This window comes from Triticum urartu, chromosome 2 (assembly GCF_003073215.2).
Source record: "Triticum urartu cultivar G1812 chromosome 2, Tu2.1, whole genome shotgun sequence".
Taxonomy (NCBI): domain Eukaryota; kingdom Viridiplantae; phylum Streptophyta; class Magnoliopsida; order Poales; family Poaceae; genus Triticum; species Triticum urartu.
In genome coordinates this window covers 658,534,551-658,606,639 of record NC_053023.1, presented here as the reverse complement: position 1 = coordinate 658,606,639, position 72,089 = coordinate 658,534,551, and the positions used below count along the sequence as shown (strand labels likewise).

Here is a 72,089-nt window from a genome sequence, read left to right as displayed (position 1 = left end):
AATCCTGGTGGGTGCGATAAACCCTGCAATGCATACAGATATTGGAGTGTAACCATAATTGATAGACCGTCCTCACAAAAAATATGATATGGATACTTCAAAATATATTGACTGAATTGAGTGGACAGACATAAACATAGACCGTTCTCAGGACTGACCACACACCAAAAGCGGCAGTACTAATAAACAATACAGGGTTCACAAACACAAATCAAGTACTGAAAAATAGTACTTACTATAGACAAGCAAAGTTGCACTAACTAAACTCTGTAGACTATTTTTTGCCACTGACCAACGGGATGAACCCCGCATAACTGACTAGGCCATGGACTTCGTGTGAGATGTCTACATGCACCATCACCATCTTGTCAACCTTGGAGAACCTAACAGAGTGGTATTTCCACTCATAAACATGATGATGAAGACAGGCCGCATCAGATTTGTTGGTAAGCTTTACAAGAACCACACCCTTCGTAATCGAAGGCACAGCCAGGAAATTGTTGTGGTCAAGTACAGCCTCGAGTACATGCCTGACAACAATGCTACAGGAAAACACTAGTTCAGGACACGTGGAGACAAGGACACAGCAGCTAGATAGTTCAGCAGTAGAACTCATCATCAGGTCTTCCAGTTCACACGACATGACTTTGAGAACTTCATCTCCACCGCGGACCTGGTTCTAATTCAAACAGAAACCATATTTTATAACTACCTCCGTTCATAAATATAAGATGATTTTCGATATTATACTGCATATATGACTACATATACGCACAGAAATGAGTGAACAAAGACACTAGAACATGTCTTCAAAGGCATGAGAGCGGAGGGATTACATGCAATATCCATAACACAAGTTACTGAGGCAAATATACCCTCTTAAAAGGTAGCATTGATGTTCATAAAGTACTAGTTGAAAGTAATCTATAAGAAATCAGTGTCAACCTCTCGCATGTTTTGGTCAAAAGAGGAATTTAGAACCGTCATTTGGCACACAAAAATCACATGCAAGATCACCCAGAAAGTTGTACTACTAGTACTAGTACTGCGTGTTAGATGAAAAAACACGATCAAGATCGAGAAAAAGATCGTCAAGAAGAGATATTACCTGGACTTGCTTAATGAGGGATCCCGGAGAGGGGGGCTTGTACAGGGCGATGGCTTTGAGCTTGTCTGCGGTAGTCTCGGCGAGGTGCTTGCGCTTCTTCGTACCATGAGCCTCGACGGTTTTGGCCGGAGCCATAGACATCACTTCGGCCGGTGCTCCAGCGTCCATCAAGAAACTGTCAAATAGAAATAAAAGAAAAGAAACCATAATCACAAACCCAAAAGAAGAAAAGAGAGGGAGTTATAGGATCAGACTCGGGGTTGCAAGACCGGGCCTTGGCCAGAATCAACACCATTGATGCGCTCACCTTTCCTTCTTTGGGAGAGAAGAACAATGGCAGAAGCAGGTCGGGGTTTTCTTGAAGAAATGAGGAAAAAGATGAGGCAGAAGCGAGGGTTGGGTAGAGACGAAGCTGAGAGAGAAGAGTGAAATGATGGTTGCTTCGTCCGTTCAACTTACTGCTGGAAAGGAGGGGGTTTTGTGATTTGACGGCTCATTGGGCATTACTGCGGCGCTTCGATCGGGGTAGTCTACCGTCAATCTACTACGGAGTAATTTAGTGCATGGCTGGTGGACCCCGATGTTGGCTGTCCCACACATCGACCAAAGTGAGTAATTTAGTGCATGGCTGGAGGAGGATCCGCACGATAGAGCGTGTCCACTGTTTTTCAGAAGAAAAAAAATGATTACAGCAAGCGTTTCCACTCTTATGACGGAGGAGTGCGAAACACGGCAGCCACTTGAACATACACAGTGATCCTACTACTAGGCATGTGCAGTGGTTCATACGTCAGTACTACACAATCTTGTTGCTAGTGTAGTAAGATATGACGATAACAAATGATGTTGTGCGCATGTCAACTACTCCTATATGTAACATAGTACCGCTTTTTCGACTGTCCGATCGAGAATGGATGGTGAGATCAATGTTAATAGAACTAGGTCCACAGCACACGGAGAGTACGGTGCTACAGTACTCCACGAAACATGAACCACATGAAGCACGAATAGTGTTAGGCAGGGTGTATGAAGGGTGCACGGGATGGGAGAAAAAGTTCCCTTCTCGACCCACTTTTGGGTGTTTGGCAGAGTGCATGAAGGGTGCATGAGTCCACACTAGTAGGTTGACAAAAATACACGAAGAGGAAACAACTATATTGAGATGAGAATGCAACCAAACACACCCACACGCTTTGTGCTACAGTGACTGATCTGCACCGTCTGAGTTTGATCCAACGGTCATGTTGCACCGAGACATGGACATGCCCATCTGGAGGGTTTAGCCCGACGGCCGGCATCGTCGCGCTGGCACGACGGTAGGCATCACACAGCCGCAACACGTGCGTGGCAACTTGGTTCACCAAGTGGCTGAGGCGATCCTGGACCTCGTCACAATAGGCCCGCTCGTGCTCCAGCCGGCTCCCCTGACGGCCTATCGTATCTCCCGCTTTCTGCAGCAACGCCGGCGACGCCTCGAGCATCTTTGTGGTGGACGCCTGCCGCTTTTGAAGCTCCGTGAACTCCCGCACATAACGGAGGAGCATGGCACCCCTCTCCTCCTTGAGCTCACGGAGCTCCACGTCCTTGGCCCTAAGCTCCGCATCCTTGGCATGGAGCTCCTATGTCAAGAGCCTCACCTCGGACTCCGTGATCTGCTGCGCCGCCATGGCACCAGGTAGAAGCAATGGGGAGAGGAAGCAAAGGGGGCGAAACGCCTGAAAGGCAATGCAATCTACGGGAAGGCGGAGGGAGCGGGGGAATCTTTTGGTTTTCACCACGGTAAAACACCAGTCGACGACTTCTCACATCAGGGAGCAGTGGGTACAAGCGGAGTCATCGTGAATCATTATTGCCGTGCCTGCTCCCGTCAATCAAAAAATTAAAAATCCTGCCACGCCTGCTCCCGTCAATCAAAAAATTAAAAATCCTGCCGCACCCAAACACCAGAGCAACACCGCGGTGGATATTTAAATTTACCTGCCGGCAAGTAGATAAAAAAAGGGGTGAAAAAACAAATGTGGCGGCGGCCTAGCTAATCGGTCAAACTAGCCCAACTAGCTAGCCACCGTGCTTCACTGATGTACTCAGCGGGAAAGGTGGTCTTTCATGATTTGACGACTCATTTACTTGCTTCAGCGCTACGACCGAGGAGGACCCATAAAACGCGTGGTAGGGCGTCCCACGTCAGGAAGAATATATGCGTGCACCACCCGGGAGGACCCCGAAACCGCGCGGTAGGGTGTGCCACGTCTCGGCACGGAGGAAAAATGTGCATGTAAAAATATACTGTATCAGACGTAGTAGAGTACCTATGGTTCGACCTCGGGACCCAGCCAGTCGGTTGAAAACACCCCACTAGCCACACAGCTTCATCATGCAAACGTGGCATGGAGGATAGATGTGGTTAGCTCTGTCTCGACCAGCCACAACGTCTCTTGTTCTAGGCGATTCTTCTATTTTCCAAGTTTTTTTAGTTGTAATAACACCACAGCAAGCTAGCGCCGCTCTTCGTGTGTGCCCGTGCAAAGGTTAGATGATGGAGAGAAGAGAGATTGAGATCACAGACCTGGGACCCACCAGTAAGTGAGATAACGTGTCAGGACCCCGATTCTAAGTCACACCAATCTAGCCTGTAACACCTCATATCACTTTGCGGCCTCACGCACGGTATTCCCACGGGTGTCGCCTTACCATGGCTTGGGACCGTTTGCGCCTTTTGGCCCACGTATATGATAGTGTTGCTAGCATCCATATGACAGAGAACCCGGGCCGACATGACTAGTCGTGAACCCAAAGTGGCACTAACTTACGGGAACAGGCATACATGAATCAACATCGAGCATGTCGGCCAGTAGCATGTGAATCCGGGTTGTAGCACTGGGCTAACAGGACTCCGGATGTCACCGCGTGACATTTCCCCGAAGGGACAGACACAGGAACGAAGTGAATCACATGCTGGCCAGTCAAGTGCTCCGGAGCAGTAGTGCTGGGCTAGCAGGACTCTGGTGAACCGGGCTGTAGCGGACTACTATGGCTCATGGAAGCACAAGACTACATTTCCCCATAAGAGAGGCTACCAAGGATAAACAACTAGGTTGTCGGATCCCACACATACCAAGCATTTCAATCATACACACAATATGCTCGATATGTGTAAATACAACATGGCATCACAACATAACTCTACTACTCAAGTATTTATTCATTAGGCTCCGAGGAGCGAGATATTACAAACATGGGTCCCATGACCCAACAATCATAGCATACAAATCAAAACACATGCGGAAGCTTAACATGTCTGAGTACAGACATCTACAAATGAAAAGGCCTGAGAAGCCTGACTATCTACCAGACCCTCCCAAGGGTACAAGATCGTAACTGAGGTACCAAGCTAAACGTCGAAGTCCAAGCGGAACTACTAGTGATACTGACGTCTCTCTGCAAAACATAAATTAAGCAAACGTGAGTACAAATGTACCCAGCAAGACTTACATCAGAACTAGCTACATATGCATCATTATCAACAAAAGGGATGGTGGGGTTTAACTGTAGCAAGCTAGCTTTTGACTCAGTGGCTAACCTGAACTACGACTGCAAGTAACTCTTTTGAGGTGGCGCACACGAGTCCACATATTCACCATTCAATACACCACTATGGATCCGCTCCCGTCTCCCTACGAGAAGGCCATCCATAGCACTCACACTCATCTTGCGATTTTTAGAGTATCCACTTTCACTTGTCTATGAACTATGCAAGGGGTCCAAGTTTCCATATCCGAGGAATCCGGCTATTCGAATAGATAATGATAACCCTGCAGGGGTGTACTTCTTCACACACGCTCCCACCACTTACCGTCGTTTACACGATATGTACTCGGCAACCTTCAAGCGGAAGCCCAACGAGGGTGTTGGCCACGGCCTACCTAAACACCTAAGTCTCTAGTCCAGGTTTATCGCCTATTTAGGTTCCATCCGCAGGGAGTCCGGCCGAGGTTTCCACATACGGCCCCGAACGATGTGAACAGGGTTCCCGAGACACCAAACGGGCACCCGGTACACCGTGCCACGGTGTATCTACCGCAACATAGCCCACCCCTAGGGTCAACGCTACGCACGGCCGCCAACACATAACCTACAAACGCCAGAAACTAGTTCTAACTCCTGGACAGAGTACTAGGGTGATTAAGAAGCCGAGAGGGTCAATTAAGGATCCCAATGAGTGGTAGTAGTTGTTCATGGATCACAGACATAGAACTCAGTTCCTGAGGATGGCTGCAATGAGACAACCCACCATGTACTCCTACATGGCCTCTCACCGCTACCTTTACCAAATCGTGTTCACACACTTAGCTCACACACAGTAGGACATGTTCACACACCTCCGATTCATCTTTGATGAATCAGACCCGACACAACTCTATGCAATAGCAGGCATGACAAACAAGCATGAATGAGTAGGCACATCAGGGCTCAAACAACTCCTACTCATGCTAGTGGGTTTCATCTATTTACTTTGGCAATGACAGGTCATGCAGAGGATAAGGGGTTCAACTACCGCAGCAAGTAACAGATGAATCGTTGTTGTCCTAATGCAGTAAAAGAGAGCCGGAGCAAGAGAGTGGGATTGTATCGGAATGAACAAGGGGGGTTTGCTTGCCTGGCACTTCTGAAGATATCATTGGGTCTTCATCAGTGTCAACGATCACAGCGTCGGTACAACGTCTATCGAGAGGGGACAAATACCGGCAATAGAGAAAGAAACATAATCAATACAATGCACAATATGATGCATGATCATGACATGTCAATATGCTGTGGTTTGAGCTAATGCAACTAGCAACATGTTAAATGGAGTTGGTTTGAACCCTAGGTTCAAATTCAAACTCCATATGTGAGAGTTTAAATTCTATTTATGTGAATTGGCCTAAACAGCAGCCATAAGTTGTTCTAACATGCATGAAAGTAGCATAAATGGATAGATTGGATTTTTCTGATAATTTTTCATATATAAATTATTTCATTTGGAGTTACGGTTGAATTTCTATGGTTTTTGGAAGTTTTGGACATTTTCTGAATTAAATAAATCATTTATGATTTATTTAAAATCCAGAAAGCATTACTGCGTCAGCCTGACGTCGGAATGATGTCATCAAGTCAACAGCGTTAGCCCAGGTCAAACCTGACGCTGGGACCCACTGGTCAGTGACTAGGCTAATTAACAGAGATTGTTAGTGCTAATTTAATCCTAACTAAAGTGTCAGTGGGGCATGGGCCCACATGTCAGTAGCTAAGCTAAATTAGCTAGGATTAGTTAATCCTAATCTAGGTTAGTTAGTAGGGCGGCCCCACCTGTCATTGAGCCAGGGGAGGTCAAACCCCCTGGTCAACTGGGGCTAACGCGCCGGCGTTTAGCCGCTGGCGGCAGCAGACATGGCGGAGGGCGCGGGATTGCTCCTTCGGCGCCCAATCGAGCAGCGGAGGGCACGCGCGGGGAGCTGGGGCTCGCCCGCATCCAGGGCGGCATGCGGCAGCAGCGGGGACGGCCGAAGCTCACCGGAAACGAGCTCGGGGCGGCGCCGACGTTCGGGAGTTTGTGGCTACGGGGCTGCAGTGGCCGTGGTAGCGCGTTCATGGCACCTACAGCAGCTACGCGAGGCGGCGAGCATGTTGGACACGACGCCCAGGCCATTTGGTTGCCGGGGCCACGTCGGCGGCGGGCGCAAGCGGTGGCGGGTGCGGTCAAGCTTGGAGCGGTCACTGCGGCACGCGAGGAAGAGAACGGAGAGGGGGGAACGGCCAGCAGCTCACCACGGTCACGACGAGCGGGTCGGCGAGGTCGGGGAGGAGCTGATGAAGACGGGAGGTCGCCGGCGATCTTGGCGGCCGAACGATGAAGACGAGGTCGGGGGCGGCGTTTTGGGGCGTCCGGCGTCGAGCGAGTCTACGAGGAGGACGAGGGCATCGAGGCGAAGGTCATGGACACGTCGACGAGGCGCGGTAGGGCCGGTGGCTGCGGCGTTACGACGGCGCGGCCGTGGCTGTGCTTGGGCTAGAGAGGGAGAGGAAGCAGAGGAGGGGGAAGAGGTCGGGAGAGAGTGAGAGAGTTCCAGGGGGTGGCGTGGCGCGTGTAGAGAAGGCCAGGGCAATCAGGGAGGCAGGAGGTGGCGTGGCGCGTGTAGAGAAGGCCAGGGCAATCAGGGAAGCAGGAGGTGGCGAGGCGCGTGCGTGTGCGCCGCGGGCACACGCCCTCCTGCCCACTGGCAGGAGGTGGAAGACGACAGGGAGGTGGAGGTGGGCTGGGCTGGCTCTGCCCGGCTGGGCTGCTACAGTGGTGGGCCGGTTGGCCCACCAGGTAGGTTATCCCTCTTTCTCTTTTAATTTTGTTTTCTATTATTCAGTAGTCTTTAGGGCTTTATTAAAAATACTTAGACACTTCCAAAAATCACCAAACTGCTCATGCTCACTGTACGGAATAAACCCAACATGGAACATTTTAGTTTAGGATTATTTGGACATTATTTCTTATATATTAGAAATAATTCCAACCCAAATATATTATTGATTTAAATCAAAGGCCCAAATAAATTATTTCTGTGACTCCAAAAATATTGGTTTGAATTTCACCTCATGCCAATATTATCACAGAATAACAGGAACATTTTCTTGGACCCATTTGATGAGATTTAAATGTTGGTTATTTTTAAAGGTTTTCTGAGGCTTGGAAAATTCCTCAATTCAAATTTCAATTGAATTTAAACATGATGCAGCAACCAAACTAGTCCAAGGCCAGGGTAAAGCTAGGGCTGTGACATAACGGTCATGCACGTGTTGACCAGGCACTCCCTCTACTCTACTCAACGCAAGTACTGTATAAAATCAAGTTATGGGACAAAGCCAACAACCGTTCGTTTTTTCAGGCTATCGAATTAGGCTTTGTAGTCCAGGTTACCAGTTCGAATCTCGTCTTTCAGATTTGTTAGTTTTAGGTCCAAATTTGATTAATGACAAGTGGGACCCCCGTCTGTTGTTCCGATATTTCAGTGTAGGATGGTTTTTTTGAACAAACACTTTGCGCGGTTAGACAAGTAACGACACGAGTTACACGTTTTTTGCAAGTTTACGAACAAAAATGACAGCGGCATAGAATATCACATCCACCCCGCAGCTTAGATACTATGGTGATACGAGTTTTTACACCGTTGGAAGTGAGATCCAATGGCTTGGGAGTAGCCTTTGTAATTATGCGCAATTTCCTAACTCTCCAAAGGTTTTTTTGCAAATAAAACATTCAGGCCTCGTGTGTGCCGCTACATCTTCGATCCAACGGCTCCCCGGTGCTCATATTAGGTGCTCCCCGTAGCTTAATTACCCGCTACGGTGATTGGAGTAGTTGTGGGTTGAATGCTACGAAAATATAATCTAAACCGACCGGAATAAATGCCTACACAAATTAATCCAAGGTTGGAGTGCCCCTCGCAATGTAAATAGCTCCGGCTTTGCGAGGGATGGAGAGGTAGTAGCTTCAACGCGTGGAAGATACTGTGTGAGAAAGCGAGGTCGATCGAGAGACATATAGATAGAGAGACAAAGTGAGTGTGGTCCGACATTCATTGAACAAATATATATGCTCTAGAGAGATATTGTCCGATTGAGCTTTTTGTCAAGGGTGAGGGCTGTAAGATAGAGCTTGAGAGATGATCCAGTCATAGACGTGTAGATATATTTTGTGCGTGAGAGGAAGCAAGGTCAACCGATCACATAGGGTCGCCGTACGATCGAAAGAGTGAGACGGGTTGGAGAGAGTGACCTAGATAGACGATGTGCGTGAGAGAGTATACAATGTGAATAGGTCGAATTGGGCTCAACATGGTGATATATCGTTTTTGTCCGAGAAAGAGCGAGGTCAATCGAGACATATGGAGAGAGAGAGATAAAGATTGAGTGAGCGTGGCCCACCATGAGGTCGAAAGAGTGGTGGCGGCTTGGATGGACTGACCTAGATAGACAATCTGCGTGAGAGAGTATAGAGTGTGTCGATCGAGGCCCGAACAGGGAGATATATCATTTGTGTGTGAAAGAAAACGAGGTTAAACAAGACTCAGATAAAGAGAGCGAGATTGAGCGAGTGTGGCCCGCCGTGTCGAAGAAAGAGTGAGACAGTCTCGAGGGAGTGACCTAGATATACAACGTGCGTGCGTGCGCATGCATGAGAGGTTGGGGGCTAGATAGGCAATGCATGTATTTAGCGCGAGAGGGTGAGAGGGAGAGGGGGGAGAGAGAGAGCTCGGCATGGGGTGCAATGGTGGGTGTGTGAGGTAAATACATTTGGTAACAGAGTGGAAAAAGGGGTTGTGTAGTTGAGAGACTAAGAGATCGAAACATGGAGAGAAAGAATGAACGTGTGTTGGAAACCGATAGCTTCCTAAGGTGGTTAGGAGAGGAAGATTGACCGATACAGGAAGTATGTAGGGTTTGTGCGGGGGGGGCTAAAAACAACATTTGAATGTACATAGTACGAGACTTAATATCGGTGTTTCAATTCGGTGTACATTGTGAGATTTGAACCGAGGACCAGGCATGCGGGTAATTATTTCGAATTCGTGCCATACTAAGATTCAAAAAGTTGACATTGACTCAGTTTGTTGTGCTATTTTGTAGATCATATGTTTGAATCCATCCAAAAGTTTTCTCACTACCATGGTGTTCATCATATACATATGAATTTGTATTAAAAAAGTAGCGTGGATACAGTGAAATGTGAAATCCACGTTAGAATTGGAGATCTCTACGTGACACGCACTCTAATTCAAATAACTAACTACGTGACACACACTCTAATTCAAATAACTAATTATGTGACACACACTCTAATCCACGTTAGCGTGGGTACCGTTCTGATTTTTTTTTTCAAATAACTCCTCATTAATTAATTTATAGTACTCCCTCTGCTTTTATAAGACCGTGAAGACATTTCAGACAATGTGCAAAATAGTTCATTTTAAGTTGTCTGAAACGACTTACAAAAGTGAACGGATGGAGTATCTCGTTTCGAATGACTGATTATTGCAAGGAAAACACGGGCATGGTAATACATACAGATTCGTTTGTAAATGAAAGAAGATTCGTTTGCATTCTCAAATGTAGGCGCACCAGGCAAACCAGGGTCGTGTCGGGGTGGACGCTGCTTCGGTGCCTTAAAGGCAACTGCCTTTGGGTCACTGACATGTGGGCCAGCCACCTGTTGGGCCCATATGTCATGGACACAAAGGCAGGTGCCTTAAGGCACCGAAGCATAGTCCTGTCGGGGTGGTCGCGTGTGTCGGACGGATGCGTAGCACCCAGCCACCCACCCCCTCCCCTCCCCCCCCAAAAAAAGGATGACGACAATATAAGTTCGCGCTTCCACGTTTCGGATTGAAATATCTGGCGGCCCCAATTCTAGCCCTAAAAAATCTCTCTTCTCCACCATCCCCTTCCGCGCCCAGATTTCTCAAATCCCTAATTCGCCGCCAACCCTTGAATCGCCCCTCATCTCGTCTCTTTCCCCACTGCTCCCCACCTCTGTGCCGGATGACGGCGACGAAGACGACGGTTGCGCTTCACCACCGCACCGGAGTTACCTCATCTACGCCCTCGTCCACCGCACCGGGTGGTCCACCGACAACGTCGGCCGCCACAACCAACGTGCCTCATAGACACCGAGTTCCACCGCATCAAGTACGCTTCACCGACGCCGTCTCCCAGCTCACCGGGGCTACTTCACCGAGCACATCGTCGCACCTCCGCCCCCCGAGGCCATTGGGGCTTCACCAACGGTCTCGCCCACCGCATCGTAGCGCTCCGCTGCCACTCAAGATCTGCATCCGTGCGCGGCCAGCCAACGCCAGCGCATCACCCTCAACGGCTCTGAAGTGACCCGCACTCTAGCTAGGCGAGCATGCCCAAACGCCGGCCCGAACTAGGTATCCACACATCACTCCCTTGTGCACTGTTTTGACGATGTTTGGATATCCTTTCACTGCTCTCTTAGCTTAGACGCCTATGCAACTCTGACCTTAACTCCTATTTCTTCTGGAGATATCATCTGACACAAGAAATCCATATTTTAGCGAAGCATGACGGCGCTACGGGATCTAGTACACATCCTGCACACCCGTATAACCTTGTAAGTATCTGTCCTCCGGTACAACATCAAGGGCGATTCCTCTTATTTGATCAACCATTCGCCATGTCAAAAATGCAGAGGGGGATGCAAGGAGCACAAGGCCTGCACATCCAAGCAAGTGGTAACATGGACTTGTACATGGAACATCCGAACCGCAAGCAGAGCTGCAGTGAGCCTATACAACGAGCTAGCGTAAGTCCCTGCATTTCATTTAATTTGTACTGGCATTCGTGTATGATTTGTGTGCAGTGGCTAATCCATGAATTCAAGTTATCAGGGGCGAACATTTAACTTAAAAAATACGAAGGCACTTGCACTCCGGAAATCAACATAACTTGAGAAATGTGAAGCTACATGCACTTTGAAAACCAGCTAATGATCCAAAGTAGTTCAGATTATAAACACTAAATGATGCAAGCACCAAAAAATACAAAATGCAACATGGTGTACAAGGACTACAAACATGGTCTGTACCTGCTTGAATTATTTGTTCTCTGGCTAAAAATATCGAAGTGTAATTGCACGTATAACCAGTGCGCAAACTGCATATCAATATATCTATCCTGCACAAGTATGCCAATAATTTGAAACAACAGATTAGAAAAGTATTTATACTATTTTGTTATGATACGGGGACTTTTTGGTAGATGGCCTCGACGTTTCCTCAAGCTATGAAAATGCACTATAATTTGCTTGTCATCAATGCCTGCAAATCTCTGTCTCTCTCAACATAGTAGATCATCATTCTCTCCCTAATAATAAAGCACGGATTAAGTCTCCGGGTTCACCGTTGGCGTTTTTACAAAACAATCCCTGTTGTTCATGGTATTCAACCCGCAGTGAACGAAATAAGTCAACCCAAAACGTACAAGCGACAGAAAAGAAGAAAACGAGTTGAACAAGCCGGACCACCCACGATCCCATCTTCCACCTCTAGCGCGCCTCACCCCAGCCCGCCGCCGGTCCCAGTCCCGCCGCTGCGCGCTGCCGCCCCTCTCCCTCCCCGACCTGCCGACGCCGCAGCACCTCCCATCTCCTTCTCCTTCCCAACCCAACGGACGTCCAGAGGAGGAGGAGCTGCCTTCTCCCACCATCCCCTACAGCAGCGAGCCCCTACAACGGAGACGGCGCCATCTCGACATGCACGCCCCCAATCTGGACGGTGGAGCAGAAGCCCGCGCCCCTCCTCCCCACCACGGCACATCCTCTCTAGGTCGCCGGACCCGGCTGAGATCCCTGCCGGCCGTGGTACCACCAGAGAGCGATGAATTTGCAGTCTTTGTTCTTCATACCAAAAGTTTGATCAGTTATATTTTTGTATGTATGATACTTGCATCCTTAACCACATGGTTTACTAATGGGAGTGTGGCTGTGCTGACAAGTCCTCTCTATTTTATTTTTACTTTTCATGATTAGTAAAATCCTTGTAGCCGGTAGTCTTGGAACGATTTTGCGCCTGTAATATCTACAATGCTGATTCTAGATTGCTCCGCTAAGAGTGCAGTTGAGCATGGCTTGGGTGCTGATCTTGTTTGTCATTGATGCGTGCTAAATAGTAACTGAACCTGTTAAATTTTGTAAGGATGCGGAAAACAGACACATATATCTGCTATCTTGTGTTATTCTTGGTACTTTGAGGCCTCACAGTGTGGTTCATGTCTATCATACATCGCTCCATGTGAATTTCTCGTCAATATAGAATGTTTGGTGATATAATCAGGTTACTTGCTTGCGATATATCATGTTTCTCTCTTTCTAAAATGAATCTTGGTGGTCTCATAATATTTTCAAGCGAATGTTGTCAGTAATAGAGGCAATCCTCACATGATAACATTGCTTGTTGTTGTATATAGGCTTGTAGGCATTTTGTTGTGGCATATATGGTTCTACCGGATCCCACCTTCTTCACGACGTCATCGACACCGTCACCGACAAGTACGGCTGGGACCGCGGCGCCGAGGTCTGGGTCTGGCCGCTTGACGCCGAGGGCGTGCTCGTCGGCACTGTGCAGCACTACGAGTTCCGCACCCACGCGGGGGGCGCCACGGTCTAACTGGCGAGAGCCTCCGATGAGGCCGTCGAGTGAGAGCCGCCCTGAAGCCCCTGCGGTGGAGGAGGTGGTTGGGCCCAATAGGGTCTACTTCGTCGACGACGATGGCACCCTGGCGTTCGGCTCCGGCGTCAGGGACCTGGACATGGTAGGACCGTTCGAGCTGGTTTGGTGGATCTCGTGCTGATGCATGATTGGGCTGGCCGCCTTCGTGGCCCTAGCGAGCTCGCCAGCTGCTGCCGAAGAACCAAATCCCCGAGCTCGACGAGCTAGCTAGCCATCCTGGATGCCTTGCCGAGAAACCTTGCAATGGCCTATGAGCCCCGCTGGCACCTCACTAGCCGCCATTGGAGCCGAGCAGGTAGGAGGACGAGGACGAGGATAGTGCATACAACGAAGGTGTTCCAGGGGACAATGAGGAGTTCCAGCAACGCAACCCATGGTCCCTCCGGCTGGAGAATAAATTACAGTGGTGTTTTATGGGATGTGGCCTATTGCTGGTTTAATTAGCTGGGTCTGTATAGTTTAGGCCAGGAAGAGAAGCCAGCAGGATGCTCAAATTTGCCACATCCATCTCTGCTGAATTATGTTCATCCTTTTCAGTTCATCTTTGAAATGTTGGTCCATTTTCTTTCTGCAGGATGCGTCAAAAAAATCGAAGGCAGGAGCTCAAAAAGATGAAATTTGTAAGTCCATTGCCATGTTGAGGTCTGATACTCTTCAACTTATAGACATATATACTCAGTTATTGTCGAAATCTGTCTCATTGAAACCTACTGTACAATCCAAATTATCAGTTTTTGTTCGGGTGGGAGTCAAAGAACAAAGCTCCAATATCCACTTAGATAGCAGTGCTGGTCATTTACATCGCAATCTGCACTTACTTGTGATCAATGGAGACTGGCGTGAATTTCCCCTAAAATAGATCCATGTCTGTATCATTATATATAACTCATTTTAGGAATATGCACCTACATATGTTCCCGGACAAGTGGAGCCCATGTTAAGATTAAGCATATCTTTCACACTGCAAATTTCCTTTAGTATGTGTCTTTATCAGGCTCACTATTGGGAAGCCCTGTTAGTCATGCACCATACTATATCTTGAATGAGGTGAAAAGATAATAGTCTATTTTTGCAGTCCTTAAGAAAGACTCTTTTTGATTATGTACAAAACTACAGATAATAAATTCAAGAGGATTTAGTGAGTTAATTGTGCCCATGAGAGGTTATCTTGATGTTAGACTTGGTGTAGAATGTTGCATGTCACATGACCTATATATATCAATAAAGACATATATTGAGATGTTATTACCAGGATATCTATTCTACTCTTTATCGAAAAAAGGATATCTATTCTGCTACTATCTTCATATTATTACTCTTTCATAGAAAACTTATACTTAACTTGGGGTATTGAGGGGTTGTAATGGTAATGGAAGTCTGCTGCAGTTTTCCTATCAACCTTCGACCATCATTACTAATTTTTTTGTTCTTCTTGCTTTTATCGTCAGTTTGTGCAGAGACCAGTTTGTTGTCAAACCTATGATGTGGTTTGACCAATTAGGCCAGGATCTGAGAATCACATGAGCTGGTGTAGATTGTAAACTCTGAACCTAAGCGAATTTGTTTATTGCAGTTTGCAAGTGCGTTGCTGGTGATGTTTTTCTTTGAGGTGGAAAAAGGAGTATTACTTCTCAGTGATAGATGTACAATCAGCTGCTAAGAATTCAGTTACAACAATAGGAAGACCCTCTAGCCACATATCAGCACAGTGACTCACCCTTGAGAAATTTTCGAATGCATCAGCACATCTATTTTGTTCTCTTTTAAGCAGAATAATAGAAAACTCCTTACTCCCAGTAAGTAGGTAGCTCACGAACTTCAGCTACCAAGTGCCCCATCGTAGAGTGATCCTTCTCCTTACTTTCCGGGGCCAGTTTGTTGCTTCAAATATGTCTGCAACCTCTCTTCCTCCCCAACTCGCTTTGGCTGCTTTGGTAACCTACAGTTCATCTCTTTGGACATATTTATTGGCAGCATTGGTTCTTACTAGAGACACCCAGATCCATGCCAAGCAACATATCCTCCAGGACAGAGATTAAAGGTTCTGAATTATAGTGCTATGCATTAGAGATACATTCATGTGTATGACTGACAGTAACATTAGCAACTGTTGTATGTTGTTTTTTCTAGGGAATCGAGAATTATGCAAGAGTTGCTTCTTACAGTTTATCCCTTTGGATTTAATATATAACTTACATTTTTCCTAGGGGAAAGAAATGAGTTTAGATATAACTACTTATGACATGCATGTAACCTTAGTAGATGCATTTTTTGCATACATTCATGGTTTATCTACAGGCCTAATAGTATATTGTACATTGGTGGATAGAACATGCAATACCTGACAGTGATATAGATTGGTGACCAGAACAGAGTATCCATCATATCATCTTAATTTTGTATTTGGTTAGCACACACTACACTACCAAGTAGCCCAAAATTCCAAACTCATATCTGTATAGTTGGTGATCATGTAGATGCTTGTAGGTAACTAGGTATGATAGGTGAGTACTCACAAGTGCTTGCAAGAGTGGATGAATTAGTGCAGATCTTTGATACATATAGTTTTTGGAGGCACAACGGTTACATGTTACTCATGTCCTAATTTAAAAGAAGTATGTACTATTAATTTATTTCTCAGGTGCTTTATGAAGTTTTTGGTAGTTCACTGTATCATGAGGACATAGTATTTGACATGCGTCATGGATCATCTCACCCCTAATCAGTGAACAAGTCAGAAGTATTTGAGGAAATTACCCCGAGTTGTTGTTTGATAAATTAGTTCCCAATTCTCATTTTGTTTTACCTAAATCCTGAGCCCTACACTCTGAGAACTCAGCAGTACTATTTCATTGGTGACAAATTAAACTCAGTAGTACTGTTGAGAGAGTAATGCTCTTTGTGAATCTAGCTTGCAGCAAGTAGCAATTTAAATTGATGCAAGCAAGTAGTAACCATGAAAAGACGATCCTGATTATGTAGTATGTGTTGTATATTACACTTCTTTTTTTCTACAGGTTCTATTAATTTTGTGTGACATATAGTGCTCCTGGTACTGCCTTCTTATTTATTTTATGTTAATTTGACATAGATAGTTTGATAAGAAGAGTAGCTTTTTATATTGAGAGCTGAGTGGAAGCCGGGACTAACTAGTCAGAAATCGTAGGCCGTAGTGTGTGACTAAGCCAAGCTCCAACTGGCCCGCCACGGGCGCAGACGCGGAGCACCCAAAGAGGCAGGACCTCATAGACGGCAACGAGGAACGACAACCGGAGAAAGTTGCGCCATTGTCCAGGTCGACACCACACCAGAAACACGAAGGGACGGCGTTGATCGCAATGGCGAGGCGGCATGGCAAAGCGTAGTCGGGGATTAACACAAAAGAAAATGGCGAATCTACACCAGTGGAGAGTGCCGCGTGAGTGGGCGGCCGGCGGTTGGGAAAGGCGGCCGGTGGTGACATTTACTAGGATAGTGAGATGAGGAACCGGAAGAGAGATAGTGCATGCACTTCTAGTCTCATCAGAAAGGTGTATTCTTTTTCTGAGAGCGTGTGTGTTGTGTAGGCCAAGTCTTTATGTTTGGGGCAAGCCCAAATAGAGTAAAAACAATTACAAATGAAATATAATTTTCAAAATCAAACATGTTAGTCATAAAAAATGATTTAAAATTTTCAAATAATGTTCTAAAAAATTGCAAAAAATACATAAAAAAAGAAATCGTGTTATTCTGAACAACAACAAAAGAGTGAACGACTATTCTGTGCATCACTACTTTGTCATCAGATGAAAGTGTGAGAGGAAAGTGCGGAGCTGCAGTACATCCCGATGAACGATGTTAGGGAGGTTTCTTCACATTCACACTTCATGGAGGGGAAAGGATACTCAGGGTTACCTTATTTCTGATGTTTGTCAAAATTGGATGTGTGAAGTGTTGTGGAATGGCATGCTGAGCAGGTTCTATTAATTTTATCGCCCGGTGCAACACATGGGCACTTGTCCTAGTAGACACTAAATCCTTCAATGAGCTTGCAAAATACTTGCATTAGATCCCTCATTAGACACTATATGTTCATCACCAGGAGCATGTAAAATGTTTGCATCAAATCCTTCATTAGCAGTCTGTTCATTAGACACTTCAGGCTCAAGAACAACATGAGCTTGTATGTTTGCACCAGAAACTTGATTAGATATATCAGATTCAGACAGTTCAGTATTGATTGGGGGAGTTATAAAATAAGTAGAAATTGATTTCATTTTCTCATAGATTCCCTACATACAAGCAGTTTTACAACACCGTCAGGTTTAACTATTGGCCAGAAATTGAAGAGTTGAATTAGATATAATCAGGGATGTGATGTACCTGCTCGTTGCGCATGCTACTCTTGCAAGCTGCGACTGTCCGTTTGCGCAAGCTCGATGCCATGCCCGTGCTGCCGCCGCTGCCTCCCATGCAGGCTACACCCAGGGTTGGATCTTCATCTTCTTGTCCTTCCGTTCGCTTGAAGCCCGGCAACCGCCCTCCAACGAGGGCGTGAGGAAGTGCTGTGTCGGTCTGTCCAGCGACGGCTAGGTTAGGAGCGAACCAGACTGGAGGTTGGAGCAAATGAATTGGGATTTTTCCTGCTGTCGATCGATATGGGAGGCGCTCGTTTGGGCCGCGAGCCTGCTATAGGGCCTGCCTTGCACTTATGTTATTGGTCCATCCAGATTGAAACATTTTTCTTCATTTTTTACATTGTCTACTCGTGCGTTGGGACGAACAAAACTAACATGGGCCAACCTGGACGACTCAAACTAGGTGCACACTTTCCAGCCACCTGAGGCGGCCGCCCATACCAGCCCCTATGGTGGCGTCGCCCCTTTTTGCGTGTATGATTGGATAGTGAAAAATATTCCAGTGACGCTTTTGATTTACCCACAGAATAGTTGAATTTCTTGTTTCTATGAACTGAGTTCGCCAATAATGTGAAGGATGCCAGTCTTTTCATCCTATTGTAGATTGCTTAGATCTCGATATGCCAAAAGTAATCGCATGAAATATACAGTAAAAGCCAATGTGATGTGTTTGGCTACAACTAGTCTGACTACACGTCCTCATATAACATATCAAGGATGCACCATCTTACCAGATTAACCATTCGACTTACCCATGCAGTGTGGGAAGAAAGAAGTATTGGGACTGCGTATCCAAGCAATTGCTGCCATGGACTCCTTCGTACAACCTTGTAAGCGAAAAAGAAGTTGCAGTGTGCCTGTATAAAGAACTAGCGTAAGTTCAGTTACCTGCTTCTCGGAATTTTAGTTAGCCACTTATTGCAAAATTGTTCAATTGCGTTGCTTGGCTTAATTTAGTTTGCTACTGATTACATAATGGCACAACCTGTTAATCATATTGTAGACTGCACCTATCTATGTGTTTGATACTTACTGTTAAGAATTACCTGTTTGCCTTAACTTAAATATCTACTTGTTTGTTTAACTGCTTTGCTGCTGCAACAGCGGTTTACAATGATGTTAACAACTACTTTTCAGCATCCAATTGAAACTCTTTAATTCCTTGTTTGTTTAACTGGTTTGCTGTTATAACTCCCAGTTGAGATGTTTTGCTAACTTCAACTTTTCTGAATCCAACCGGAACTTTAATGGCAAAACAGGTTAGCCCAAGATCAAAGAGCGAGGTCCCCATGGACGTTGCATCATCCCACAGCAGTGGCACCGGCCCAATCATGCATTATGAATTGCCAACTGCTGATGCTCTAGAGGCTAAACTAGTGGTAGAAAAAGATTCTGCTTCTGCACTTAGAGATGAAGTTGACATGTTGAGGAAGCAAATAGCACAATCACAAGCAGTACTCAAGACAACCATTAAATATTTGGTGGATTTCAAAACGAAGCAAGCTGAGACTGACCAGATTGTTAAGGTCCTGAAGGAAAAAAGGAAATTAAATTCCTACTTGGTAAATCATAGGTGAAATGTTCTTTCCATAGTTGAATAACCTTTGTGTTGTCTGTTCATGTAATCAATCAAACCATTTGTTTTAGAGATCATGTAATAATTGTTTTTTTTTGTTTTTTTGTTTGTAATTTTATTTGAGCACAAGTCTGTATTAATTGATAAGACTCGGAGACATTTCATTTGGATTGATGTGCCAGACCTACAAATATGCCAATCGGGGCTGAATGTGCATTCAGCAATAGTATTATAGATGGACCATAAGTGGCACGCATCGGAAAGGGCCAAGATGCTGGCTAAAAAGGATGCTGTTGTAGCCAAAAAAAAGTACAGCGGCCTGGCTTATGTATGTTAGTTGATATTATTGATCCATATACTCTATAAGTGTTTATATGTCTGTTAGTTCCATACATTCTTGGTTGATTGACTCGGTATTTGAATCTTGATACATCACTTGTGTACATATCTAAATGGGAGTACACATTATGCTACGTGTGACATTTGAGTTGGACATGAAGTGTTCCAAATATTCGAATTCACCTTAAACTGGATTCTAGTTTCTGAATTTGAGTATCGGCATTTGTAAACCATATTCATATATGACAATGAAATACATCTTTGTCGTCCTTTTGAAGATATATAAAAACACATAGAATGATTTATAAAGATTCATATAGGAATACAAAATGGATACGAATTTAGTTGCCAGGGTAAATGTGGATGCTTATTGTCCCAAAATTCGAAAGAAACAGAAAAATGTCCACTCCCACATCGGCTGCTCGAAGCCAAGTGTTTGGGAGATGGAAATTATTGTCTAGCCATTACACGGACAATCCATCCGCCCGATTTCCACTGCTCTCAATAGGGGTAGGTTAGTAACTTCAATTAGACGTGACACGACCGCCTCTGAGCCCATTGCGACACGGTGGGCGTCAAACATGGGCGGCAAAACTCATTTGATTCAAGCTCGTCTGAAAGACCTCTGTTTCTCCCTCCATTCCCCATTCATACACGGTGGGCGGCAAAACACCCTCTCCTCGTCCGAAATAGATGTAGGCTAATATTTTAAATAGGGGTAGATGTGTAACTTCCATCAGACATGACACAACCGCCCTACCTGTCAGCCCCGTTCATATACCGTGGGCGCGAACCGTGGGCGGCAAAACATCCTCTCCTCGTCCGAAATAGTTACCGAAAAATATTTGGGAGATGCGAGATTACCGTCCTATCCCCAACCGACGAGACGTCCAAATTTGAAACGGGGGATAAGTTCGTAACTTTCCCATATTTCAGACAGGCGCGTCCCAAAAACATGGTTCCCCGTACCTCTCCCTCCATTTTCCCATTCATACACCTCCGCGCTAGAACACCCCATTCCCACACCAGCCTCCGTCCGCCACCCCATCCATCGCGGCCGTCCTCCACCACATCCATCGTCACCGTCCTCCACCATGCCGGAGCGCCTACCAAGACCGCGTCGTCCACTGCTAGAGATGGACATTTCTCATCCACGGCGACGGACCAATAGCCTTGCATCGCATCCTCTCGCTTCATCGGCGTCGTTGTCCTCTTTGTCAGGGCCGCTCACACGACCTTCTCTTCCACCGCAACGCGACTTATCCCCCGATGCACCCGTCTACCATCGCAGATCTGCTTCAACGCCACCGACAGCCATCCCACCCCCGATGCCTACACGACGCCGCAAGAGAGGTGGTACTTCATATCTCCTCAACTTTTTGATCTCAACCAGAAAATAGATCTTAACTTGGTTACTCTACTTTCTTTTTAGCTCTTAGAATTTAGTTCTTAGTTCGAAGCAAACAATGGATGCTAAATATCATTTCTCCGGTTTGCAGCTTCAAATCTGCCATGGCACAACCATAATACGGTTTAATTGATCATGCTTAGGGTTTAATTGATCATGTTGGTTCCGTGGTGGTTTCTTTAATAGAAATCAGAGGGGAAACCCTCTTTTGCTAAAAATATATATGCTTAGAGTTTCCCCCTTTTATGATCACTATACGATCAGAATACATGCTTCGTGTCATAATAACACTGCTCCACCCATCAAGCTAAACAAGCTTAGTTGTTCAAATACGAATCTGATATTATTAAAACAGAGTTGTTTAATTGGTCAACTAAATGTTCCTAAATTAGTTTCGAAAATGCATGTTCGCCGCTCGGGTGTGTATCTCTGTGTGTGGTCTGGTCAGCACGGTTGGGGAGGTGAACTTTGCATATGCAGGGGTTTATAGGGAGACACTCTCCGAGTTGAAACCGCAATGCATTCCATAGATAATCTGACTACTTTTTATGTTTTCATGAATCTCAGATTCTGAACAGCATCATAATGATTATGAGCTTGTGCGCATGAAAAGAATAAAGCAGAACAATGCCATGGCTGTCAAACTTGGCATTAAGGGACTGAAATCAAGTCTGGATGCAATGCAATGCAAAAAAATCTCCACCTACAGATTCATGCTCAGAATATGATCCTAACAGTGATTCTGAGCTAGAGGGAGACCTAAGTCAATGTAGCTCCCTAGTGGAGGAGTCAGAGGAAGATGCCCTATCTTATTCACCCATCAAGGTACTTGCTCTAACTTTCCAAGGTTACATTGCTCGCACATATCTTGCAACTGATGCTTTGCATTGCTTCTACTTTGTTGAACTTCCATTAGCTTAGTTTACACATCGTGTATGTGAATACGCCCTGCCTATCCATTTTCAGTACATATTCCATCTATGATCATACCATATTTATCCATTCAAATGATGTTCTTGTGTATCAGACGTTCAAAAGTAAGAGGGCGATTGCTGATTGTGGAGGAGCACAAGCAAAGTATTTGGAAAAGGTAGCGGCACCTGATAAATCAAATAGCCCATTAGGTGTAGTTACAATATCACCTGACCCACAAAATACCCCAACTCTAGCAGACTCTAGCCCTACTACACTGGTCATTTCTGATGCCCCAACTCAGCAGACCCCAACTGCAGCAAACAGTATGATTATGCTGGTTGACATAGCACCAGCTGTACGACGCAAAACCCCCATTCCAGCAAAGAGTACACCAAATCCAGTTGTCAAATCCCTTTTCGAACCAGAGAGAGCCCCAATTGCAGCAAACAGGACCCATGTTCCATTTCTTCCCAGTTTAGAAGACGAAGCTTATGTTGTTGTCAGGAACTTTGTGCGCATCTTTCCTTCATGGAAAGATTATACCGCAGACACAACAATTTCCAGTCTTCCTCCGCAACTTACGCGTAAGTAATGTACTGATGTTATTCATGGTCATTACTGCATATGTTTCTGCTGACAGAAGACACAAGATTTCATTCTTTTAAATAGGCGAGGTGCAAACTGGATTGTGATGACAAGAAAGGGTTGGTTGCGCTTTTCAAGCACTCGTTGATGAAGTATCATTCCTGCCTGAGGCAAGCGCACTTCGATGGCAAGCCTTTGAACAAAATTTCTGTAAAGTCTCCAGTGCTACAATTATCCGACGGTGACTAGAATAATCTTGTTACACATTGGTCTCGGCTGCAGCGTAAGGTACTGTCTATGATATCACATCACAATTTGAACTACATTTCTGCATTTGCCTTAATGTCTCACTTGTATGAAAACTGTTAGCAGAAGAACATTCGTTCTCAAAGGACCACAGAATCTCGCAACTATACTGCACACTGCATTGCTCTTGTGAGTACCTCTTGCCCTGTATGACCATACTTACTATCATAGCTGTTTGATTATGTAGCATCACTGCACATGTTAGCCTCGTAATCGTCCATTTGGTGGACATTATAAGATCTGTATGGACTCTTACATAAATTTAGAATCAACCCAATGCTTTTGAAGAGGTTTAGCTCTGCAGTCCTCTTGTATGGATTGAACATGGTCTGTCACTGTACTTACATTAACAGCTACTCCCTCCGTCCCAAAATATAAGAACGTGTTGTACAGTACATCAGTGTTCAAAACACTCTTGTATTATGGGAAGAGGGATTGGTTCATTTTGTAGCATTCTGCATCTTATCTCCCTCGCCCACCATTTACTAAAAAAGATCAGATCTATATTTAATCTTACCAACAAGTAGAATACACAGACAATGTCAGTGCAGAAGTGTAGCTCATTGCTCTTGTCAGTACATTTTGTCCTGTAATGCTTGTACTTCCAGGGATTGGTAGTTGATTATGTAGCATCAATCTGCATCTTATCTTCATTATCCTCTATCCCTTCCAGTATTATCATATCTATAATTACTCTTTACAAAATGTAGAGTACAGGCAATGCTTATGAAGAAGATTTTGTGCTGAAATTCTTGAGTTATCCTTCCCTTGCCATGGAGAAGGGCATTATAAAGCCGGTGTTAACTGTTAATGTAAGTGAGTCCTTCTAAAGCCTTTATCCTCAACTGCTGTTTAATTTGCTCATACTCCCTATCGTTTACTGCTGTTTAGTTTGCTGTTTCTACCAAAATGCATGTTCGTAAGAACCGTAAGTTCTAAGTTTTACTTGTAAAACCAAATTCCTTATTCATACCATGCAGATTACTTAATACTCCCTATATGTATGCTTGTTTTTGTGGATCTATAATCCAGTGTGTGGTGAAGCAGCCCACGTTTGCACCTTGTCATCTCCTGTTTTATCTTACTGATGTGGCTGGTGATATGAACAATATGCCATGCACATTGTCCAAAATAGATACAATGATTTTCTTTGCCCTTCATCTATGCTTGTTATGTTGACATGATAATCCAGTAGTTAGGTGAAGCTCCCCGCATTATGAATAATGCCAAATTATGCTATTGATATTTTGAACATACTCTTTATTTTCTAATTTGAAATTGGATAGAATTGACATAACAGTTATCATCTTTGTTTATACACGTGCAAAACCTGTCATCTCTCTGCTTTGTTTCAGGGTGATATGCCTGATGGCATGCACAAGTCTGCTGAAGGCTGTGAGACAAACCCAACATATATTGCAGCAAAGAAGGCAAAACATCTTGAAGATAGCGAGACAACCCCAAAGTCTTGTCTTGATGCAGTGTTCAAGTTACTTGAGAATAACAGCCAGACAAGCTCACAGAATTCGTTGTCTGAATCAGTTCGACTTCTTCAGTCCCAAGTTCTAGCAGAAAGGCATTTTGCAAGTCAACTTTGACTTGAAGTCCTATCTCTAAGAAAGATTGCGGAGAACACCAATGAGAACCTCATCGCTAAACAGCTACACCTGGAAGCTATGACCGACATGCTAGGCCGGTCTCACAGCCTTGCTCAGCAGCTTGCGCATCAGTTCCCCCGCAAGGCTAACCTTTCTTGAACTGTCTTGGAAGTGGTCTCGGTTCAGTATTATTTTGTTACGCTGCAATGGTGCCCAGTTTTTGTAGTCTGCTTCTTCGTTGCGCTTTATGATCACTGGTGGCGAACTTTGATGCCCAGTGGATGTAATATACCTTAAATCCTTTATTGTGTAGTGTAGGTTTATTCTTAGTTACTATGCCGTAATTTCTTTATTGTATGGAGTAGGTTTGTTCTTAATTCCTACTAGTTACGCAGCAGCCCGAAATGAACCCCGGCCCATGATTGTGAGAATCAAATCACGGGCTTTTAACAGGCCAAAATTGTCTGGGTCCTTGTTTGACCCAATTAGATATCGGCTGCGAGCAGGCCAGATGCAAACCGGGAAGTAATTAGGCCCAACTATATGACGGGCTTTTAACAGGCTGAAATTAATATAGGGCTGAAATGTTAAACGGGCCCTTAACACGCCAAAACTAAAATCAGGCCGAATTACTAAGTGGGCCTTTAGCAAGTGGGCCCAAAAGCATAGTGTCCAGTTGACGGGCCGAATCTGATATGGGCCATAATTGAGCCCAAAGCCTCTTAAAGGGCCGGACCTGATCTCGGCCGTAATTTGGCCCAGAACGTGGTAGGCTTTTAACGGGCCGGATCTCATATGGGCCACTATTAGGCCCGGAGCGTGGCAGGACATTAATGGACCGGATCAAATATGGGCCGGCATTTGGCCCAAAACATGGCAGCCAGTTAATGGGTCGGCCTACTAGGGTCCTCAAAATCTTGTGGGCCTACAGCTGGGCCGGCCCATTAATGTCGGCGAAATCTCGTGGGCCTTTAGCTAGGCCGGCCCATTATGACCCGCAAGAATCTTGTGGGCCTTTACCTGGGCCAGCCCATTATGGCACAAAAAAATCTTGTGGGCCTTTACCTGGGCCGGCCCATTATGGCCCGCAAAATCTTGTGGGCCTTTAGCTGGGCCAGCCCATTATGGTCCGCAAAATTTCGTGGCCCTTTAGCTGGGCCGGCCCATTATGGTCCGCAAAATCTTGTGGGCCTCTAGTTGGGGTGGCCCATTTAAACTTGTTGGGCCGTGCCACGTGTCGACGTATCATAGGCGCCTTTTGTCCAGTGAGTGGATGACATCTGTCCTGACGATGAGCCAACACGTGTTTCCTCTAGCCAATGATGATTTTACACGTGGAAAATCCCCATTGGTTGGGGCTATTAACGGGTTATCGGATCCAAAACCCGACCCGATAGCTTAACGGTGTTCCGTTACGGTGGATGCCACGTGTCGGTCACCCTTGACGAAAGCACTTCTGTGACGCGCGATTTATCATCATGGAAGTGGACACTTCCGTGATGATAATTTTGGTAATGTCATGGAACACTTCTACGACAGCACAGGTATGACTATCTTGATTCTGTCATAAATTTGTCATGGATGCACATGCATGACAAAAAAAGCGACCTACTGTGACAAACACGTATCATCACGGAAGTGTATTTTTTGTAGTGGTAGCGTAAGTATTTCCCTCAGTTTTTGAGAACCAAGGTATCAATCCAGTAGGAGGCCACACGCAAGTCCCTCATACCTACACATACAAATAAGAACCTCGCAAGCAACGCAGTAAAGGGGTTGTCAGTCCCTTCACGGACACTTACGAGAGTGAGATCTGATAGAGATGATAAGATAATATTTTTGGCATTTTTATGATAAAGATTAAAAGATTGCAAAATAAAAGTTAATAGAAATAGATTGTTGATGGAAGACTAATATAATGGAGAATATACCCGGGGGCCATAGGTTTCACTAGTGATTTCTCTCAAGATAGCATAAGTATTATGGTGGGTGGACAAATTACTGTCAAGCAATTGATAGAAAAGCGAATAATTATGAGAATATCTAGGCATGATCATGTATATAGGCATCACGTCCGTGACAAGTAGACCGACTCCTGCCTGCATCTACTACTATTACTCCACACATCGACCGCTATCCAGCATGCATCTAGAGTATTAAGTTCATAAGAACAGAGTAACGCATTAGGTAAGATGACATGATGTAGAGGGATAAACTCAAGCAATATGATATAAACCCCATCTTTTTATCCTTGATGGCAACAATACAATACGTGCCGTTTCCCTTTCTGACACTGGGATCAAGCACCGCAAGATTGAACCCAAAGCTAAGCACTTCTCCCATTGCAAGAAAGATCAATCTAGTAGGCCAAACCAAACTGATAATTCGAAGAGACTTGCAAAGATAACCAATCATACATAAAAGATTTCAGAGAAGAATCAAATATTTTTCATAGATAGACTTGATCATAAACCCACAATTCATCGGATCTCAACAAACACACCGCAAAAAGAGTTACATCGAATAGATCTCCAAGAAGATCAAGGAGAACTTTGTATTGAGATCCAAAGAGAGAGAAGAAGCCATCTAGCTAATAGCTATGGACCCGAAGGTCTGAAGTAAACTACTCACACATCATCGAAGGGCCATGGAGTTGATGTAGAGGCCCTCCATGATCGATGCCCCCTCCGGCGGAGCTCTGGAAAAGGCCCCAAGATGGGATCTCTTGGGTACAGAAGGTTGCAGTGGTGGAAATAGGGTTTCGTGGTGCTCCTGGATGTTTTCAGGGTATATGAGTATATATAGGAGGAAGAAGTAGGTCGGTTGAGCCACGAGGGGCCCACGAGGGGGGTAGGCGCGACCCTGCCTCGTGGCCTCCTCGGTTATTTCTTGACGTCCACTCCAAGTCCTTTGGATCACGTTTGTTCCAAAAATCATGCTCCCGATGGTTTCATTCCATTTGGACTCCGTTTGATATTCCTTTTCTGCGAAACACTGAAATAGGCAAAAAAACAGCAATTTGCACTGGGCCTTGGGTTAATAGGTTAGTCCCAAAAATAATATAAAAGTGTATAATAAAGCCCATTCAACATCCAAAACAAAATATATAATAGCATGGAACAATAAAAAATTATAGATAAATTGGAGACGTATCACATACCATGGAATACATGACTAATCCAAACACAGGAGTGTGTGGAATCTCCATCATGTATTTTGCTCATCAGTGTTTTGGGACACTGATTCTTGCAAAAACTCTTTCCATGTGACTTCGGCAAGAATCACTCCTTGTCGTTCTTAGTGCTAAACGGTTTTAGCATCTTGTCAATATGTATTTTTGCTCAGCCCTATTAGGTAAATCTATCTCCATAGATCATTATGCCTAATATCAAGGCTATTTAGCCCAAGCATTTCATCGAAAAACTATTTTCAAATGAATTCCTAGTTTGTGTCAAGAAATTTATTTCCAATTAACAGTGTGTCAAGCACACAAGGTTTTCAAAAATATTATTATGCTCCCACTTACTTTCTTGAAACCACAAGCATCTTCATTACCCATTGATGAAGTCAAACCCCTTTGAACATTCCATCAAAACGAAGATTCCAACTCCATTTTGCTCTCTTCTATCCATTGATGGAACTCTAAAGCTAGCTAGCATCCTCTGGACCGACAAAATACTTTGGATTGTATCACATACAAGTCCTAGGTTGTATTTCCATTTCATGGAAATTCTTTTGTCATCCATGTTTCATATCTCACGTTTTGAAATATGTATTAATTGCTAGTTTAACCTGAACCGATTTTAAGCATTGCTTCGTGAGACAATCTCATTGTAGTCAACTCCCTGAACTTGTTATTGCAACAAGTCGAGCTTAATGGATAAAACATTTTATCCATATCAGTTTATAGTCCCATTACAATCTGTTAGACTCCAAGTCTCTCGGAGGGTTTATCAAGATTTAAATCCTGAATCATTTATGGAAACTATCTAGGATTATATTGGCATTTAGCCAATTCCCGAGTCAGGGCCCATCAACACTTCCCTATGTATCATAATTATACTGTTGTCTAACAACAATATCTCGTTTGCGCACCTGAGAGGTTTGCACGAGCTTTGCCTACATTGTTCAGCTGCAAGTTCGACCGAAGTCCATACATGTCATGTAGAGGCTTCCGTATCAGTCGCAGTAGGAAACTCTGGAATCACTTCCAAGGTTCCTTTCCTTTGACCTGATGACGAAGATACTTGTTATCTCATCGAGTTGCACTGTCCTCCCACTTACCCTTTTGCAAGAACTATTCTCTTTAAAAGCATACTGTTTTGTGGCAAAAATTCTTTGCCTCGATATAGTGGTGGGGGAATACCCAATGACTTGGGATAACTTACAAAGTAGCACTTGTCTGATTTGGAATAGGTTTCTAACCTTTTACAAAAGCCCCATATTCCAAATGATAAGAAAAGATATAACATGGTTGGGCGTACCATACCATGTCGTCATTTCAACAAGCCTGATGGAGCTCTTTTCAGTGTAAAAGTCGCAGTCTCTAAAGCATTACTCTTTAAAAGTGATAATGGCAAATTTATTTATGTCATCTTTGATCTTACCATGTCATAAATGGTTTGATTACACCTTCACAGACATTCCACTCATAGTGGTGTTCCGGGAGGTGTAAGTTATGAAACTCTTTTCACAACTCATCAGACATTCACTAAACTTGTAACTCAGATATTCCTTTCTGCAATCAAATTGTAGAAACATAATTTCCTTGTTATAATAACTTCTACTTCATTTTTGAAAACCTTTTGAATGATTTCAAAAGATCCATACTTACGTCTCATCAAGCAAACATCCATATATCTACTTGAGTCATTACTGAAGATATATAAATCCACTACTTGCAATAACATTTATTGAACTACACACATCAAAATGTATGATCACCAATAAGTTTGTTGCTCGTTCCTTATGGCATGTGAATGGTATTTTAGTCACTTCACTTTTCGGAGGAAAGTTGCAAGTGTCAGATGATTCAAAATCAAACGACTTCAAAAATCCATCATAATGGAATTTTTCCGTGCGGGTTTCTCCAATGTGACCAAATGCAGTGCCACATATGTGTGGTATTCTCATAGTCTTGCGACATTTAGCATCAGTGTTATGGATGTATCATTTTACCATCAATATTCATAACATACATCACATCTTGGATGGAAGCATGGCCCTTCATGTTATTCATAATATTGAACAACAATTGTTCTTTTATGAACAACCCTTTTGCAATAAACATTGTGCAATGGGCTAGAGTGTAAGAAACTATAAAATGAATTATGAAAGAAAACACAGAGGTAATATATTAATATCATTATTCATAACATACATCTCATTCATAATGAAAGTATGGCCCTTATGTTTATTCATAACACCGAACATCAAAAGTTCTCTTATGAACAATCATTTTGCAAGATACCTTATGCAAAGGGCTAGAGTGTGTAAAGCTCTAAAATGAATTATGAAAGAAAATACATAGGTAATACACCGATGGAAGGTATAGTAACTTTTACTATGTTCCCAGCACGTATCAAAAACCTCATTCCTGGCTAGTCTTTTAGGACATGGTAGTTCTTCCATCGATTCGCAATAGAATGCAATTGAGCGGGTATCTTTGTGATTAACTCACAATACCCAAGAATTAGTGATTAACATGTTTAACCATAATTCCCAAGAACTATATCTTTGACCAGCCTCATATACATCAAAAACTTGTATGACATTCATACATATGAGCTGGATATTCCAGTCTTCACTCCTTTTTCCTTTATACTTCTAATAGTTTAACTTTTAGTATTTCTCCTACTCGCAAAAGAAGCACCCAACTTAAGAGTGGCGTTAGCCCCGGACTTCCTAGGCGTGTAAGTCATACTAACACCCTTTGGGCACTTCCTTTCTCTTTAAGTTGTTTATTTTATTCACCTTTCATCATATTACAGGCGTTCTTCTGGATCCCTCTCTTATCAGTCTAATGCATAGTAAACACTTTACTAATAATTTGCAAACAAACATTGCTTTGTTTGTATCTGAAAACGATTTTCAGTTCCATGAATATCATACATATAACTATCCCAAACTTTCGAAGTTCGGGTCTCATGGAAGCAAACATTTTGCACTTGAGCGTAACAGAATTCTAGCATTTGGATCGAAGTACGAGAGTCACATCATCCATAGCATTCGCGGGAGGATACTGAAAGCATGCGATAGGACAAAGTCCTTCTCAGCACTCTTGAGGACAATCCTCACATTACATTACCAACCATAAAGTTTTAACCAAATATTTAACAGCTATTCAATTTTAATAGGGAAGGTGGAAATGCAAGCCATTTGTAACATCCCAAATTTTCAATTTGGAATGTTATACATTAGATCATCAATGCATATCATATTTTATTTTGCTTTTGGTTTTGATCCTAGAATTTCTACGCAACTCAAGGACCCACGGAGAGAGTTGGGGAATTCAATATTTCCATATTTGAGTTTTCTCAAATTTTGAGAATAGGATCATTTGATTTTTATTATTTTATCGTCAATTATTTCTATTACAAAAATATGAGAGAGGGAATAAAATGACTTTCCCAAAATAAAGAAATATTGAGGATTTAATAATAAAATCAAATAAGATTTTATTTCAGAGTTTTTCGTTATTTTATTTGAATTTAGGAAAAATGCGCGTTTTTCAAAATTGCATTTAGGCCCCAAATAAATGTTCACCTTGTGCGGCTTGATTTTAGAAGCCCGGAAAAAATTATTTCAGGATTTTTGAAGTCCGTTTAGTATTTCTTTTTATTTTTCTTCCGCGCATAATTATAAAAAAACGAACCGACCTAACGGGCCGTGTCCGACCCGGACTCTGGCCCGACTAGGCTTTATAAGCCGGGGGGAGGCCCAGCCGAAGCCAGCCGCCCGCGCCCCCCCGAAACCCTAGCCAGCGCCGCCCCGCCGCCGCCAGCGCCTGCGCCGCCGCCGCCGCCCGCCGCCGCACGCCGCCCGAGGTCGCCTCAAAATCCGTGCCTTTTTTTATTTTATTTTTTTCGAAAAAACCGTTCGGTTTTTCGTCGGTTTTTAGTTTCGGTTTTTTTAAATAGATCGGTTTTTCCAATTTATTTAATTAGCGATCGTTCGTCCATTCATTCGTTCTAACGAACGTTCGTCGTTTTTCTTTTTCTCGGATTTAACCCGCGATTTTTTTGATCGTGATTCCTGATCCGATTTTCGTTTTCGTATAACTTTTCGCTCGTTTATCGGAATCAGGCGATTCAAGCGCCTGGAGTTTCATCTCGAAACCCTCTATCCGTTTAATCAACTTAAACAAGTTTTTGCTACTGTAAAATTTGCCTTAGATCCAGATTAGTAGAACGAAGTTGTTTTCTTTCGTCGTTTGACTTTTGTTGCTTCATTTGATTTGATTCTTTTTGCCAACCGGAGTTGTTAAGTTTAACTATCTGGTTAGGTCTCTTATTTGAGTTTTACCTGTGCATTAGATGATTACTTATTGTATGCTTGTTTGTTTGTTTGTGATAGAATACCCAGAGTGCGCCGCTTGTTACTTCGAATCGCTAGGTTTCCTGGATCATCAGCAAGGCAAGTAACACTTTGATCATACTTTCTCTACTACCCAGTTTTATTGCATTAGATCAATCCTCACACATTGCATGAATAGGATCTAATTAAATTGTGGGATGGGAAGTAGTTGAGGTAGTACCTATTACCTGTTTACTATCAAACCTTTGGGAGTTACTTCTACGTTTGCTTATTGCCATGCTATGCTAGTAGACGTGGATTGGGTGAGTGATATCCATGACAGATGTGAGTATTGTTAATTAATGGTTTATCTAAGGTGGCAACATAAACACACATCTGGATGGATTGAGGCACCTGGGTAATCCAGGACTTGCCTGTTTTCTTTTGGACCGCCACCCAGGCTCAAAGGGATCATGAGATTATTCATGCTAGAAACTTCCGTGTGCAGCCACAAGCTGTTATGGGCTCTAGCATAGTTGACTAAGTTGTGCAAACTCTTACAATGGTAGACTAGCAGATGTAGGGGATGTAGGTGGTACGGTCTACCCGGTCGTAAGGTGCTAGCGCTTCTGAAATACTATGTCTCGGTCATCCGTCTTCTCAAACACCGTGTAGTGCGAGAAACCAAACGGAGGCGATCGAGTCTTGTGGGGAAAAGTGCGCAAACCTTTGTAGAGTGTATTAAACTAATCATGATTAGCCGTGTCCCCGGTTATGGACATCTTGAGTATCTAGTACCTGGATTATCATGTGAATCTCAACATGTTACTCTAAATTAATTTTGTTGGGTTTTGTTAATGATGATGCTTAATTGGGATTGAGAATGTTGTCAACCATTCTCAATGTTTAACAACTACCATGATAGTTAAATAAATGTATTCCTTTACAGTAGGGAAAAATTGGCTTTACGCAAAACTGTAACCATAGAGCTTTCCACCAGCCAAATATGCATATAGTATAGCTGTTTCATTCCATTACCCTCTATGTGTTACCTTGCCAGCATATTCCATGTGCTGACCCGTTTCGGGCTGCAACGTTAATATTGCAGACTTTTCAGACGACGATTAAGGAGTTTTTAGGTGGTGGTTCTATACTCAGTGATGCCGTTGGAGTTGATGGACTCACTTACCTTCCAAGCCTTCCGCTGTTATCGTTATTAGATGGCCTTAAGCCATATTTATTGTAATAAGTTCTCTATTGAGACACTCAATGTAATAAGTGTGTGATTGCTACTCTGCTATAAATCCTCCGAGTACTGTGTGGTGTTAGCATTACTGATCCAGGGATGACACTGGAGCACAGAGATCAAACTATTTGAGGTCTGATCGCTACACCATTATTCTACAACTATTTTGCAAGAAACACTTACACAGTGTTCATAATTAATTGCACTAAGAATTAAACATGTTAATTCAATAGTGCGCTCCCACTCAAATCAATATATCTCAAAATTGATTATGAGTGATACAAGACCCACATTTTGATTCCATGCCATTGATGTGGACATCACTGATGATGAGAATTTCAATTGGTAGGCAAACTTGCCGATCACATCTCCATGTGACTCTTGCTCATCTTTCGATGGGTGTGTTCCGAGCTCAGGACGATCCTGCCTGAACGTCAAAGACAACCAAGTGATCTTGCTATGAAGTCTGACCTCACCCGCCTCATTCCTCTCGATTCGTTCGTACCCATGTGTACATGGCGCACCCCGAAAAGATACGAATTACAGACGGTGCTACACTTGGGTGAACACTAACTACTTTGATATTTTGAAGTGAGAGATCACCCTAATAAAAAGCGACTACCGAGCAATCAAGAAGGGTGCATCAAGAGGGATAAACATCTCAGGCAATTCATAATAGCATGATATGGTATAGCCCCTTCTGACAGAGAAGTCTTTCATTTCTTCGTCTTCGGCATTCGCGTCGGTGTTCACCTTCGCAAAGATTGCCACCACCTTGTCGATGCACCCAATAATATTGCTATCTCTATAGCTAGTAAAATAAGTGCATTACTTAAGGTTGGCACGCAGGTCATTAAAGTGACAATCATATGGCTCCAGCCATCATGCCGAATCATGACACGTAGGTCATGTTAATCAAATTACATCATATAGTCATCTCATACATAATCGAATTAGTACGAGCACTGCTATACCACATCACATGCACACCCTGCAAAACCAAGTTAGACGCCTCTAATCGGTTTATGCAAAAATTTATTTTACATGGCTTCTAAGGTTTTGACTTAAACCGCGGCTACCAACGTTCATCATCAAGTATGATAGTTCATGTCGCTAGATTAACTTTGTGGGGTGTATGAAGCATGAGATAATAAAATATTGAACCCCATACTAAACTTCGTCATACGCATGACCCCCGTGTAGATCATATCTGCATTGCCCTTTTGCTTGCGAAATTTCATCTTTCTTTCTAACTATGGTGGATTTCAACGAACGGTTAGCACTTCGTTGATCAATCAGGATTGTGGATTGCCAGAACATTGAAAATCCACCATGCCATTATCAAGATCAGAAATATGCAAATTCCAGGGAAGTAACAAGAACATCGGGTAACAGATTTCATCTGCTACCGGCACAAATAATTTTCAGTAATAGAACTCATCTACTACAAAGTATATTGTGCAAGACCCATACATATATATGTATTCTAGATCAAAACATGCATCTACGCATAGCACGGCTCATGATGCCACTATAGGGTAACGCGGCAGAAAACAAAAATTTCAACTTACGCACCAGCCCAGGACGACTATGGAGACTGCATACAAGGTTTGATCTTTTCGTTGCCGACTCGTAGTGCAGCGGAAGTAGAGTCGATGACGATCGGCGGTGCAGATCCCCACAGTTAGGATTTAGAACCTCCGAACCGCGAGGATGTATACCCTCATCTGCCCCTCGGATAGCCCTCCGAGAGGCGGTTGGACAGTCCCTCTCAAACTAAGACCGAAACTACGATCTCTCTACAGAGTTGCACACATACGGTGTCATCTATCTGATAGGGCTACGCCGTCCAGAACTAATTCCCACCGGAACCCAGACAGCCTTTCGGCTCTATGAAACTATTTCGCGGGGAGGGAGAGAGAAGCCAGATCATTGCAATGGCACTTGTATGTGAGAAATAGTGTGTGTGGAGAGTGCCTCTCCACCTCTATTTATAGGAAAACCCAAGGGGTAGGGGGCACATGAAAAAACCCAAAATGCCCACACTTTATGTCACACATAAAAGGGCATAAAGGGATGACAAGTGGAGCCCCATGGAGGAGCTGCACCCTCCAATGTCCCACCTTCATGGGGGCCCCACAAAGGGGGTTCCTTGATCCCCAAGTCCTTCTAGAAGCCTTTTGGAAAAAGCCCCAAAAGGTGGCTTTCCATAAATATCCCCAAAAGCACTTTCACTATTCACGACGACATTTTTCAGCGTCCGTTCGAACTGAAAATATTTATGTGGGCTTAGAACATTTCCAGTACCCACTAAAATAATTTTCAACGCGTTCCGAAACAATTCCGGATTAGTGATTTTCATCTGTGAAAAGCATCTAAAGTGGTTCCGGCAGCTCCGGAGCATTTCCAGCTTTTATCCCAGAAAATTCCAGAAAGTTTTCAGAATGACTCTGGCACCCTCCAAGAATTATCAGGCATGTGCCGAAACCAATTTGACTTAATAGTATATCCCGAAACAACTTTTCAGTTTCACTAAAACTCATCCGATGACCTCTCTCTGCGGAACTTTTCCGCTGTCCGAAACTTTTTCGGTAATTTTCTCTCAGACTCCCTGTCTAGTATTCAGCAGATAGATGACCCTTAAGCGTGTGACCCTATAGGTTCGGTGAAGTATAGAAATGACCCGGAACCCCTTCCGGATCAATATCGGAGCCGTGGACACCCATATTGACCCCTATACCCACACAAATAAATATTTGAGTGAACCTCCAGTTGTCGTGTGCTATTCCTGTTGCTTCGTGATATGTTAAAAATACCTGAGGTGAGACATGTTGGCATCCCCGTGGATCAACAACTTGTCCACTATGTCAGTTACCTCGTTACTGGTATTGTTCTCCTTTCTCGTTTTCGTGTCCCGGCATCCTTGTGATCAAATAACACTATGTCTGGCCAGACGATGATGGATACTGTAACACCGAGAGGGCCTAGAGATATCTCTCCATCGTCGGAGGAGCAAATCCCAATCTTGAGCTATCAAGTTACTTGACATACTTTTCTATGAACCCGTAAGCCGCCGTAATAGCCACCCATTTACGAATGACGTTTAACAAACCCCAAAGTTCATGAAGCAATTATGAAGAAACTCGATACTCTCATGGTCTAAGGAATCATGCAAACGTTAACCATCTCTGTGTTATGTACCATTAACTTGTGACGAATGAATCTCATAGCATAACATCAATCCAAGTCGATTCAACACAAATGTTCTCTTAACATTGTGCCCTCAAAGTTGTTGACATAGACATGCCCATGATCAGGAAAATAGAACCATCACGCAACACTTGAGCTAGTCTTAGAGGTCAGACTAAGAATACTTCTTACCGTTTATTATTCCACACGTGCATATGAGTCTTCCTCCGAGCCTCGTGTTATTGCAGACTCGAGAACCATAGCAGTTATAGCATGGAACATAAACATAATTATGAACTTGGAGATAAATAATATCATTTATTATTGCCTCTAGGGCATATCTCCTACACGCGGTGCATTTCTAGTAAGAGGAGAATCTAAGCTTGCCAAGGGCATCCGTCTTGCACTCGAAGTATGGGTCACGAGCAACCACTCCCTCTCGGATACGAGTGAACACATGCCTTGCCATACGAAAATGGCGACGGAATTTATCCGGCTTGAAGAGCGGGGTGTTCGCAAAGTAATCGGCTTAGAGCAGGGCATGGCCTCTCTCCCTGTTGCGGTTCAGGTTGGGAGCACGGCCAGGGAGTGACCCCTTGTACCGAGGAAGCTGCCGTTCAATGTGGTCGTGAACGACCAGTGCAGCCACCACAAGATCTCCATCATCCGATGACGAATCGTCCGATGAATAAATGAAGTGGTGGAAGAAAAAATCATCTCCACTGTCCATACCTTTGTGGGCAAAGTGTCGAACACCTTGCGGTCGTGGTGGTAAAGAGGCCGCGATGATCACCTTGATGCAGCAGGGGTGGTTGGCGGCCGGGTACTGGCCGCTCTGGAGCACTCGTCAGAAGCTGCCGTGGCCGCCGTGGTACATCGCCGACAGTCGTATCCCCTCTGCCACCGGCTACGACGGCGACGGCCAAATCTCCTCCAATCGACGGCCAAAACTACGGCGAAAGCGCGGGCATGGTGGCGGCCATGTTGAGATGTGGTTTGGTATGGACGGCCGCGGGATGCACAGTGAGGAGGCAGCCAGAGAATAGTGACGACGCCAGCGACGGGGTGGGGCGGGGAGAGGGGGTGAAGGCGCTGGAAGCGAAGGGACTGCTAGTGTCCCCGACAGGCGGGCCACGAGGGGGGACAAGGGCGTGCGTCGAGCCCGTCCACGCGATGTCCGTTTCACCCCAAACTCAGCGCAAGTTTGGGCCGGGGATGGGTTGAAAACGGACGGAATCCGAACATTTGTCTGTTTGGGGTCGCGCGTTGGGTCGCGCTATTTGTCCATTCTATCCCAAACGGACGCACCCGGACAGGATGGGGTCGTGCGCTAGAGTTGGCCTAAGTTGAAACAATCCAATGGCTGTAGGGGCCTAGATCGGACGGCTAGCAGCGCCCTTTTTAAAATATATATACATAGGACAGCGATGTGTTTTTCTGATGAAACTGCAGGAAATATTATTATCCGGTAACAAGAAGTTTCTTTTTTGAAACATTGAGCCTACCTTCGTCAATCTTTACATCTCTCTAAGTTACAGGGCCAAAGGTTCACCGCCGATCCCTCTGCTCCATATGAACACATGAATATCTTTCTTTTTCTGATGAGACCATCAACCATGGATTGTCAACTTGAGAGCCTGAGTGGTTCGTTGATAACAGCATTCACCGCGCTGGCCATTTCCTTTGGCGAGCTGAATCCGTCGGTCCGAAAGTAGAACAGGTGAAGTATCTTGCACATCTTCCAGAACAGCTCCTTGCATGCCCTGGGAACAACCGTGCCTTCCTTGAGGACCAATCTTAGCAAGTCTCGCCTCGAAGCGACTATGGACTTCTCTATCGCATTCTTAGCCGCTTCTATGGACATAGAACCACCGCTGTGAAGAACAAGTAGCGAAACGCTGTTCAGTTTCCCCTCGCTGCCCTCCCTCTGCAACATATGATCGGAAACAGGTCAGAGTCATCCTAATGCATATGTCTAACACATAGTTTAAATATTACTCCGTTTATAAACCCAAAATTGGATAGTTGTATAGCAGCACAGGTATAAAACAGAGTTGATTAATAAAACAGAGTAGAGTTGATTATTCGCAAAAAAAACAGAGTTGATTAATTCTTGTACAATGTCAAGCCACCAAGATAAGAGGCATGGATATCTCTTTTTTCCTATGATTAACATGACAATAGAGCTTCGTTTCACATCATTTTAACAAAACAGAGAACTAGAGTCTTGACTTTTGCGGGAATTGCAAGTCCACCATAGTTCAAATGGTGTGTGGAATAACATAAATAATACTGCCTCTGGTCCATAATAAGTGTCGCAGTTTTAAACTAAGGTTGAACTAACCTTAGTTCAAAACAGTGGCACTTATTTTGGATTGGAGAGAGTAACATTAAAGAAACACTATTTTTATGCAGGTCTGCAGGTCTGCGAAATCTTGAATAATGGTTGGTAACATAAAGGGGTCTATGCAGAGGCCGGGGGTAATCCTCCTTTCCGAAAGAAAAAAGCATTAAGGGGTCTGCAGGAACACAAACTTTTTTGTGATAAGAGGGCCCAACATACCTCAAAGCCTTGGCTGTCATTGAGGAGACGGCCACAGGTGCTCATTAGCCTAAATAACTCACTGTACTCTTGATTTTTGACAGCACTCCCCAATAGCTTTTCCCCGACACAATACAATGTTGGAAGCACAATGGGCCCCAGTGCGAATGAAACTACCCCATTTGTCATGTATTCTTCCATTGTTGGCACATATTGGCTCCTCTGCCATTCTGCCTCGGTCATCATAGACCTCAATAGAAGTAGCCACTGCAGATGGATTTCAACCTGTCAATACTGAACATAATGCAACTCAACAAGAGGAGGGGCAGACATCAAACTCACTATTTCTATCAGGTGATTTTTAACGTCACGGTTTTGTACGGCAGAAGCGATTGATCCAAGCTGGTTCACTGTGGTATAGAGAGCACAAAATACAATCCTTACTTGCTCCGAACAGAAGTCATCTTTGTGATGCTCATCCCACCTAAGGCGGCGGCCATTGGCAAAACAGAAAACATGACTTATTAGCAATGTGTAAGGCAGAAGCAATACATACGAAACAGCAGACAAAGACATCAAGTTTAAGGACTGTACTTCTCAACTAATGCTATGAGGTTTTCTAGTTCTTCTTTTGATCCTCCAACATCAAAGAAGTCATCAACAACGGTTGTGAGCACACCGTTTTTGGCCCACGATATGCGAGCATCAGAAAGTTCAGGAGGAAAAATCGTAGCAGCAGCAGAGAGATAACAATATGTCAACTTCTGCCGTGCAAATTGTAGCTGGTCCAACCTGTTTTCTTTCACCCACCTGTTGCGACAATTTTTTGAAAAATCTCCAAAAACAAAAAAGAAAGTTTACATGACAAGAGAGCATAATGGCCAGATTACCTATCAAGATGCAGGAGTTCATCCTGGTAGATAGATTGAGAAAATGTGAAATCGTCAACAGCCAAAGCCAAAAGTTCTTGGTTGATACCATACGGCCTGATTCAGCAAAATGTTTGAATTTTTAGTATGATGTCTAATTAAAATGATTTAAAATACAACTCTTATTAGAGAAATGAGAATCTTACAAGCATTCTGTCTTCAGGATGTGAGAACCTCTAGCATCAAAATGTTCGATGTTCCTCTTGTGGTCTAGGCGTTCCAGCGTGGTATAGAATGGAAACTTAACGGCATACTCGACCTGAAATCACAAAAGCACAGGATTAGATATAACTTGAACTAGTATCAAGTAAAATAGGTATCTCAAATTTCATGCAGGCACCTCTAAGTTTGGTAGGCCCTGCACCCCTTCAGAGCACAACTTTTCTGACAATAAGCTGCCAGACCAGTTGCCAATGTTATCTAGGATTAATTCATGTTCTGCTACACTGACTTTTGAAGCCTTGTATAGTTCCAGTACAGATTTTGTATCATTTAAATATCCTTGAAGTGAATTATGGAAATTAGAGGCTTCAGCAAGATGAGACAGCTCATCTGCACCAAGATATAGAATTAGGAAGTTAGACTGTTAATTTGTTAAACCAAGAACAATGACAAAATTGACAGGATTTTCTGCCTAAGTACCTGAGGATACATCATACCCATTCATCCTTAAAAGGCGGAACGCCATTGCACATGTTGCTACATCCATCATAATTTCCTCGTCTCTCTGTAACCAGAAACTGAAAACAGGAGACAGTAAAGTTTACAAGCTACTAAAAACAGATATCAGTTTCCTATTTACAGTCATTACCTGTATGCCATGTCTAAGATTCCCTCTATCTCACTAGAAAAATGCCGAGAAATTCCGATCTTTTCAAGCGAATCCACCATTGAAAGTTTCCAGTGCATATTTAGTGGATACACTGTTGGTACTGCAAAAGGTCTACTGGTATTAAGTATTTTGCAACACTTTAAACCCTTGCAAATTCTTCACAAGGAAAGGTACAAAGATCCACCTGCACCACCAAATTTACTGACTACCATATTTAAATAATCGAGGGCCTTATCATCATAGTTGTGGACTAACGCAGCAGCAGTTGTGGAAGGAGAGTTGAACAACGACCCGTTCTTCCTCTGAAACTTCATAACTTCATTCCAGTCCAGTAAGTTTCCTAACCCTTCGGAGACATAGGCCATATATGCTTCTCTCCCATAAGATTTCTCCCCGGCCTGCCTAAATTAAGTCAAGTATGAGAATTTTTAATATGTGACCCACAGGTGATACTCAAATTATGATTGCTAATTTAATCAGTAAGCAAAAGACAATATGAATGACATGGTGGTCCTTTTTCCTTCATATTACGGTTGATCGAAAAAAAAAACAGAAGTTCTTACAAGAAAACCTTGGTACTCCCTGGAGTAGAGTTGGAGTACCAATCAAATCCATCCGTTGGTTTGCAGGGTTAGTTCAGTATTTTCTCCAGCTAAAGAAGTGTTGTTTTCCAATCTTTAATCTAGGTTCCCAAATCCACCAGCCTAATCAAGCACATGCGGCCGCGCAGCCGCAGCGGGAGGCACTTTCATCGGTACTCCAACTCTACTCCAGGGCAGATAGTGCATTTCCATTCAAATGATCAACCCATAAATATTACATATACTTATAAACCAACTGCCCTAATACAAACGGGGGGAATATAATTCATACCAATGTTTTTCCATCAACAGACCTTTTCAATTCCATCTCCCATTGCTGAAGAATCCAATCAATATCAGTTTGTCTGACAGGAAATTGCAAACCCGCCCCAACGGCAAGGCTAAGCATACCAGGAAAAATCATGTTAAAGCCTGTAGGAGCAGCAATCTCCTCATCCATGACAAGGGAGAAATGTCTTCCGATAAAATGTAGTCCTGCACATGGCGTTAAGGCGTTTGAGCTCTTGAAAACAAACACAGGCAGACAACATTCACATGTGTCGGATAATAAGAAATAAGAAATCTATCTCTGTACCTCTCCTTATGTGCTCTTGGCCAAGATTCCATTTCTCAAGCGCAAGAACACATGCCAATGTGGATAAGAGAACGTTCTTGTTGGCTGATGACCCAAGGTCGTTGTTATCCCAAGATCCATTTTCATGTTGGTTTTGCAATATCCATTCAACACACTGAGGGAAGCATGGAGTGCGAGGGGAGCCCCGCAAGGGCACCATAGCCACCCACGCGGTGTCGTATGGAGACGGCGGTAGTTCAACCTTGTGGAGCTGCTTCCTTATTCTAGCCTCACGGTCCTTTCGATGCTGCATTTGATCAAAGCAATGCAGTATATAATTTAGCAAGCAACTCAAGACAGTCTCGGGAACCTCGAACACAGTAACCATCAGTGACGTCAGTACCACGTCTAGCAGGCTTGCCGTTTCTGCTACCAACATCTTCTCGACATATGCTGTTCATAGAAAAAGAGATGCCATGTGAGTCACGACCGACGAATCAATTAAATTAGGATCCGGATCATGCCGGAGTAAGACGTACTATAAAAATATCAAGTACTAGCAATCGCAAGCCTACAGCAAGACAATTGTCAGATCTATTCAATTCAGCAGCAGTGTCGTTTTCTGTTGGCATCAGGTCGGGAGACAGATACGTGCGGCATAGGGGTTGTTTCTTAGGTAAAACACATACAGGGTTCGGCTGAACCTGAACTCCAAACATTTTGGAAATAAATTGCTGGAATTACTCACAGAGAAAGTGATTTCCTCGCGTAAGAAAAAGGTTCACCAGGAACAGAAAAAAAGGAGCGATCCAGCCAGGTAAGATCTGGGGAGTTACCACAGCACGGAGTCCCCGAGCGAATCCGGTGGAGTGGAGGAGGACGGTGTCGACTGCCGGCGAGGGATCGGACACGGCGCGCCTCGGAGGGGGGAATCCTTGAAGCGTGCACGACGGCGCTGGCGGGAGTGAGTCGAACACGACGGTTGGAGCGAAACCTCGCCACGAACTGGGGAGCCGCCGGGAGGGGGAGGAGGGCGCGATGACCAGCCTGCCGGCAAGGCGCCGGGAGGACGGAGGGGCCCCCAGCGTTCGACATGGGTTGGGAGGGATCTACGATCGCCCAGGGCCGCGGCCGCCGTCGACGGGGGATTTATTGCAGCATCGCCGGAATAGGAAAGCAATGAGAGAGAGTGAGAGCGGCGGGCAAAGGGGGAGGACACTGCGAACGGAAAAGGTGGCGCACTCACGCTTTTATCGGCCTCTGGATGTGGGACCAGCAGGTGTGGGGACGGCGGCGGCGATGCCCGCGCCGTCGCGCCACTTGGCGCCCACGCGCCCTCCCTGCCCGCTTCCCGCAGATAAGTTCCTCTTTAAAAATTATTTGAAGTGATCTAAACAGTCTTATACAGTATTTCTTTACGAAGGGAATATTACTTTCAAAACTAAAGTTAACCTGAAATGCAAGCAACTTTGACGACCACCGCCGGTCCCTCCTATCTCCGATGGCCTCTGGATCATGGAGGTGAGAAGAATCTCGGCCCCCCACCAACGAATGGGATCTCGTTTTGATTCTTGTTAGATTCACTGTCTTGGTTGAGGATGTATGACAGCGGCAATGTCTTTTAGTAGGAATAATGTCTTTCATATTTCATCCCGCCCTGATGGTGTGTTTAACATTACCGGAGGACGTGTGGAGGTGTGTTTCCGTCGGGTCTTGCAGGATTCGGTCGGTGCTGATCTTCAGAGGATTTGTTTGGATTCGGTCTTTGTTCGTCTTTATTTGAGTGTTTATAGGGTTTGATTCTTCTGATCTATGACTTTTTTCAACGGCGATGGTTGTTGCTCTGGTGCGCTGGTTTTATGAGGGTATTGGCACGACAACTTTCGGATTATCTACTATAATAAGGTTTGTCCGGCTCTGATGAGGAAGGAGCGATGACGGCGGCATGCCTCCGACTCGCTCCAGTGCTTATAGTCATCGTTAAATGGTCTACGGACATGATTGTAATTTTATTATTTTTGTTGTTATTTATACTGCCATGATTGAAGAAAAATAAATTAGAAATTTCTCCAAAAGAAAGCCCGGCCATAATCTGAAGTGCATTTGCTAACTTTTACATAGTGAATTGGAATACTCTCTCAGGGCCGGCAGACGCGCTCGTATTTTTCGCAGTTAAATCACCGTCCAGTGATGGCACAATTAGAGCGCGATTTAATTGTGGACCATCTCTTTCATGGGCATGATCTGTATACTATAAATCAAAGGATTTACAGAGCAATTTCGGTGACTTAACGGCGCGCGAAGCGTGTTCAGTACTACGAAGTGTATAAGCATCACATCTTCGAGGGCTGTATAAGACTAGTAGGAACTAACTCATAAACTAATGACATGCATATGCTACTAATTTATATTACTATCATTATAGTAGAGGTAGGCAGACGATATGTAATACGACGAGGAGGTATGTTCAGAGTGTACAGCGGACGACACTTTTGGCCGGCACGCCGCTACAATGCCAGCAATGAGAGGTCATGTCCGTCCTAAGCCGGCATCAATGCGGACATCTAGCGTCGGGCAAGAACCCGGGCGTGCACCGGTAAGGGTTTTGGGTGGGCCATGGTTGCTAGATGCAGACGTGGCAGCGGTTCAGACGTCTGTAATGACCCTCCCCCCCCCCCCCCCCCCCCCCCCAAACACATAGGCACATATTTTATCTTCGGTTTATTGGAAAAAGCTCGTCCGAACTAGCATGCGATGCGGACCCATGCAGAACCGATCTAATGGCAAAACATGTCCGAACCACATGCTCCGAATGGTTGCGGACGATTTAAGACTCGGTGTTGAACATGATGTTATTAGCTAAGTTACCCACACTATGACCAACCTAATCTCAATTGGAGGGGTACTGATTTGGCTTTGGCATAGGAACTTTTGTATGGGAGGCATGGATCTTAACGTGTCGTACAAGCGGTGACTTTGGCGGAAGCGGTGGCGGTGGGGCATGAAACACACAACTGAGTTGAGATAATCGAAATGACGTGGACTAACACAGAATTACAAAGACAACGATAGAGGTTTCTTTATGCAACTGCTTGACAAATTACAAACCTGTCTATCACTCTATCTATATATACTGATTGATTAAAATAGTATGGCGGGCCGGGCAAAGCTGCGAATATAAAACCGGGGTGCAGCCTATGGATGCACGGGTCGACAGATAGATGGCACATTGCGACGGAGCTAGCCGGAGATCCTTCACGGAAGTGCATTTTGTCACGGACCTAGTCGGAGATCCTTCACGCAAGTGCATTTTGTCCTCTACTAGGACCGGTAGCTTCGGCGCGCAGACGAATCGGATTCGTGGGCGTACGTGCGCGTTCTCTTTCTCTTTCTTTTTTATGATTAGGAAAATACATGAGATTATACTTTTTCTGTCTCAAAATAAATATCTTAATTTTGTACTAATTTTAATACAAAGTTATACTATTAAACTTGAGACACTTATTTTAAGACGGAAAAAATATTATGTTATGGAAAACAATACAAGGACACATACAGTATGTATGAGTACATCCACACAGGACACGGAAGAACACCAAATCCAACTCGACCACACAATCGCCGCTACCCACGGCTCGCCGTTGTGGCCGCCGGAGAGGAGAGCGACCAACCCCTTTGGATCCGGAGAAGCATCATCCCTTGAAAGATTTGTCAGCCGCACCGTCGTATCTCGCCACGAGAGGCGAGATCTTGAGCAGAGCTGAAATGCCCAGACGACCAGGGGTCACGCCCCATGTCGTGCCAGATCTGCATCGGCCAGTGCTTCACTGAAGCAGGGAGCAGGTTCAGAGACCAATCATCGATGCACAACCTCGAATATCTTTTCAATGCACAAATGAGATGCGGCGGGGGTGGGGGTGTCAACCGGCTCACAGGCTCGACGTCACATTGCGCGGGCGTTGGGCCATAGGCTGGTCGTAATGCGAATCATGCATCGCAACTAATATTTTTTTTTCTGAGGTGACATGCAACTAAATGAGGAAAAAACAAATTGAGTATCATGAACCTGAAATTATGCGTCGTGGAGGTAGTATCTGCTACCTCTTAAGCACTACGTTGGTTTTCCCCGAAGAGGAAAGAATGATGCAGCAAAGTAGCGTAAGTATTTTTCTCAGTTTTTGAGAACCAAGGTATCAATCCAGTAGGAGGCTACGCGCGAGTCCCTCGCACCTGCACAAAACAAATAAATCCTCGCAACCAACGCGATAAGGGGTTGTCAATCTCTACACGGCCACTTACGAGAGTGAGATCTGATAGATATGATAAGATAATAATTTTGGTATTTTTATGATAAAGATGCAAAGTAAAATAAAAGCAAAGTAAAAAGCAAAGGAAATTACTAAGTATTGGAAGATTAATATGATGAAGATAGACCCGGGGGCCATAGGTTTCACTAGTGGCTTCTCTCAAGAGCATAGGTATTTTACGGTGGGTGAACAAATTACTGTTGAGCAATTAACAGAATTGAGCATAGTTATGAGAATATCTAGGTATGATCATGTATATAGGTATCACGTCCGAGACAAGTAGACCGACTCCTGCCTGCATCTACTACTATTACTCCACTCATCAACCGCTATCCAGCATGCATCTAGAGTATCAAGTTAATGAAAACAGAGTAACGCCTTAAGTAAGATGACATGATGTAGAAGGATAAACTCATGCAATATGATGAAAACCCCATCTTGTTATCCTCGATGGCAACAATACAATACGTGCCTTGCTGCCCCTACTGTCACTGGGAAATGACACCGCAAGATTGAACCCAAAGTTAAGTACTTCTCCCATTGCAAAAAAGATCAATCTAGTAGGCCAAACCAAACTGATAATTCGAAGAGACTTGCAAAAATAACCAATCATACATAAAGGAATTCAGAGAAGATTCAAATATTATTCATAGATAGACTTGATCATAAACCCATAATTCATCGGCTCAACAAACACACCGCAAAAAGAAGATTACATCGAATAGATCTCCACAAGAGCGGGGGAGAACATTGTATTGAGATTCAAAAAAAGAGAAAAAGTCATTTAGCTAATAACTATGGACCCGTAGGTCTGAGATAAACTACTCACACTTTATCGAAGGGGCTATGGTGATGATGTAGAAGCCCTCCGTGATGGATACCCCCTCCGACGGAGCTTCAGAACAGGCCCCAAGATGGGATCTCGTGGATACAGAAAGTTGCGGTGGTGGAATTAGGGTTTTGGCTCCGTATCTAATCGTTTGGGGGTACGTAGGTATATATAGGAGGAAGGAGTACGTTGGTGGAGCAACCGGGGACCCACAAGGGTGGAGGCGCGCCCCCCTACCTCGTGGCCTCCTCCTTTGTTGACGTAGGGTTCAAGTCTCCTGGATCATGCTCGGTGACAAAATCACGTTCCCGAAGGTTTCATTCCGTTTGGACTCCGTTTGATATTCCTTTTCTTCGAAACCCTAAAATAGGCAAAAAGCAGCAATTCTAGGCTGGGCCTCCGGTTAATAGGTTAATCCCAAAAATAATATAAAAGTGGATAATAAAGCTCAATAATGTCCAAAACAGTAGATAATATAGCATAAAGCAATCAAAAATTATAGATACATTGGAGACGTATCAGTATCATATACATGGTATTAGTATATGATACTTTTCATCGTGGGTAGCCTCATACAACTAAGCCCGGCATAAAAACCCAAGACTGACAAACAAACTTGTAAAGATCGAGACTGAACTAAAATACCAAATTAAATTTGGGCGTCAAAATTGGAAGATCGGATTAAAATCGGCTAGACTAGTCTTCTTCTCTGGATGACCGAATAATCCAGATTGACCGAATTAGCATAATTCTTTCGATGTTTATGGTACAATTCTAGCTGCATGCGTCTGAACTCTGAATTTTGGTTGCAGACCCCTATTAGACATAGAGTCTGATTTTTTCTTGCATACATTTGTACTACAATGTCCATAAATCTGAGTTGTAGCATGAAATTTGTCTATTTGGTCGGGACCGAACACCATCATGTAAAGACCGAACACTGAATAGTGGACAATTGAGAAGACCGAAATAATTCCAATCGTCGATTATGAAAGACCGAAAAGACCAGACCGAGCAAACCGAAAACACCGAACGCGTGGTGTTGGGAATATTTCCCTGACATCATTAACCCGGCAGGAGAAATGACCCGGCCCAGAGCACGCCGGCTCGTGGGCCACTTCAACCTGCCGGGTCACTACATGATGGAGGCCCAGGAATACTAAGATGAAGGCCGACTCGTCATATTGTTCGGTGGGCCGGCTCAGCAGGGCCTAACAAAGAAGATTCTTTACTTAAGGGACTAGTCAATGTGTACGTACAATGCACGTTAATTTGGAAGTATATTAAGTGCATGCGGATATTAAGTAGAATATTATTTGCGTTTTATTATGTGATTAACACTATATTTGGCATGAAATTAACTGGACGCTAAACATGTTGAGCGCTCGACATTAAAGTAGTCTAGGTCGTTGGATTGACATGCTTTGATGACCGAGATTATTTGGATCTGCCCCTTTAAGGTCTTTTTATATTGGTATAGATAAGTAGAATAGGATACGGGTCGTAGTATGCCACGGATTCTGTTGTAACCTCAAGGCCTCAACCTGTATATAAAGGGGAGACCTTGAGGTAGAAAAGGTAGAGTTACAATCATCGAGAGCTAGGTTAGCGAATTCACATCCTTGTAATCGAGATCTCAAGCAATATCAATCGATTAGGAAGTAGGTCTTTACCTCCACCATGTGGGGCCAAACTTGGAAAACTGTGCCCTTTGTTTCCCCCAACCAACCCTCTCAAGCAACCTCCTAGTTGCAATGGCTTCCAGACTTAGTCCTTTCATGAGGACATCTGTCGTGACAGAACCATGATAGTTGGCGCCCACCGTGGGGCCTGCGCACAGTGGTGTTGAGTTCTTAGAGGGAGCTCTCCTAGGGATCGAGGGATACGTGATCGGCAGGATGGCGAAGAGTCATCGCGGCAAGCTCTACATCGACGATTCAGGTTGGGGCCCGAGGCTGACTCAATCGAGTACGGGTACCGGGTCCCCTTCAGCAAGATCCATGTCTTTATCGGCAAGATTGGAAAATTATGCCCTGAGCCGACCATCTGCTCCGACATCGTCGAGCTGGCTCGTCACGCCAAACCCGACCGACCTCCAGCCGCCCGGAAACACGTCTTCACAGGCTTCACTCAGGGAGTCGATCTTGCAGACAACTCTGTGTCCGGCGGGGACACCCTCGTCTACTCCAATTGCAAACCCCCGGTAGGCGATGCCGGTTCGATCCTCCTGCTCCATGATGATCGGCTTGGGGGCTACTCTGATGACGAAGTCGGGCCAAATGCCTTCGAGCTGCCACGCCATGCCGCAATCTATATGGCCAACAAAGCGACTCATCCGAAACCGCGGCGGCTGAAAATAACACAGCGACTGGCACAGTAGCAGGGACCGGTACCTCCGCGCCGGCTTCGGGAGTGGCTGGCTCAAGCAAAACACCGTCTCAGTCTCTGATGGAGTTGACTACGCTAGGAACACTCCTAGGGACTCCGATGACCGCGGAAAACTTGGCTGAGCGCAACGCGGAAGTGACGAAACTCCGCGAGCAGATGGCCAAGAATCAGGAAAATATTGATGCCGAAAATATACTTATGGCAGAGATCCAAACTTCTACCCATAATGAGACCGAGCGCCTGAGGGTAGAGGCACTGCATCTCAGTCTCCGTCAAGGCTGGAAAAAAAATAGTAAGTACAGGAAATCTTCCCAAGCCGGCTAGGATGATCGACCTGGCCCAGAGCATATGGAGAGAAGAACTACAATTTAGCATGGATAAATCCAAGCTAAATTGGGGACTAATGTTGGGGATATTTCCCTAACATCATTAACCCGGCAGGAGAAATGACCCGGCCCAGAGCACGCTGGCGCGTGGGTCACTTCAACCTACCGGATCACTAAATGATGGAGGCCCAGAAGACTAAGATGAAGGCCGGCTTGTCATATTGTTCGGCAAGCGGGCTCAACAGGGCCCAACGAAGAAGATTCTTTACTTAAGGGATAAGTAGAATAGAATACGGGTTGTAGTACGACCCGGACTCTGTTGTAACCTCAAGGCCTCAACCTGTATATAAAGGGGAGCCCTTGAGGTGGAAAAGGTTGGGTTAAAATCATTGAGAGCTAGGTTAGCGAATTCGCATCCTTGTAATTGAGATCTCAAGCAATATCTATCAAGCGGGAAGTAGGTATTTACCTCCACCATGAGGGGTCGGACCTGGGTAAACTGTGTCCCTCGTTTCCCGGTCAACCCCTCTCAAGCAACCTCCTAGTTGCGATGGCTTACAGACTTAGTCCTTTCACGAGAACATCTGCCGTGACAAAACCACAACACTTGGGCTTACATACACCTGCCACGGCTCCTTCCTCGCGAACTCCCACACCATGCTTGTGTTTGGCCTGAGTGCAAGGGGTTTGGATGAGCGTTCATCACGGCGCAACACGTCATGGCAACATGAGGAGGGCATGTTCAACAAACTACTATGTCTAATTATAAGGATAAATGGACTTACAAATGGAAAGGCAGTCTTTATTCTTCCAGCAAGATGAATACCAGTTTGAGAACCAACCACTGGTTGAATAGCTAGGTGGGCAGCGGTACCCTCATCCCACTAGAGATCAAACCTCATGTTTTATGCTTTGGTGTCTCGTTAATGTGAATTAGTCTTTTAGTGGAAGACAACGTTCCATCGATAGCGAGGCGTCTGTGGTAACTTCCTCAACCTTCAAGTTCCACAACTTCGACGGACTCTTCAACAAGCGTTGTGTGCGCACACGCACACATAATAATCAGGGTTTCTAAAAGAAGATATATAAGAGTTTGATGGGACCATACAAAGCACACATCATTGTTTAGTGGCTCTAGAAATGTGCTGGCAGACTGAGGCATAAGATCTTTGTTTTTGGCATTTGTTGCATGATAGAGTTAACACAAGGAAAATCATTTAAAGAGAAAATCCATGCATCTTGACTGTTACAACTATGTGCTCTGCAATGATAACATTGAAGAAACAACCCCACATCTTTTCTAGGATTGTGATACGGCTCAAAGCTTCTGGAATTCCATTTCGCCAACAAACTGAAAGTAATTTCTATCTATGGAAGAGTCCTTCTGGCTTTTCACAACCCGCGTAAAGAAATTGCTCTTGATGTCATTATTTTGGGACGTTGGAATATTTGGATCTGAAGAAATGGCAAGCTTCTTAAGAGGGAAGCTCCAACACGCATCACTTTTGAAGAAAGAGTTAATACGTTTGCAAACATAGAGTGAAAAGAAAGAATGCAGATCGCCTTCTCAGATGGACTGACATTTATCTATGACGATTTAGTCACAATTACAGCTCTACGCTATAAATCTTGATGATAATGTTGGGAAAACATGAATTGGGCATATCTCTGGTTGAGATACTTATTGCATTACGTTTCCTCATTAGTGAAAATACCGTAGAACATCTGGGCTAAAAAAGGGGTAGGTAAAAATAGAAAATATCTACATGAGATAAAAATAAATACTTAAAATGTTTAACACACTTATTAGGTATGATGCCCTTGCATTTGTGAGGGGCACTCTGTTAGTTTTTCTAAAAAGAGATGTACCAAAGCAAACCTACAATGATATGTACAAATGAGGAAAATTAATACTCAATCATTTTTTTCTCTCATGCAGACAGGACAAGTCGAGACCAGGGTGTAGATTCAGGGGGAGCTGGAGTGGCTCATGGATCACCGCATCCACCGCACCAACCTTCTCATCTGGCGAGCTGAACGCGTCTCCTTGGTAGTAAAAAAAGTAGCATGTCTTGCACATTTTCCAAAACAACTCCTTGCATAGTCTAGGCATGACACTGTCTTCTTTGAGGACCAACCTCAACAAGTCTCTTCTACATGTGTCTATGGGCTCCTGCAACTCTTTCCTGGCCTCTGGTATGGTCAGCGAGCCACCACTCTGATGAACGAGCAGAGATACGCTATTTATTTTACCATCGATGTACTCCCTCTACAGCAACATAGTCAACAACAACAAAAAATCATTAGCTATCTCCTCCTGCTATTTTCCCTTGGAGTGTGATAATATTACCATGGAAATTCCAGACGTGTTTATCTCTCGACAAGATAATAAACACCATTGAATTAAAATCCAAAACTTTGGCGAGATACCTCGTAAGTTTGGACATCGTTCAGGAGACGCCCACAAGTGCTCATTAGTCTGAATAGCTCGTTATACTCAGTATCTCTGACGGTATACTCCGTAATCTTTGGCCCAATAAAGTAGAGTGCTGGGAGCACAATGGGGCCTAATGCAAACGTAACAACCGCGTTCTCCATGTACTCCTCTGGTGTTGGAATATATCCGCTCTCTCTCCATTCCACCTCGGTCATCATATTTCTCATCAAATCTTGCCACTGCAATCCAGTAATCACATTAGTATTTGTTAGAGAAAATTAATTGTACCATTTACACAAAAATAAGTATGAATGGGACTAACTATGTCTACAAAGTGTTTGGTGACATTGCGGCCCTGCACAGCAGAAGCCTTTGCTCCAAGCTGGTTCACCGAGTTGTAGATTGCAGAAAAAACAATCTCTACATGTTTGGAGTAGTACTGAATTTCCTCGTGCTTATCCCACCTGCACAACAAAAAGATAAGTAGAAGAAACCAAATATTGCTTTAGAAAGATAAACAAGCGATGTGTATATTGTTACATCTCAACTAATGTGGTGAGATTCTCCAATTCATTTTTTGATCCCCCGACGTCGAAGAAGTCGTCAACGACCGTCGTAAGCGCACCGTTCTTGGCCCATAGAATCCGAGCATCGGATAACTCTCCAGGCAACATGGTGCCGGCGGCAGAGAGGTAGAAATAGGCTAACTTTTGTCGTGCAAAAGGTAACTGGTTTAACCTGCTATCTTTCACCCAACTACCATGAAAGGAAACAAAAAAGTCATCTCAATAAGACGATTGTTGGTGGTGTATAGTCGAATATAGTTGATAAGATGTACCTCTCGAGATGTTGAAGCTCTTGTTGGCACACAATTTGACTTGTATTGAAATCCATGACACCCAAAGCTAGCAGGTCTTGATTTCTCTGCCGAGGCCTGCTTAAGATATTTAATAACATTGGTGTCTTGTGAAGTTATGCATTACACAAACCTTGTTTTGTGAAAAAAGGAGAATAAAACCATACAAGCATAGCATCTGATGCTCCATAAAGTCAAATTTCTCGATGTTCATCTTATGCTCTAGGCGGTCCAACGTAGTGTAGAAGGGGCTATCAAGAGCATGTTCTACCTATAACAACACAAAAGCATATGTATATCACCGAGCATACAAGTAGAGTTAGTCTCCAACAAAGTCCGGAATTAATTTCATCGACAAAGCATAGATAGAGCTACAAGGTGACGGTTCGCACTGAAGATTTATCACAAGTTCACAACCGAACACATCCTAAGGCTATCTACGAAACGTTGTGGGTACAAGTATGTTCCCAGTTGAGTATTTACCTCTCTTAGGAGTGGTGTTGTTCTTTGTGCCTTACTAGATCTCAGTTGTTCCTTCAGTAGGCGACCTGACCAGGATCCTATACTGTCCAGAATCAACTCGTCTTTCGAGGTACTGACTTGGGAAACCTTGTATAGTTCTAACAAAGATCTCGTATCATTCAGATGAACGGAGGCTTCAGTAAGATGTGATAAGCTATCTGCAACATGCGCATGTTTTCAGGTGAGTAGTTAGTAGTGTGTGAGGAAATATACACGTCCCATATTAAGAATATATAAATGCTAAGCTTCCCAAAAAAAATGAATCAAATGCTAAGCAAGCTTACAGAATGACATATTTTGGCGAGACTAGCTAAAAGGAAATAGTATACCAGATGAGACGTCGTATCCGTTCATCCTTAGGATACGAAATGCCATGGCACATGTCTCCGTGTCCAGCATGATCTCCTCATCTCTCTGCAACCAACGACTGCAAACTTGCTCTTGTCAGACACCCTCTCACCGACACGAGACTCTACAATCAGTAAACAAAGAACCGATCGACTAATCATCTTTACTCAACTTGTAGCGAGTAGTACTTCATATACCTGTAAGTGAAGTCCAGGACACTCTTGATCTCACCAGCAAAATGCCTGGATATTCCGATCTTTTCAAGGACGTCCAGCATGGATAGTTGGTGATGTATATTTGTCGAAGACGTTGGGAAACATTGGATCTGAGGGGAGGCAGGCAAAGGCAAGCGCGCCGCCGTAGCTACCCCTGCCGTGTCATGGGAAGATGGCGCCGGTTCGGGTTCCTGGAGCTGCTGCTTCGTTATAGTCTCGCTAACCTTCTTCTGATACATGCCATTTATTACTCCTAACTGAAAAGTACACATACAAGAACAAGAGCTCGTCACATGCAAATTTTGGTAGATGGTTGTGTGCAGCGTATGATGCAGGGGCGGGGTTATCCCCGTTTGGAAGAAAAAAAAGCAAATTTAGTAGGAGTAGTAATCAGGAATTAATAGGTCGCTTAGTATATACTACCAGCCGGTTTTGCAAACTTGCAGCATTTTCTCCGACTTCCAGCTGCCTTTTCTTGGCCACTGTTGTAAAGAACTCCATTAGCTAATTAGCACAGCGTTACGACTGATAATCTACTTTCTCGAACGCAAAAATTAAAGAAGAAGAAGAAGAAGAAGCTGTTTGCATGTATAAAACAATTTGCTTTATTTATAAAGTTGGGCGAAAGCCTTTTTGGGTATAAAACAAACATATCAAAGAAGAAGAAGCTGTTTGCATGTATAAAACAAACATATCAAAGAAACGAGACGACCGAGATGGATCATGCATGGGCATGGCATGGCAGGCTACCTGTGGCGACGGTAGGCCGGAGAGATCTGCTCGGCCGCATGGGCAGCACCCCGCATGGTAGGCCGGAGGACCAGGGGCAGCGACCACTTGGCGGCGAGAGAGGAGAACCCGGCAGACTAATTACGCCCCTTGTCGCAGTCATTCGATCGACCGATGTGCAGAAGCAGAAGATTCAGCTAAAGAACTGGGAGTGAGTGACTACCTGAGTGAGTCAGAGTTCAGTATATACATAGGTCGCTGGACATTCCTATCTGGGCTGCAGATATCGTATCGAAAATCCAATTCGGCTCCCAGGAGTCACACACGAGTATGTATCTGTTATCACTTCTGTTTCACGAGTTACACGAATCCTGTTCCTGTCGCTGGCTCAAAAGGTTCAGAGCAAGAGCAAGTAGACATGCCTCGTGCGAGACGGAATTCACGCGTGCGGACAAACCCACTTGCAAAATGCTACTGTGCTCGCCTCCTATCTATGGTGTTGAAGCTACATAATGGCCCGGCCACCGGAGGCTGCATCAATCTGTGTACGGACAGTTCTTCCAATAATCCAATAGACAAACATGTGGTGCTGAAGCTACACCATCCGAAACAAACACTTCGACGTGACGCTACGCTAATTTCCAAACTCTCATGGAGAGACCGGTTACATCGCCACGAGAGGAGATGTCGATCGTTGCCCGACCCATGAATTGAGTTGTTCGTCTAATCAGTCGCCAGAGTGGCTGTTAGGTCAGAGAAACGACAAACGCATGTTTACAACATGGCTAACGATGGGATTGGAAAATTATTGATAGAGCTTGTGAGGTTGATCTTGCTGGTGAGGCTGTTCTGAATTTTTTACTACACTTGTCAGATCAAGATTTATATAAGATCGGCTTCATAATACGCGAGCCAATTATTTCTTGGTATTTATGACGGGAAATACATCTGATGCTTAAGGAGAAGATTGCTATGGGGATTTCTGCTCTCACTGCTAATTATATTTTTGCTTCCTCTTCAAATGCTTTTGTTTTAGACGCTGATAACTGCCATACGTGTGGTATATTCAACATGCGTCCACACACCGTGTGTGGTGTGAGTAGGAGGTAGCCCACACGGGCTGTGTGTGACAGACATTAGAATTGCCCACACGTGTGGGCGCGGCTACTACATGCCACACGTCCAACAAGTACTACTCATTTCCACTTGCGTGTGTGGCACGAAGAAAAATGCCCACACGTCCTGGCGCAGCTACGTTAGGTACCCCGCGGGATGACAATTTAGTTGACATCCTGGTTGGCAGATGTAGTTATCCGGGATGGCAAGTGTAGTTGTAAAAACATGGCAACTCTATCTGTTTTGGTTAACTATAGTTGCCATGTCTAATTTTTGGTAGTTGCGGCGTGTAATCAAACCGTAGTTGCCGTGTGTGATTAACTACTTGCCACATATAGTCAAACAGTAGTTGCCATGTGTGTTTATCTAGTTGCCACGTGTGGTCCAATCATAGTTGCCATGTATTGTTAATCACAGTTGTCATATGTGTTTATCTGGTTGCCACGTACACGCAACTGTAGTTGCCGTCTAGCAAAGAATCACAGTTGCCATGTGTGTTTATCTAGTTGCCATGTTCGCGTAATTGCAGTTGTCATCCACAACGTAGGAGTGTTGTGTGGGCGAAAAGCAGTTCACCCACACGCGCATGAACTAGGTGGTGGCTGTATAGACAGAAACTAGTTCGCTCACACAGCGCAGCTGGCAAACATCATGGTGCGGGCGTGTGGGCAAACTCTCCAACGACCACACACCAACCCCGTCCTATGTGGCATACTAAATCCACCTTTTCGTGTCAAGATTCGTGCAAAAAGACAGTGAACAACGATCCAGACGTGCGGGCAAGTTGAGAAACGCCCACACATGTGAGCATTAGTGTTTTCGTTTTTTTTTGTTTTTTGATGAAAAGACAAGATCACTACTTTTCATTATGTTTGGAAGGAATAAAGGTTTACAAATTACAAAAGAAGAACAGGGAGGGGATTAGTCAGCTCAAGAGGGTACATCAATCAGGTTCAAGAGGGTCCCTTAACAAGGTGTAGAACTCTCCCACGGCCAGCATCACTCCAATTCTTGGTGTCAACTTGAATCTTATGGAATAAAGGTCTTGCGCTGCAGGATGTATTAGTGAACACTCGGATTTCGTTCTTTCCAGATTTTCACCATACAAGAGCGATAATGGAATGCCAAGTCTTCGCTTTATCCTTGGTCATCAGCGAACTGGAGCACCGCCACCAGCTGGCCAGGGAGTGTTGATTCGCCCCACATGTGGGTTTTCTGAAGTTTAATGTTGATTCATCCTTTGATTTTGACTTATTTAAGGTTACGGCTAGGGCGGTCTTGAGGGATGATAAAGGAAGAGCCCCTTTCCAGTACATCAACATAATACGAGCCATCCATTTTATCCATCCAACAGACTAGATTAACCCATATTGCACCTCAAAGTTTGTAGTAATTTTTGCTAAAACTGTGTACTATTTTTCTTTGGAGTGGCAAAATAAGAATAACGACATAGCAATTCGGCAGTTTGTAGTGGGAAAAACAAATGGTTCTCGCTACAAATCTAACGTCGGGTTTTAGAGCATGGCAAATCGAACCCTCAAGATAGCAAATTATGTTGTTACGAGAACTACAATGTCCTTTAGCAAGCATGTCAAATCTTTGCCATGTTCAGTTTTTTGCTAGAAATTGCCATACTCGCTAAAGGCCTTGCAACAACATAATTTGTCATAAAAATCATTTGATTTGCCATGCTTAAGAATATGACGTCGTATTTTTAGCATTTTTAAAACATTGAGTCTCATGTATTCGCGTGTACCTATGTGTTTTCTTTTTTGAAACATGGTTTTTTTCCCATTTCATTAACTAAGAAGAAGATTGATGCCCAGTTAATTACAGAAAATCAAGCGAAAATGGATACAACAAGGGCCAATCCCATTCGAAACATCAAAACTCATAGGCTCAAGACCACTCTCGCCGACGATAATGACAAACGACACATCAGGCGCCAACCACACAAACACATACCAGTAGGAGGTCCTGCTCCACCAACATGTCGGCCTTTCACCCTTGTTGGATAGAAGGACTCATGACTGCTATGAGAGGAGCATACCTGGGACTATTGATGCCCGGCAAGTGTGTTAGACTAAGCTAGTTGGCTGCATGGCTGCATAGTATAGGTCCTTTGATTTTTATGTTAAAATAATGTGTGTGCATGGTGATGTGACCGGCACATGCACGTAGTTGTGGGAGTCCAGTGCACGTACGCACGATCCTCTCAAGTTCTCTCTTTTTGTACCCTGGCTCCTCTCCTGGTGGGACTTGATCGCTGTGTGATGCAGTCGTGGGATGGCGCGGCCATCACGGATCATGGCAATCCCGCCGGGAGTGAGCGAGCTGGGGGTGGCTTCTGTTGTAACAGAATAATAAGAAGAGAATAGAACACAGAAAAAGTTGTGAAGTTGCACAACGCAAAAAACCTCTCTCTCTCTCTCTCTCTCTCTCTCTCTCTCTCATTCGTGAGCTTTTCTTCCTCTCTCCCTCGCGCTCGATCCGGCAACGACAATTGGTATTAGAGCTTGGTGTTTGATCCTGCTCCCGTGACCGGCGGTGTCTGATCCGCAGCGGCGCATATGTCGGGCGACGAGTCGGACAGGAAGAACAAGGGCGGCGCCAGGTCACCAACGCAGACGCCTGCGTCCAAGGCGCCGGTCGCGTGCCTCACCGGCAGCGGCAGCGGCGAGTACCGCATGGTGGAGCGCATCGTGCGAGAGGAATCGGGTGCGTCGATGATACTCACGCGCACCAATTACCAGGAGTGGGCGCTTGTGATGCAGGTCAAGCTGCAAGTCGCCCGCGTCTGGACCGCGGTGATCGAAGACGGCGCCGACGAGAACGACGACCGGCGCGCGCTGCAGATAATCCTCACTGGCGTCCCCCGGATATGCTGCGCGTGCTGGCCGCGAAGGACACGACGAAGACGGCGTGTGGGAGACCATCAAGACAATGAGGATGGGTAGCGAGCGCGCCCGCAAGGCCAAGGCGCAGGTGCGCCGGCGGGAGTTCGAGGATCTCCGTTTCAAGGACGGGGAGTCTATCGCGGACTTCGGGATGCGGCTCTCCGCCCTCGTTGCCGATCTAGAGCTGTTCGGCGACCCTGTCACCGAGCACAAGGCTGTTCAAAAGTTTCTCCGAGTGGTGCCGCGCAAGTACCGCCCAATGGCCATGGAGATTGAGTCCCTCCTCGATCTGAAAGCCATGTCGATTGAGGAGCTCGTGGGTCGATTCTCTGCCTGTGAGGATCACTATGATCTCGACGACGGCACTCAGAACGCCGGACGCCTCTTGCTCACACATGAGGAGTGGCTGGCCCGTGAGAAGGTGGGCAGCGGCGGTGGTTCGTCCTCGGGCGGTGGCGGCAACATCGGCAAGAACAAGTCACCCGGCAAGGGCAAGCCCCATGGCGCCAGCAAGGGTGCGCCGGGGAGCGTGGGGGCAGGCGGCTCTGGCCGGTCCGGTGGCAAGAAGAAGAAAGGGAAGTGCCACCATTGCGGCATCCCAGGGCACTGGAAGAAGGAGTGTCGAACATGGCTCCGAGAGCAGGAACAGAAGGGCAAGTAGGAGCAAGCTAATCTCGCTGAAGCCCACGCCGAGCACGACCAGGGCCTCTACATGGCCGTGGTCAGCACAGTTGATGCATCCTAGATCGTGGCACCCCAAGAAGTGCACCTCAATGAGGAGAAAGTCATGCCCGTGCCCTCTCCAGACGGTGTGTGGTTCTTTGATACAGGAGCCAGCAGCCATATGACAGGTGACAGAGGTGTCTTCGCATCTCTCGATGAGACGGTGCACAGAACGGTGAGGTTCGGGGACGGCTCGCTTGTGGCCATCCGCGGGCGTGGCACAGTTGTGTTTCGCTGTCAGGGTGGTGACCAGCGCACTCTCGCAGGCTTCTTCTTCATCCCGAGCATCCACACAAACATTGTCTCGGTGGGGCAGTTGGACGAGGCGGGCTGCATCATCAGCATCCAAGACGGGCTCATGGTAATCAGAGACCCAGCCAGGCGCACCCTGGCAAGCATCAGGCAGTCGGGCAATCGTCTGTACACTGGCGTCCTCACCATGGATGCACCAGCCTGTCTGCTGGCACAAGGAGACGACCGACCTGGCGGTGGCACGCACACATGGGTCACCTTCACTTCCGCGCCCTCCGAGCTCTCTCCACGAAACAGATGGTGCGTGGTATGCCAGTCATCGACCGGGTCGAGCAATACTGCGATGGGTGCACTCTGGGGAAGCAACACCGCTCCCGTTCCCGTAGTCATTCGCGTATCGCGCAGAGCGCGGGCTGGAGCTCGTGCACACGGATCTCTACGGTCCAATCAAGCCGACCACGCCAGGAGGTAACAAGTATTTCCTTCTGATCGTGGATGATTACAGCCGTTACATATGGATAGAGCTCTTGAGGTCCAAAGATGAAGCCTTCCAGCACTTCAAGAAGGTGCAGGCGCAGGCCGAGGCCATCGGCAACTGCAAGCTGCGCGCGTTCCGGTCCGACCACGTCGGCGAGTTCAACTCCGGCGAATTCAAGGCGTATTGCGAGGAGCTGGGCATCAAGCACTATACAACTGCCCTGTCCTCACTGCAGCAAAATGGAGTGGTAGTGCGATGCAATCAAACGGTGGTCGAGATGGCGAGATGCATGTTGAAAAGCATGGAGATGCCGGCGTTCTTCTGGGATGAGGCGGTGCGGACTGCAGTGTACGTACTCAACCGCGCTCCCACCCGCAGTCTGGAGGGGGTCACGCCGTATGAGGCATGGCACGGCCGCAAGCCCGCTGTGCATCACTTGCGCACGTTCGGGTGCACGGTCACTGGTAGAAAAAGGGCCTGTTGTCCCGGTTCGTAAGGGCCTTTTGTCCCGGTTCCTGAACCGGGACTAAAGGGTCGGTACTAATGCCCTATCCCTTTAGTCCCGGTTCAATCCAAAACCGGGACAGATGGGCCTCCACGTGGCCTGTGCGCGGAGCCCAGGCAGGAGACCCTTTGGTCCCGGTTGGTGGCACCAACCGGGACCAATAGGCATCCACGCGTCAGCATTTCTGTGGCTGGGGTTTTTGTTTTTTTTGAAGGGGGGGGGGTTTGGGGGTTTTGGGGGGTTAATTTAGGTGTTTCATATATTGTGTTAGCTAGCTATAATTAATAGAGAGAAGTGTCCTCTCTTATGTCCGTGCTTGGTCGACGCTATGTACTATACATACGTATAGAGAGGACTAGACACGCTAGCTAGCTAGTAAGCAAACGAAGGAAACAGAAGACTGTCATGAACATATATGCATACAGAGAGCTCCTTCTCCGAGAGATTGGTCGAACAACAAGTTCTCGTATATCTATCCGACACTACCGGCTACATATATACAATAATTATCTCTTACAAATATAATCATACGGACTCATGGTCCACATAGTATTCTCCGTCTTCAGTGATCGCGTGGTCAAGAAAGAATGCCGCCAATTCCTCTTGAATTGCTCGCATGCGAGCTGGTGCTAGGAGTTCATCCCGCTTCCGAAACATCTAATTTAAAGAAGGGGGTCAATACATATATATATATATGAATGAATGAAACTCAACACAAATGATGGTAATAAAATAAAATTGTGAATGTTGTTATTTACGTACTTCATATTGTTCGTCAGTGTAGCCCCGCTCACAGGTCGTGTGGCGGATGGACTCGCAAACATAGTATCCACGGAAATCATTCCCTTGTTCCTGCCACAACCACTTTACAAGAAATAGAGGTCAATCAAACTGATAAGCAAGAATGCCAAATGGTATTGATGAAACTAGTGCTTGAATCAATAGGAGATGTGCAGAACATGCTACTATAGTACTTACTTTCGGGTGTCTAAATTGCAGCTTCTTCGGGAGTCCTGGAGCTTTTTTGTAGAATTTTTTCCAAACCCTGCCAGACAAAGAAAACAATTACTTGATATATCAGGAAATGAACAAAGTTGCTGATATGGTGGATAATGATCGATTTAACTTACTTCTCGAGCATTTGAGTCATGTCTGCATAGTCCTGGGGATCTTTTCGTCTTGAGTCTAAGACGGTTACTAGTCCCTGCTCAAGCTTAATCTCTAGGAGAATATAGTGGTAACTGCACACGCATGCATAACTCATCAATTACATTACTATAACCTTGACTAATATATAAGGGAAACCGAATACGCACAAGACAGTAACACTCACTTGAAGTTGTAAGGAAAGAGTATTATATCTTTGTTTTCATTTATTACCAACGATCGTAGCAAGTTGGCCTCGGTATCTGCGGTATGAAATTTAACCTGAGTTGCATCTATGAGATATGTGTTAATGAACCCAATATCACCGACTTGTCTTTTCTTCAATTCGGCGATCTTCAATCTGCATAATATATTGAGGATGATTATAAATACATGCAATGAAAGAGCTGAGCTATATAGAGAGACTTAATGACAGAAGTAGTACTACTTACAGACAGTAGCAGGCGACCGTTGTTTTATCGAGGGCCAATTGATTGAAAAACTGAAAGAACAGTTCAATTCCAACGAGGTCATGCTCCTTTTTAACTTTCACATACAAAGTACTCCTCCCCCCAGAGTCTCTGCAGAGTTTCAAGTACCAATCATGCAATCTTCGCATCATCGTTGATAGAGATCTTTCATCTTTGACAAGAGGCTTCCCGTACTCGTATCTTTGTATATGCACCTCCATGAAATCATAATGTACATCGTCGGGCAGGTAATCGCCAAGATTGCTATAACCGGGCACCATCCTCGGATCATTAGCGACGTTGTCGCTAGGAAACTTGAGCGGGGGGCACGATTGCTTCGCTTGTTCGCCGAGCTGGGCAATTTGTTTCTCAGCTCATCGTTCTTTCAACCTTTGATCACTGACAGTACTTCCCGACCGCTCCGCTTCGGCAAATTCCTTTCCAATAATGCGCTCATAGTTTCCTTTCGGTGGAGACTTGGGTGGTTTTGTCAGGGCAGTCAGAGTGCGCTTCGCTTTCACCGGATCTACCTTCTCCTCCGGAGGTGGATGTTCCTTTGCTTTCACCCCTTCAAAGTAGTCCTCACTTCTTCTCGTGCGATCTCGGCATTCTCCTCCGGGGTCCTCTCGTATGGTAACTTCTCTGGAGTCTTCAGAGAAGGACCAAATCTGTATTTCCTCCCGCCTCTGGCTGTACTGCTAGACGCCGGCAGAGTAGACGGAGCGGTTGTCTTCTTTACTTGCTTACGAGGCGGAGGAGAAGGACTACGACGCCCCGGAGCAGCCGGAGCGGCGGCAGGTCTCTTCCGCCCTTGCTGACGAGGCGGAGAAGGAGGAGGCTGGCTGCTCGGGCGCGTCGGCGCAGGCGGAGAAGGAGGCGGAGTGCCGCCACGCGCTGGAGAAGGAGCCGGTCGAGTGCCCTGATCGTCACTTGCCAGAGGAGGAGGCGGTGGAGGAGGCGGAGTGCCCTGACTCGCCAGAGGAGTAGGTGGTGGAGGAGGCGAAGTGCCCTGACTTGCCGAAGAAGGAGGAGGAGGCAGAGGCGTCCAGTTCGGAAGGTTGATGAGCTCCTTCCGCCATAGGCATGGAGTCTTCAGAGCAGACCCCAGCCTAGTCTCCCCTTCACCGGTAGGGTGGTCAAGCTGGAGGTCCTCAAATCCCTCCGTTATTTCATCCGCCATCACCCTAGCATATCCTTCTGGAATCGGCCGGCAGTCAAAAGTTGCGCCGGGTTCAGTAGGATAAACAGAGCCAACAGCCGCTTTGACCTTCAAATTCATCCATTGCGTCATAAGGTGGCAATTTTGAGACTCCGTGATAGCATCCATGGGATAGCTAGCAGGAGCCGTCAAGGCATGCTCCGGCTGAAGCAGCTCGGTGGAAGCCACGCCGCTTCTCCTCTGAGATGGCGGGGTAGCTTCGGGGGAAGCTTCGGCAGTACGTTTGCTGCGCTTTGCTTGTCGTTCCTCTATCGCTTGTACCCTTGCTTGCAGCGCCTGCATTTGGGTCTGCTACAATTTTTTCCTCCTCTCCTGGGATTTGTAACCGCCTGCGTCCGGAAACCCAACCTTCTACGGAATGGAGCCTGGCGTGCCTCGTGTCCGTCCAGGGTGCTCAGGATTCCCGAGGGCCATTGTGAGCTCATCGTTCTCTCTGTCTGAAAAGAACGTCCCTTGCTGCGCTGCTTCGATATATTGCTGAAGCTTCCTGACTGGTATGTCCATTTGATCGTTCGTCCAAATGCACTTCCCTGTTACAGGGTCCAAGGTTCCGCCAGCCCCGAAGAACCAAGTCCGGCAACGGTCTGGCTAGTTAATTGTCTCTGGTTCGACCCCTTTATCAAGCAGATCATTCTCAGTCTTGGCCCACTTAGGCCGGGCTATGAGGTAGCCACCTGACCCCATGTGATGGTGATGCTTCTTCTTCACAGCATTTTGCTTGTTTGTCGTCGACATCTTCTTACTCTTTTCCGATGTCTTGTGGGCCACAAATGCGGGCCAGTGATCTCTGATCTTCTCATATCTGCCCTTGAATTCTAGTGTCTCATTATTTTTGACAAACTTATTTAGATCTTTCTTCCACCTCCTGAATAGTTCTGCCATCCTCTTAAGAGCAAAAGACTTGATTAATTGCTCTTTAACTGGCTTCTCTGGATCATCCTCTGGCGGTAGGGTGAAATTTGACTTTAGCTCAGTCCAAAGATCATTTTTCTGCATATCATTGACATAAGACCCCGGCATCACCAAGCTCAGCGACCGCTCGACGCCCATGGTTTTCGTCGGGTACAAGGAGGGCTCCAAAGCCTATCGTGTCTACAACCTAGCGACAAAGAAAGTGCAGGTGACGAGGGATGCGGTGTTCGAAGAGTCCAGACCGTGGACGTGGCGTATGCCAGGCACGGCAGAGGCGTACATCGTGTCGACTACGTTCACTGTGGTCTACACCACAGACCCGGGTGTCCATGAGGTCGACCGTGGCACGCCTGTCGTCTCCAACACGCCGCGCACGCCAACCTCTCCCTCAATGCCTGTGCCAGGTGGCTCGCTCCCCAGCATGTCTACGCCTGGGTGGAGCGCACTCGGGACGCCATCGCTCGGCTCATCCGCGTATGGGGGGAGCGCGCTCGGGACACCACAGTCCGAGCCAGCGACGCCAGATGGAGGACGAGAAATTCGCTGGGCCACGCTGCTCAGCCATGACAAGAACCGCCATGATGTGGACACCGGCAACATCTGCTACCGGCGTGTCTCCTGCATTCTCGATGAAACAGAAGGAGACGCGATTAGAGAGGCCATGGAACACTGCTTTCTCAGTGCAGAGGAACCTGGTGACATCGATGAGGCACTGCACAGTGCGGCTTGGAAGCAGGCCATGGACGCGGAGATGGACGCGATCGCAGAGAACTCCACCTGGCAGCTCACACCTCTCCCTCGAGGACACAAGCCGATCGGCCTCAAATGGGTTTACAAAGTGAAGCGCGACCCCGACGATAACATTGTCAAGCACAAAGCGAGGTTGGTGGCCAAAGGATACGCACAACGCGAGGGCGTGGACTTTGAGGAAGTGTTTGCACCCGTGGCGTGAATGGAGATAGTGCGCCTCTTCCTCGCTCTCGCCGCACACTCTGGTTGGGAGGTACATCATATGGAAATTAAGTACGCATTCCTCAATGGCGATCTAGCGGAGGAAGAGTATGTCGCGCAGCCGCCAGGCTACGTCGTAACTGGTCGAGAAGGTGAGGTGCTGAAACTGAGCAAGGTCCTGTACGGGCTTCGTCAGGCACCGAGATCTTGGTATGCCAAGTTGGATGAGAGTCTCTGCGCACTTGGGTTCAGGAGGAGCCCGCTGTCTATCGTCGCAGAGATGCTCAATCCTTTCTGCTTGTGGGAGTGTATGTAGATGACCTGATAATCACGGGAACCGATTCAGCGTAGATCGCAGAGTTCAAGGATCAGATGCAGAAGCTTTTCAAGATGAGTGACCTCGGCCTTCTAAGTTACTACTTGGGGATCGAGGTAACTCAGTCTAGAGGAGAAATCACTCTGTGTCAACGAGGCTATGCAGAAAAGATCCTAGAGCAGGCTGGAATGAAAGGCTGCAATCGGTGCCACACCCCCATGGAGTGCAGATTGAAACTGAGGAAGGAAGATGATGCAAAACTCTTTGATCCATCCCTCTACTGCAGCATAATCGACAGTCTAAGGTATCTTGTACACTCAAGGCCAGATATTACACATGCTGTTGGAAATGTTAGCAGATTTATGGAGAAACCGACTATCACACATTGGACACATGTCAAACAAATCCTCAGGTATGTGCAAGGGACCTTGAGCTATGGATGCCGTTATGGGCGTGGAGGGACTGGAGATATCCTGGGATATAGTGACAGTGATCATGCAGGAGATGTGGGAGATTGTAAAAGAACATCTGGGGATCTTCTTCCTCGGCAAGAACCCCATTACCTGGACTTCCCAGAAACAGGAAGTGGTGGTGATCAGCTCATGCGAGGCTGAGTATGTGGCTGCCGTTGCAGCAACTTGCCAAGGTCTCTGGCTCAGCAGACTAATTTCAGAGATGAAGGGAATTGATCCAGGGAAGTTTAAACTTCTGATCGACAACAAGTCAGCTATATCTTTGGCCAAGAATCTTGTCTATCATGATCACAACAAGCATATCAACGTGAAGTTTCACTTCATCAGAGATTGCATTGAGCAAGGGCAGGTGGAGGTCGATCATGTTGGGACTGAACAACAACTAGCTGATATTCTGACCAAGGCTCTCGGGCGGGTGTGCTTTGTGGAGATGAGGCAGAAGATGGGCATCTGCGAGATCGTTAAGGGCCAACAAGTTTAAGGGGGAGATTTGTTAGACTAAGTTAGTTAGTTGCATGGCTGCAAGAAATTCACCAAGTGGCACAGTAGTATCAAGCATAGAAGTAGTTTCATCATAAGTATCATGAATAGCAGAAATGGCATCATCAATAACATGCGACATATCAGAATTAATAGCAGAAGCAGGTTTAGGTGTCGCAAGCTTACTCAAAATAGAAGGTGAATCAAGTGCAGAGCTAGACGGCAGTTCCTTACCTCCCCTCGTAGTTGAGGGAAAAATCTTAGTTCTTTGATCTTTGAAGTTCTTCATAATGATAAGCAGATATAAATCAGAATAGAGCTATGCTCCCCGGCAACGGCGCCAGAGAATGTTCTTGATAACCCACAAGTATAGGGGATCACAACAGTTTTCAAGGGTAGAGTATTCAACCCAAATTTATTGATTCGACACAAGGGGAGCCAAAGAATATTCTCAAGTATTAGCAGCTGAGTTGTCAATTCAACCACACCTGGAAACTTAATATCTGTAGCAAAGTGTTTAGTGGCAAAGTAATATGATAGTAGTGGTAACGGTGGCAAAAAGTAACGGTAGCAAAAGTAACATTTTTGGGTTTTGTAGTGATTGTGACAGTAGCAGCGAAAAAGTAAATAAGCGAAGAATAATATAGGAAAAGCTCGTAGGCATTGGATCGATGATGGAGAATTATGCCGGATGTGATCGATCATGTAACAGTCATAACATAGGGTGACACAGAACTAGCTCCAGTTCATCAATGTAATGTAGGCATGTATTCCGAATATAGTCATATGTGCTTATGGAAAAGAACTTGCATGCCATCTTTTGTCCTACCCTCCCGTGGCAGCGGGGTCCTATTGGAAACTAAGGGATATTAAGGCCTCCTTTTAATAGAGTACCAGACCAAAGCATTAACACATAGTAAATACATGAACTCCTCATACTACGGTCATCACCGATAAGTATCCCGATTATTGTCACTTCAGGGTTAACGGATCATAACACATAATAGGTGACTATAGACTTGCAAGATAGGATCAAGAACTCTCATATATTGATGAAAACATAATAGGTTCAGATCTGAAATCATGGCAGTCGGGCCCTAGTGACAAGCATTAAGCATAGAAAAGTCATAACAACATCAATCTCAGAACATAGTGGATACTAGGGATCAAACCCTAACAAAACTAACTCGATTACATGATAAATATCATCCAACCCATCACCGTCTAGCAAGCCTACGATGGAATTACTCAAGCACGGCGGTGAGCATCATGAAATTGGTGATGGAGGAAGGTTGCTGATGACGATGGCGGCAGATTCCCCTCTCCGGAGCCCCGAACGGACTCCAGATCAGCCCTCCCAAGAGAGTTTATGGCTTGGCGGCGGCTCCGTACTGTAAAACGTGATGAATCCTTCTCCCTGATTTTTTTCTTCCTGAAAGTGAATATATGGAGTCAAGGTGGGCGTCGGTGGAGCATCAAGGGGCCCACGAGGCAGGGGGCGTGCCCAGGGGGGTAGCGCGCGCCCCCACCCTCGTGGACAGGGTGTGGGCCCCCTGAAGTGGATCTTTCTTCCAGTATTTTTTATATATTCCAAAAATAATCTCCGTTGATTTTCAGGTCATTCCGAGAACTTTTATTTCTGCATAAAAATAACACCGTGGCAATTCTGCTGAAAACAGTGTCAGTCCGGGTTAGTTCCATTCAAATCATTCAAGTTAGAGTCCATAACAAGGGCAAAAGTGTTTGGAAAAGTAGATACGACGGAGATGTATCACCCCGCATCGCAGCTTGTCTCTATTAGTTCATTACTAGGGTTAACATGGTCTTTTAGCATGTCATTTAATAACCTCCAGTCCATATTTAGTCCCTGGAACCAAGCAGGTAGGGACTAGGGAATTTTTAACCAAACAGGGCCTTAGATTAATAACAGCTAAAGAGTTGCACGGGACAGTGGATGCACCCGCACCATGTGCATTTACCGATGTATGAAGGGGTGATGCACAGTCTGTTGCAACAAAGAACAAAAACCAAGGAGCATATTTGTGTTGGTCCCAGTTTTGTTATCTTTAGACACCTTTCCCTATGTGAGCGCAACAAATCTTATCCCACTCAAACTCTACAGCCTTGTCCCCCAAAACAAAAGATCAGTTCGTTACAGATGTGCGTACTACGTTTGTCATTGTTTCCCCTTTTCGACCAACGTAGGTGCTAGATAGCCAGTCTGTACTAGTACCTTCCCCTCTTCCTTTCCTCTTTGAACCACGTCCTAGATTCATGCTATACAACTTTCCCCACTACTTTCCTGTTTGATCCAACACCTAGATTCGAGTGCAGAAGTGGAAAAAGCCCACATGCAGCTAGAGCAATGCATGTGGAATAAGTAGTTTATACCTTAAGGTTCTTGGGGTGGGGTTCGGCGGGCGACCGGAGGCCATTCGGCCCACACTATGTACGGCGGTGAGGAAGAAGGGGTCGGAGGCCCTCCCGCGCCGCCGCTGGGTGAAAGAGAACAACTGCGCCTATAGTGGATTCCCTTCCTCGTCGACGGCGACATCGTTAAGCCTCCTCCCCTTCCCGGCGGACAGATCCCGCAGGCTCTTTGACCAGCAGTGAGGGGGGAGAGAGAGGCCAACGAAGTCTTGTTTAGATCTGTAGAGGGTGAGAGTGTGTGAAGAGAGCAACTACAAGCGTTGAAGCTCCAACGTGTATATATATACTAGAGAGAGAGTGTGAAGAGTGCAAACCCTAGAAAACAAGCGCCGAGGCTGCAGCCAGCGTATACATGATGAGGTGATTATACGGTCACTATGAGATCGTATAGCTCTGTATCCATCCATTTTGACCAGTCAAAGAATCCTCCTGGCACCGCTCCAGATCACTTTCTCTCTCTTTGTCATGCGGGGCCTACCTGTCATTGGGTGGAAGAAAGAAGTCGAACAAAAACAAAATTATGCTCAAGTGTAGTTATCGAACCTGAGACCTCAAGTTTGATGCGCGAACAGGCTAACCAGCTACACCACCCTAACGTTATGTTTAATGAGAGGAAAAATAACCTTTAATACATTCCTACATTCATGTGACAAGCATGCCGTGTTTTTTTGCGTGGGAGTCATTGGGATTTAAATCATAATCGTGTCATGTGGCTTTGATGGTAAGGTCATTTGGGATTTAAAGCAGTGTTGGTAGTATATAAATAATGCAGCCTTAGTCACCTTACTTTTCTCCACGTAGTATGTTGGGTCCCCACAAGTCAGAGGGTGAAACAAACAAATTAATAAGAAAAATTAAAAGTGCCAGCGGTGTATCTTACCTCACACATCTCGCTTCTGCTCGTGAACACTGCCCAATTGATCCCTATGTTCGCTCACATACTATTTTAAGTGAATCTGTATTATAACATGCACACAATTTTGGGCACTTGTATTCGACCTAAGTCAGTGTGCCACCGTATCTTGTACCACTCCCTCCGTCTTGGTGTAATAAGTCACGTTAGAAGGTGCAGCGGGACCAAGGTGCAAGCAGATTTTTTTCGAAATGAGGTGCAAGCAGATTGGAGGAGAAGGTGATACTTGAACGGTCCTTCCTCCAATCAAAGCCCTGATTTCTGTCTCTAAATGCAACAAGTAATCACAACAACTAAGAGATGTCGTTTTAGCTACCATGCAGGGCCACGTATGCATCAACGCGTAGTTGCGCTCCATGCATTGGGTTTCTGGGGGAGATAACAAGGCAGAGTAAGGAGCGTTTGGTTACATTGCTAGGCTAGTCATAGTGATGAGTAACAATGCATATGTTACTAGTCTATGTTACTACTTTCATAGTAGGTAGTAACATATGGATGGTAACATGCAAGTCTTCATTAATTGAGATATACACTCATTTTACCTCGGTGTGTGTGTGTGTGTGTGTGTGTGTTTAACAACATGTGTGTGTTAGAGAGAGCGACACATCGACCTACTCCTACAGAGAGATGGTGTGTAGTGTACGATTTAGCCGCGAGAGTCGGTGCATCCTCTCGTTTCCGGGCGTCCGGTCGGGACAGGCGGGACAGCTGCCACGCCCTCTACTGGCCAGCCTAGCCCACCCAAAGTCCCTCCATCGCCCCCGCGCGCTTCCCGCCTGAAACGGTCAGCGCCGCTCCAAAGAATCAGTGCCGCATTCATGCCCGGCCAGAGTGGACGCGACCTCTCACTAGCGCCTGCGTTGAAGGGAGAAGCGGATTCAAGAGTGATGGTTGCTTCGTCCGTCCAACTTATTGCTGGATCTATGTGATTTGATGGCTCATTGGTCATTATTACTGAGGTGGTAGGACTGCTGAATGTCCCACACTTTTGGCGAAAGGAGGTACTACTAGATTACAATTTCTCCATTCTCATCGGAGGAGTGCGAGAGCAGTGAAAACACGCAGGCTCAGTGATTACATGGCCCACCTCACACTATCACCATATTTCCTAGACACCGTGTGACACCTAACTCTTTACATAGTACTAGTATAGTACGTACTGTAATTTATCAGTGAGATAAATTTCTACAATGCCATGAAACTTCCAGCTTCTGTTTCATGTATCTTGCGTCCAAGGTTGCCCGTTGCAACATTTCATCAAATACAAAGGAGACTAACATGCATGCTATTGCATCTCAATGATTGACAGATCATAGCCAATATGTACTCCCTCCATTCCAAAATAAGTGTGTCAACTTTATGCAAACTTTAGTACAAGTTGTACTACTACTACTAAAGTTGACACTTATTTTGGAATAGAGACAGCTAAAGAAAAAACGATCCATGCAGTCCATAGCCCTTGAACCGTAAACCCTAACCAGGCTTTAATTTGCTGGCAACGTTGGAGCTTCCGAAGAAATGAATAAGTTTGCAACCCTTTGACCATCGGATCATTTTGTGCAGTTCCACCAAAATCAAGATGAGCATCCTTGTGGCAAAGAAATTGAAGAAGCGTGGTTAGAATAAGATTACTGGGACTAGTTGATGAGACATAAACTCATCACAAATTCAGTACGTAGAAGCCAGTAGAGGTATGTGCGGGGCAAAGAAGTAGAGAAATATCCACATGGAGTGATGTGGGCAGCTGGAGCAGTGGTGCAAGCCGGCTGTAAAGGGAGTTGTACCTGAGGGATGTCGGACGTAGCTCAACCTAGAGGAGGGCGGCGGGAGGAGGCAACTGCCCACGTCACGGAAGTGAGGAATGGACGAAGGCAACCTCACCGGCTTTGTGAGAGAGAACGGCAGGGACCCCTGATCGGGACGTGCCGAT

At 45.4% G+C, this 72,089-nt stretch overlaps 2 protein-coding genes across 6 annotated transcripts; both read right to left on the bottom strand.

Annotated features, from left to right (window-relative positions):
* Positions 1 to 37,833: 37,833 nt before the first annotated feature.
* Positions 37,834 to 43,154, bottom strand: LOC125539514 (ent-kaur-16-ene synthase, chloroplastic-like). Of its 5 annotated transcripts, none has more exons than XM_048702985.1 (14): positions 42,758 to 43,154; positions 42,325 to 42,374; positions 41,943 to 42,228; positions 41,640 to 41,842; positions 40,951 to 41,164; positions 40,746 to 40,866; positions 40,577 to 40,674; positions 40,275 to 40,486; positions 40,081 to 40,193; positions 39,896 to 39,991; positions 39,600 to 39,815; positions 39,348 to 39,489; positions 39,027 to 39,272; positions 37,834 to 38,390 (listed from the first exon to the last, which is right to left on the bottom strand). In XM_048702985.1, exons 1-14 carry the CDS (start codon positions 43,014 to 43,016, stop codon positions 38,088 to 38,090), a joined length of 2,559 nt encoding a protein of 852 aa, XP_048558942.1. In that variant the 5' UTR covers positions 43,017 to 43,154; the 3' UTR covers positions 37,834 to 38,087. The 5 variants fall into 5 exon arrangements, with proteins under 5 accessions (XP_048558942.1, XP_048558944.1, XP_048558943.1 ...); XM_048702987.1 differs by having other exon boundaries at positions 40,951 to 41,168; positions 41,662 to 41,842; XM_048702986.1 differs by having other exon boundaries at positions 42,328 to 42,374.
* An 8,363-nt stretch (positions 43,155 to 51,517) lies between these two features.
* LOC125539513 (acyclic sesquiterpene synthase-like) lies at positions 51,518 to 55,341 on the bottom strand. Its single transcript, XM_048702984.1, has 11 exons — positions 54,900 to 55,341; positions 54,573 to 54,631; positions 54,132 to 54,406; positions 53,916 to 54,013; positions 53,548 to 53,744; positions 53,232 to 53,335; positions 53,047 to 53,142; positions 52,749 to 52,964; positions 52,531 to 52,672; positions 52,202 to 52,447; positions 51,518 to 52,040 (listed from the first exon to the last, which is right to left on the bottom strand). Exons 1-11 carry the CDS (start codon positions 55,039 to 55,041, stop codon positions 51,690 to 51,692), a joined length of 1,926 nt encoding a protein of 641 aa, XP_048558941.1. The 5' UTR covers positions 55,042 to 55,341; the 3' UTR covers positions 51,518 to 51,689.
* Positions 55,342 to 72,089: the final 16,748 nt, after the last annotated feature.

What these genes read in the sequence shown, in the direction of transcription:
- LOC125539513 (XM_048702984.1), bottom strand. Translation starts at nt 55,041, where the DNA reads ATGACTGCGACAAGGGGCGTAATTAGTCTGCCGGGTTCTCCTCTCTCG. An exon ending in GTCCTGGACTTCACTTACAG is followed by an intron (nt 54,014 to 54,131) that starts GTATATGAAGTA and finishes GCAAGTTTGCAG; the next exon opens with TCGTTGGTTGCAGAGAGATG. An exon ending in CGGATACGACGTCTCATCTG is followed by an intron (nt 53,745 to 53,915) that starts GTATACTATTTC and finishes CGCATGTTGCAG; the next exon opens with ATAGCTTATCACATCTTACT.
- LOC125539514 (XM_048702985.1), bottom strand. Translation starts at nt 43,016, where the DNA reads ATGTCGAACGCTGGGGGCCCCTCCGTCCTCCCGGCGCCTTGCCGGCAG. An exon ending in CAGTAAATTTGGTGGTGCAG is followed by an intron (nt 40,867 to 40,950) that starts GTGGATCTTTGT and finishes GACCTTTTGCAG; the next exon opens with TACCAACAGTGTATCCACTA. An exon ending in AGGGCCTACCAAACTTAGAG is followed by an intron (nt 40,194 to 40,274) that starts GTGCCTGCATGA and finishes TTGTGATTTCAG; the next exon opens with GTCGAGTATGCCGTTAAGTT.